The 54,288-nt window shown below is 36.0% G+C and overlaps 1 protein-coding gene across 1 annotated transcript; it reads right to left on the bottom strand.

Annotated features, from left to right (window-relative positions):
- Positions 1 to 7,448: 7,448 nt before the first annotated feature.
- Positions 7,449 to 37,455, bottom strand: LOC128552038 (palmitoyltransferase ZDHHC12-B-like). The gene is made up of 5 exons (XM_053533036.1): positions 37,286 to 37,455; positions 34,049 to 34,188; positions 19,626 to 19,790; positions 18,381 to 18,547; positions 7,449 to 11,619 (listed from the first exon to the last, which is right to left on the bottom strand). The coding sequence occupies exons 1-5, from the start codon at positions 37,392 to 37,394 to the stop codon at positions 11,295 to 11,297; spliced, it is 906 nt and encodes a 301-aa protein (XP_053389011.1). The 5' UTR covers positions 37,395 to 37,455; the 3' UTR covers positions 7,449 to 11,294.
- Positions 37,456 to 54,288: the final 16,833 nt, after the last annotated feature.

A 54,288-nucleotide genomic window follows, 5' to 3' on the forward strand; every position in this document is an offset into this window, starting at 1 on the left:
AAATATATAGTCTTGAGACATGCCTTCCAGAAGAAACAAGATCTGCATTGCTTTACCTATGACACAAAGCTGGTCTTTTGTTTATCAAAATTGATGTGCCTATGTATATTGCTACATACACTTTTATTTCAAAAATGTCTGCCTAAATATATAAAGTTTGATCACAAGTTTCAATCAAGTAGTGATGGTCATAAAAGGACATAATTAACAATATTCCATGTAGAGACACAAAAACATGTTGAAATTTCTAATTTAAAAAGGGGGAAAATTTTGTTATAATTCATGTCAGAGTTATGACACTTGGCTTGGTACAGTGCCTAATGACCATAAAGACATGTGTGAAGTTTCAATCCAATAAACCTAGTAGTTTCTGAGAAAAAGACTTCATACAAAGACTTAATGTTGAAATTTCTAAGTTAGAAAGGGGGGTAATTCTGTTAAAATGTATGTCAGAGTTAGTTATGGAGTTTGGCCTGGTACAGCGCCTAATGACTATAAAGGCATGTGTGAAGTTTCAACCCAATAAACATAATAGTTTCTGAGAAAAAGACTTCACATATAAACTTAACGTTGATGCCACCACTGCCGTCGCCTTCGGAAAGCTACGCCTTAGTCCGTTACTATAAGTCAGTTCCTAAAGTTGCAGGCGAGACAAAAACTGTCCTTCAACACTCTAAATATGTTATTTGACTATAACTTAATAAATAATTTAACTAGGAACGTCAGTTTTAAGGTAGTTCTGCACGTTTGGATCGAATTTTTTTCTACAATGTAGAATTTGATTAAACTCTGATTTTTCAAAACTTCAGAATATACCTAGAAAATTCAGCAAATAAAAAGGATAGGGTCGTGAGCTTGATTTTTTGCTAGAGTGATTTGAACAATTTGGACCTCACGCATTTTTTTTATACTGGAAGTCTATGGGAAAATAGCAACATTCATAACATTTTCACGAATAGAAAATTTTCCACAATGTAGATTTTAATGATACTTCTCACAATCGTAAATAAACATATGGCCTATAATATAGTGAAATAAAATGTATAGGTCCGCATGCTTATTTCTGAGATATTTGGCCATGATTAAAGTGAACCGCCTATTTGAAGCTAATTTTAAGACATTATTTTGAATTATTTTACGTGTCAGATGTTTTAATATCATATTTTTACTTTAGAAAGATAGTAACTGTTACAATTTAATAAATTTATTCAAAGGTTGCTATTAATTCATAAACTGATTTTCATTTCCGTACGCCGAATCCAGGCTTTATTCTACGTTTTCCGGATAAATGACGTTACGCTATCACTTCCGGTTTATCAAATGTGCAGAACTACCTTAATGGCAAATTTGTACTTTTTACATGAAACAGCGGCCATCTTGAAAAAAAGACGCCACATTGGATTTTGAAACCAGGCTTTTGTGCATAAATAGGTTTGGCACATTCAAAACATCTTAAAAGATATCTTTTCCTCAAAATTGACAAAAAACAAAAACTCTGTATAGGTCTGTTGAAGCCAAAAATCAACTTCCTGTGGGGGCCATCTTGAAAAATGGCCACCATTTTGAATTTTGGTGGCAAGGGAGCGGTTTCGTAGTTTGGCCCCTGTCGATTTTCTGTATAAACAGGACAGGGTAGATATAAAGGCATATCTATCTTATTGCTTATTTATCATTATTAATTCTTTAATATATCTGGGGAATGAGGAACGGTTAATGATTCTACATGGCGGGTGTTTTAAAATTCCTAACTCCGTACTTCCGGTTGAGGCTAAAACATAAATATCAGAACAAAAAGTTGGCCAGACGCGCGGCTGTCATCCATTCACTTTTTTTCAAGAGAAAATTAGAGAAATAAAGTGGTGGTTGGTAGACACATTCCACACCACCTGGGTATGCAGCTATGTTCGCACTATACATATATGCTACGAAATTGGATTTAAAAATATGAAATGGGTGTATTGCAGATTTCAAAGTGAGGCCCGGTTAGGCTATTTTTGGTCTATAAAATTTGGGTGATTTGGCCGATTTTCATTGTATCTGGTGTGGAAAGCGACAGGTGTATAGGACCGGAGAATCGTCTTTATGTAGTCAGTAGTATCTGCAATGATTCGTAGTAGTTTCAAAGAAAAATAAGCAACAAGAGGGCCATGATGGCCCTATATCGCTCACCTGTTATCATTGCACTTGAGGACAAGAAGGTCCTCAGAAAAATATCAAAATCCAAAGGACAGGAACAACAAAGGGAAGAAATTTAACCAAAAAGAAAAAAAATTCTTACAAGGTATAGATATGTCAAAATACACCTAAAAATTGGAGGTACCATCCATGTTGTACCACAGGAAAGTGGTCTCGGTTTTTTCCTATGGCCAATAATAAAAAAGTTACTAAAAATAAGCTATTTATAGTAACGTAAAAGTGAAGTAATTAAAAAAAAAAATATTGTAAGTGAACAAAAGAAGGATCTGCCAAATAAATCTGTTGACATAAATGAAATTTCAGATCAGTCTCTTCATTAGTTACAGAGATATACCCATTTTAATTTGAAATAAAGGGAGGTAATTTGACATAAAATCAGTCCATAATTATCTACCCTGATTGTCTCACTCCAACTAATAACAATAATGAAATTTAAAATAAGTCCTATGGACTTACTGATATAAATCCATTTTGATTACAATCAGGGGATGTATAATCTGATATAAAATAACTGGAACTTATGATTGGATCTGATTTGTCACAGAATCCAAGATTTATTGTTGTTGAAGATATTTTGGAAGTTTGTATCAAACAAAACCATAAATGAAGTCTCTATATGGCTGCAAAAGCCAAAATAGCCAATTTTGGACCTTTAAGGGGCCATAACTCTGGAACCCATGATGGAATCTGGCCAGTTCAAAAAAGGAAGCAAGATCTTGTGGTGATACAAGTTGTATGCAAGTTTGGTTAAAATCAAATCATAAATGAAGCTGCTATTGTGCAGACAAGGTCAAAATAGCTAATTCTGGCCCTTTCAGGGGCCATAACTCTGGAACCCATAATGGAATCTCGCCAGTTTTAGAAAGGAACCAAGATCTTATGGTGATACAAGTTGTGTGCCAGTTTGGTAACTAGATATCATCAAGGTGAACATTCTCACCAATTTTCATGAAGATCCATTGTAAAATATGGCCTCTAGAGAGGTCAAAAGGTTTTTCTATGTTTAGACCTAGTGACCTAGTTTTTGACTGCAGTTGACCCGGTTTCAAGCTTGACCTAGATATCATCAAGATGAACATTCAGACCAACTTTCATACAGATCCCATGAAAAATATGGCCTCTAGAGTGGTCACAAGGTTTTTCTATTATTTGACCTACTGACCTAGTTTTTGACCGCATGTGACCCAGTTTCGAACTCGGCCTAGATATCATCAAGATAAACATTCTGACCAATTTTCATGAAGATCCATTGAAAAATATGGCCTCTACAGAGGTCACAAGGTTTTTCTATTATTTGACCTACTGACCTAGTTTTTGACCGCACATGACCTAGTTTCGAAACTGACCTAGATATCATCAAAATGAACATTCTGACCAATTTCCATTCAGATCCCATGAAAAATATGACCTCTAGAGAGGTGACAAGGTTTTTGTATTATTTGACCTAATGACCTACTTTTCGACCGCACGTGAACCAGTTTCAAACTTGACTTAGATATCATCAAGGTGAACATTCTGACCAATTTTCATGAAGATACATTGAAAATACGGCCTCTAGGGATGTCACAAGGATTTTCTATTTCTAGACCTACTGATCTAGTTTTGGACCGCAGTTGACCCAGTTTCGAACTTGACCTATATATCATCAAGATGAACATTCTGACCAATTTTCATGCAGATCCCATGAAAAATACGGCCTCTACAGAGGTCACAAGGTTTTTTCTATTATTTGACCCACTGACCTAGTTTAGGACTGGAAGTGACCCAGTTTCGAACTTGACCTAGATATCAATGAACATTCTGATCAATTTTCATGAAGATTTTGTGAAAAATATGGCCTCTAGAGAGGTCACAAGGTTTTTCTATTATTTGACAAACTGACCTAGTTTTTGACCGCAGTTGACCCAGTTTCGAACTTAACCTAGATATCATCAAGATGAACATTCTGACCAATTTTCATGAAGATCCCATGAAAAATACGGCCTCTAGAGAGGTCACAAGGTTTTTCTATTATTTGACCTACTGATCTAGTTCTGGACCGGATGTGACCCAGTTTCGAACTTGACCTAGATATCATCAAGATGAACATTCTGACCAATTTTCATGAAGATCTTATGAAAAATATGGCCTCTAGAGAGGTCACAAGGTTTTTCTATTTTTAGACCTACTGACCTAGTTTTTGACCGCACGTGACCCAGTTTCGAACTTGACCTAGATATCATCAAGGTGAACATTCTAATTTTCATAAAGATCCAATGAAAACTGTGTCCTCTAGAGTGGTCACAAGCAAAAGTTTACGCACGGACGCACGCACACACGGACGGACGACGGACGCTGCGTGATCACAAAAGCTCACCTTGTCACTTTGTGACAGGTGAGCTAAAAACGAGATTTCTATGGATATTTAAACACTGGTACCCACACGTCAATGTGGAATTCGCAAATCTGTACTTCCCTGCCACATTAATTTAAGTGGCTAACAGGCTTAATTTTTGACAAAAGTAGGCTCAGACGAGTACTCGTGCCAAATTTCATGCTTGAATCACCAAATGCAGTATTGTTTCAGTAATCTGCCCTGCTAGTGGTGTTTTTGTCAAAGATTATTTCAAAGGAATGTTTCGCTATATGTTCCTGTATTTGTTTGGTCCTTGTTTACATGTTCATTACGGACATATATATACACAACTGAAAGGTTTCTTCTGTGCTATTATAATAGTAATCCAGCTTTGTCTGTGAATGCTGGAATCCATTCTGCCAAATAAAATAATAATGTATAAAATATTTTGTGGGAGCATTTCAAACAACAGATAACTGTTTTGGGTCAGTATATGATCTTTTAATCTGGAAAACTCATGCGTATGTCCTGAGCATAAAGTTCTTAATATGTGATAGCCTGTGTGTAGACTGACTATGGGGCAAACTACTGTACACATTACATATGCAGCCATTCAGACTAAAACAAACATGGTACAGCTTTAATATAACGTAAAATGAATGTTATTATGTCAATAATGGCCTTCAGTAATGGTTTTAACATGCTGGTAAGCCCGACAACAGAAGAACAGCAAAGTCACATTTTATGATGTTTTCTGCAGTCGATACTTAAAAGGAATCCTAGTCAAAAAGTACAACTATTGCCAACAGTTTTGACTATTGACTGGCAAGACATTAGAAGTTTCTTATTACATGACATAAGTAATTAGTTCCATCTTTTCTGGGAGTTGTTACTGCACAACCTTTGCACCATTACCTTTGAGGTTAGGTTGGAAGTTGGATCATTTAAGACTCTAGTATACATTTTTAGTTAATCCTGACTAGTCACAAAACAAGAGCTGTCGGAGGACAGCAACGCTCGACTATTCAACAGCCTTGTCAATTGAATGAATACAAAAGTTGAAAAAGGGGCATAATTTTGTAAAATGCAAAGTAGAGGTATTGAACCTCTGTACTGCATGTCATATCATGACGGTGAACAAGTGTGTGAAGTTTCAATCCTTTCCAATTTGTGGATACTAAGATACCAGCTTACATACAAAAACTTAACAAAAAACTGCTAAGTCAAAGGGGCATAATTTTGTAAAAATGCCAAGTAGAGTTATGGGACCTTCACAGTGCATGTTAGATCATGACAGTGAACAAGTGTGTGAAGTTTCAATCCATTCCAATTAGTGGATACTGAGATATCAGATTACATACAAAAATTTAACCAAAAACTGCTAAGTCGAAAAAGGGGCATAATTTTGAAAAAAAAGAGAGTAGAGTTATGGGACTTGCTTAGTGCATGTCAGATCATGATAGTGAACAAGTATGTGAAGTTTCAATCCATTCCCATTAGTAAGTACTGAGATACCAGCTTACATACAAAACCTTAACCAAAAATTTCTAAGTCGAAAAAGGGGCATAATTTTGTAAAAAAGCAAAATAGAGTTATGGAACCTGTGCAATGTAGATCAGTTCATCACAGTGAATAAGTGTGTGAAGTTTCAATCCATTCCCACAAGTGGTTACTGAGTTACCAGCTTACATACAAAACCTTAACCAAAAATTTCTAAGTCGAAAAAGGGGCATAATTTTGTAAAAAAGCAAAATAGAGTTATGGAACCTGTGCAATGTAAGTCAGTTTGTCACAGTGAATAAGTGTGTGAAGTTTCAATCCATTCCCACAAGTGGTTACTGAGATACCAGCTTACATACAAAACCTTAACCAAAATCGGTTAATCTATGAATAGTCGAGCTAAAAAGAAATGATAATAATGACTTTGTTGCAAAATTCCAGATTTTTGTGATTTTTCTTTCATTTTATGTAAGAGTGACAAATGCCAGTCTATTTTACAGATTTTATCAGAGAACAGATTGTAATATTATATGAATATAGTGAATGAAGTTTGACTGTATATCACACTATCTACTACATATATATATATATTTTTAATGTCACACCGACACATGATAGATCATATGGCGACTTTCCAGCTTTAATGGTGGAGGAAGACCCCAGGTGCCCCACCGTGCATTATTTCATCACGAGAGGGCTAATGGGTAGAACCACCGACCTTCCGTAAGCCAGCTGGATGGCTTGCTCACATGAAGAATTCAACGCCCCGAGTGAGGCTCGAACCCACATCGATGAGGGCAAGTGATTTGAAGTCAGCGACCTTAACCACTCGGCCACGGAGGCCCCTAGATATAATCTAAACATCCTTGTAACTAGTTTATGAGGGGTGATCTAGAATTAAATGGATTATGCCCATATCTTTCTTAATATTAAATATGTTTTCAATTGAAACCTCACAATGAAGAGAAGGCCCAGACTTTGAAGATGTTCTTCTCCATCTGATCAGGACAACGTGCCTGCACACACCACTTTGCTAGAGATAGGACTTACCGGATTCCAGCTCATTTAGCACCCAGCATATTCACTGGACCTTGCCCGTCCCACGCTGTGCACGGGGTACTCTATAGAGCAGTGGATTGCTAGACATAAGAAGTGCATTTCGTGTAAGGGCAATTACTTCGAAAAGTGACATCTCAAGCACTTGTTGAACCGCCGTTACATAATGTTGCGGACGTCATTTACTATTAATCAATGTGCCCAGACAACCTGATATCAATTTTTTGTTTAAATAATTGACATCAATGTTTGATGTACTATTGTCATATAATTTTCAGGAACTTTGCAATATAGACTGAACAACTATATATATAAATTCTACAAATAAATGTTGTATTTCCTATAAGAAAGTTGCATATCCAGTCCAGTTAATTATGGATTAAAAATAAAAACAAAGATTTTTATTTGATGTCTTTTACCAAATTATAATCCATTTTACCAGCTCATAATGATGCCACAATGTTTATGCTGGAATATATTATTTATAGACCTTTATCACATCTTATTGCAAGGTAAAGTATATGGTAAGATTAGTGTAACAAGAGGTTCATGATGACCCTGGATCGCTCACCTGAGTAATATGAGCCACATGTTTCAAATGGCAAACTGATGCTAAAATATTAAGAAGGTAGGTCAGTAAGTCACATTTAACTTAACTGAAAGTCAGTTTTAAGATCGGTGTGCAAAGCTGTACATTGTCATCCAAATTTCAAGGCTGTATCTTAAAAAACACGAAAGTAGGTCTGTAGGTCAAGGTCACAGTCAAGTGATCCCTAATCGCTTGGGGTCATCAGGTAATTATAATTAAACAGTCTAGGAAATATGATCTGATAATTTTTGAACTTTTTTTTCCTACATAACTTGTATTTTTATTACAAGTCACCCCTGGGGCAGGGCCTCTTTTCACCCAAGGGGCATAATTTGAACAAACTTGTTAGAGATCCACCAGGCAATGTTACATACCAAATATCAAAGGCCTAGGCCTTGAACTTTCAGACAAGGAGATCTTTAATTTTTTTTCCTGTATAAGTCTATGTTAAAATCGGTACCCCAAGGACAGGGCCTCTTTTCACCCTAGGGACATAATTTGAACAATTTTGGTAGAGAAACACTAGGAAAGGCAACTTACTTAATATCAAAAGCCTAGGCCTTGCAGTTTTAGGCAAGAAGATTTTTAAAGTTTTTTTCCTATATAAATCTATGTAAAACTTGAGACCCCCCTCGGCAGGGCCTCTTTTCACCCCACGGGCATAATTTGAACAATTTTGGAAGAGGACCACAAGGCAATGCTAAATACAAAATATCAAGGGCCTACGTCTTGTGGTTTTAGACAAGAAGATTTTTAAAGTTTTTTACTATATAATTCTATGTAAAAATAGTGACCCCCCAGGGCAGGACCTCTTTTCACCCCAGGGACACAATTTGAATAATCTTGATAGAGGACCATTAGATGATGTCACATGCCAAATATCAATTAAGGCTCTACGCCTTGCGGTTTTGGACAAGAAGACTTTTTAAGTTTTTCCTTTTGGTTGCCATGGCAACCAGAGTTCTGCATGGAATTAAATTCTTTGAACAATTTTGAAAGGGGACCACCCAAGGATCATTCCTGTGAAGTTTGATATAATTCTGCCCAGTGGTTTTCAAGAAGATTTTTTTAGAAAATGTTGACGGACTGTGTGCAAGTGATATCATATTTGATCTGAAATGATCATAATATATAATCTAGCCTTATACATGTATTTCAATAATCCATTAAAACTGTGAATTTGAAACTCTCACTTGTTTCAGCAGATATTTTAAAAGGTTAATTAAATAACAGGTATGTTGCCTAAAATTAAACAAGAGCTCCACCAAGCGAGACAATGTATGTCTGAAGGGTTTTATCAGAGGACGGATGTAAAATTTAAAGAATAAGCAAAATCTAAAAAACTTATTTTTGGCGGGACAGTTTTTTTTTTTTTTTTTTGGCAGGGTGTGTGTGTGTGTGCAATGGTGGTGGTGACATAATACTGAAGGTTAGGAAACTAAATAATTTTTTTGATGGGGGAGAAGGGGTGGGGGAAGGGGTTTAAAGGTGGTAGGGTGCAGTGGATTGTTGCAGTGACAGGATACAAAAGGGCAAGAAACATGCAAAACAATCATCTCATCACCACCTGCCTATATTTTAAGTTTTCAAGTCAATTTAATAGTTTTTAAGTTATGCTCTGGACACAAAATATGATAGGCAGATTTGACCTTGCTGTGGCCTTGACCTTTAACCTACCACCCTGGTTCATGCACTTTGCACATTGTCTCATCATCACCTATCTATATCCCAAGTTTGAAGTCAATACCTTGCATGGTTATTAAGTTACGCCTCAGACTAAATATAATTGACAGATTTGATCTCAATTTGTGACCTTAACCTGAAATTTACATGCCAGATTCATGTGCTCTGGTTCATGTTGTACTCCGGACAGGAAATGTGATCGCCAATTTAGACCCTATAGCTCAATTTGTTACCTTGATCTACAGAGCTGTGTCAAGCACTCTACACATCGTCTCGTGGCTATCTTCCTATGTCCCAAGTTTAAAGTCAATATCTTTAATGGTTATGAAGTTATGCTCCGGACAAATGATTATAATGGACAGACAGATGGACGCATGCAAAACGGTCCTATAAAAATGTTTCCCCTAATCCTATCAGAACAGTATTACCAGTAATACCATGCATAACAATTCTTCATGTATACCATATTTTGTTAACTGCTGAATCAAAACATACAGTACAAATAATATCAACTTTTAATATTTTATCCTCATTTTAATCTTATACAATATATATACTCTTTTGCATAGATTGACAAACAAGAGGGCCATGATGGCCCTATATCGCTCACCTGTTATCATTGCACTTGAGGACAAGAAGGTCCTCAGAAAAGATATCTCAGTCCAAAGGACAGGAACAACAAAGGGAAGAAATTTAACCAAAAAGAAAAAAAAAAATTCTTACAAGGTATAGATATGTCAAAATACACCTAAAAATTGGAGGTATCATCCATGTTGTACCACAGAAAAGTGGTCTCGGTTTTTCCCTACAGCCAATAATAAAAAAGTTACTAAAAATAAGCTATTTATAGTAACGTAAAAGGGAAGTAATAAAAAAAAAAAGATTGTAAGTGAACAAAAGAAGGATCTGCCAAATAAATCTGCTGACATAAATGAAATTTCAGATCAGTATCTTCGTTAGTTACGGAGATATACCCATTTTAATTTGAAATAAAGGGAGGTAATTTGACATAAAATCAGTCCATAGTTATCTACCCTGATTGTCTCAGTCCAACTCATAACAATAATGAAATTTCAAATAAGTCCTATAAGTACTTACTGATATAAATCCATTTTGATTACAATCAGGGGAGGTAATCAGATATAAAATAACTCTGGAACCTACGATTGGATCTGATTTGTCATGGAATCCAAGATTTATTGTTGTTGAAGATATTTTGGAAGTTTGTATCAGATAAAATCATAAATGAAGTCTCTATATGGCTGCAAAAGCCAAAATAGCCAATTTTGGACCTTTAAGGGGCCATAACTCTGGAACCCATGATGGAATCTGGCCAGTTCAAAAAAGGAAGCAAGATCTTGTGGTGATACAAGTTGTATGCAAGTTTGGTTAAAATCAAATCATAAATGAAGCTGCTATTGTGCAGACAAGGTCAAAATAGCTAATTTTGGCCCTTTCAGGGGCCATAACTCTGGAACCCATAATGGGATCTGGCCGGTTCAAGAAAAGAACCGAGATCTTATGGTGACACAAGTTTTGTGCAAGTTTGATTAAATTCAAATCATAAATGAAGCTGCTATTGTGCAGACAATGTCAAAATAGCTATTTTGGCCCTTTCAGGGGCCATAACTCTAGAACCCATAATGGGATCTGGCCAGTTCAAGAAAGGAACCGTGATCTTATGGTGATACAAGTTGTGTGCAAGTTTGGTTAAAATAAAATCATAAATGAAACCACTATCGTGCAGACAAGAAATTGTTGACACACGGACTGACGACGGACGAAGGGTGATCACAAAAGCTCACCTCGTCACTATGTGACAGGTGAGCTAATAAAAACTCTAACTCAATCATAAATATAAAACCAAAGACCTATGAAAAAATAATTGCACCAATAATACTATTAAACAAGCACATGTAAATTAAAAATCTGCCACTAAACATCACTATCTTTAAACTTTGCACGTTTCGCATACAGAGTTTCCCATTTCTGAACTTTTCGTATACACATAAAGTAGTATATATTCTTACAGCAACCTTGGTCAAACGGATTATACTCATCATCAAGATATTTTAGATATGTGATTCTCTCCCTTGATGCAACCTCCCACGTCGTGAGTCCATAAGCCATGAGATAAGTATGGAATATAAGGAGGCCCACCACAACTGGGCCACTTATTACTAGAACTACTGTGTCTAAAAATAGCACAAGATTTGTATGGAACCAGTCTGCCCATGTGTTCTCTGTTATAAAACTTTCCCTGAAAACAAAAGTATAAATGTAACTGAAGTGTCTTGTACAATATATGCAAATTCTAACAGTCTAGTACAAAGGTATTGATATTAAACATGGAAGATTACCTGCAGACATATACAAACAAAAGGTCTAAGTCACTCAACTGAGGATGACTTTGACCTTCTGTCATTCCTCCTGATCATGTTTGGTGAACATCCATTTAGTAGTCAGGCTATGGAACAAGTCTGATGATGGTCCATTAAGCAGTTAGGCTATAGAACAAGGTTGGTGAAGGTCCATTGAGCAGTTAGGCCATGAAACAAGTTTGGTGAAGGTCCATTAAGCAGTTAGGCTAAGGAACAAATTTGGTGAACATTCACTATGAAGTTAGGCCATGGAACAAGTTTGGTGAAGGTCCATTAAGCAGTTAGGCCATGGAACAAGTTTGGTGAAGGTCCATTCAGCAGTAAGGCTATGGAACAAGTTTGGCGAAGGTCCATTAAGCAGTTAGGCTATGGAACAAGTTTGGTGTGGATCCACTAAGCAGTTAGGCCATGGAACAAGTTTGGTGAAGGTCCATTAAGCAGTTAGGCTATGGAACCAAAGCCAAGTTTGGTGAAGGTCCATTAAGCATTTAGGCTATGGAACAAGTTTGTTGAAGGTCCATTAAGCAGTTAGGCCATGGAACAAATTTGTTGAAGGTCCATTAAGCATTTAGGCTATGGAATAAGTTTGGTGAACATTCATTAACCAGTTAGGCCATGGAACAAACTTGGTGAAAGTTTGGTGATGGTCCTTTAAGCAGTTAGGCCATGGAACAAATTTGGTGTGGATCCACTAAGCAGTTAGGCCATGGAACAAGTTTGGTGAAGTTCCATTAAGCAGTTAGGCAATGGAACCAAAGCCAAGTTTGGTGAAGGTCCATTAAGCATTTAGGCTATGGAACAAGTTTGGTGAACATTCATTAAGCAGTTAGGCCATGGAACAAACTTGGTGAAATAGAGAAAAGTGGAAACTTCACAGGTTGCTCAACATGACAAAAACGAAAATGTTGCAGGCTCGGTTTGACTGAGCCTGTTCATGGACGGTAGTGGAAAGTTTGGTGAAGGTCCATTAAGCAGTTAGGCTAAGGAACAAATCTGGTGAAGGTCCACTAAGCAGTTAGGCCATGGAACAAGTTTGGTGAAAGTCCATCCTGCAGTTCATTAGAAGATGTTTAAATATTTTTTCTATCTTTTAGGTGGCTTTAAAAGAGGTAAAGCAGAACCATTTGTACAGACTTGATAGAGGTTCATGCAAGGATACAATAGGTTGAGTTTGATCACCAAGTAGTTCATGGAAGGTTTTTCTGTTTTGGTTTAGCTCTGGTGGCTTTTAAAAGGGGTCAAGCAGAACCACTTGAAAAAAGTTGAGACAGAGCCTTACAAGGCATCAACAGACCAAATCTAGTCTTCAAGTGGTTCATGACATTGAATTGTTTAAAAAAAATTATGTTTTTATCTCTGATGCAAGGGCCAAGTGAAACCATTCAAATGAGAACCATTAGAGAATGCTACACACCAAGTTTGGCAAAGATCGATCAAGGTTCATGAAAAGAGATCATTTAAATTTTTTTCTGCTTTTTGCTCCGGTGTCCACCAAATTCTGTCAAGTGGCACCATTTGAAAAAAACTGAGAGAGGACCATATACGGGTGTTGCAAATTAAGTTTAGTAAATGTTCATCAGGTTGTTTGTGAGAAGTCATTTCCTTTTTCTATTTTTAGCTCTGGCCAGACAGCAGAAACATTTGGACAAAGCTGAGTGAGAACCATACAAGGATTCTACAAACTAGGTTCATGAAGAACCATCAACTTAACTTATTCATTAGTTGTTTAATGTTTTTTATTTCCATTTTCAGCTCTGATGGCCCATGAAAGGGGCAAAATGGAACCATCTGAACATCCTTGAGACAGGACCACACTAGGATGCTACAGACCATGTTTGGTATCATGACAAAAATTAGTTTATAAGGGTTTTCCCTTTTTAGCTCTGGTGGTCCTTGAAAATAGCCAAGCATAATGGTTGGAACAAAATTGAGACAGGTCTATTCAAGGATGCTTCAGACCAAGTTTTGTTAAAGATCAAGCAAGTGGTTTGCAAGAAGCTGTTTAAAGTATTTGTATTTTTAGCTCTAACAGACCATAAATGGAGCAAAGCTGAACCATATGGATAAACTTGAGAGCAGTCCAACCCAAGATGCTGCATAACAAGTTTATTGTAATTCTGACAATTAGTTTCAGAAGAGAAAATGTTTACGTAAAAATGTTGGTACAGGATGACAGACACAGGCTGATGAATGCCAGATCATCCACATATGCTTCAACAGCTCACCCTGAACAAAGTTCCGCTACTATTGACTGTATTTCTCCCTATGTTGACAATATTTATTGTCCGACTCAAAGCTATGTCCTGTTTATATAATATCACAAGAGACAAACGGAAATTTACAGATTATGAGAATAAAATTAAAATAATTAATACTGTAGCTTGTTAAAGGGGAAAAAACCTTTATTTTGAACAAGGAGTTAAAAAGAAAGTCACATATTCAACACACTTCCACATAATATGTGGTCAAATTTCATCTTTCATAACTACAAATACCAATACAAAAGTTGTTAACTAATGTGAAAACATTTTTCTCTCAACAGCCTTCTTTTTGCAAACTGAAGATTCCAAAAAATGACTTTGTTGTTTCAATGCAAGACTGAAGCCGAATGAATTGATCAAGTCCAATTTGACTGGATATGAAAAGCTTTTAACATTTCAAATTCATATGTCAATAGTTTTAATCTCAAAATGGGCAGATGGTTAATTCTCTACCACAGTTTCATGTGAGGAAATTGTCAATTAATTGCCTTGAACAAACTAGTGTTCTTCTCCTCCTCAGTTTCATGTAAGGATATTTCCAATAACCTGCCTAGAACAAACTAGCAATGTTTAGAGAATATCTTCTCCAATATTAAATAACTTTAATTATATAAACTGATTTAAAACTAGGGGTGTAACGATACATTGGAATATTGATGCACTACAATCCTGGGTGTCCCGATAGTATAGTCACGATCCAATAACAATCGCCGATTGTTCCTTCTACAATTGATAGTTTTGAAATTTTTAGTGAATACATAAATAATCAATTTATAAACCAAGAAACAAAGCCAGCTTTCATTTGCGCCTCGGAAATGTTATGTCTCCATTACAATAATAAACCACACAGAATTAAACTACCATAAAGGACTGGGAAGTCTTGGAGATAATTAGTAAAGTTAGTTTCTTAGAAACTTTGATTAAATATATTTGAATAACCTGTTTATTTTAAATGAGAACAAGAGTGCAAGAATGTCACAATATAAGCCCGTCACAGCAAATTTCTTTAATCAAGCACCTGTATTTGCAAATGGAATTTTAATTTTGTGGTTGTTTAGTAATCACTGTAAGTGTTTTGTTTTTCTAAGTCCACAAAAAAAATTCCTTACCAGGTAGAGATACCTTAAAATACACCTAAAATTGGAAAGTAACATCTATGTTGTACCACAGAAAAGTGGTCTTGGTTTTTCCCTATGGTCAATTATAAAAAAGTTACAATATAAGTTATTCATAGTAACAACTAAGGGAAGTTAATCTTAAAACAAGAGGACCATGATGGTCCTGAATCGCTCACCTCTTCCCACATGACCCAGTTTTGAGTATGACGTCGTTTTTTCTATTATCTGACATAGTGACCTAGTTTTTGAGCTCATGTGACCCAGTTTTGAACTTGACCTAGATATTATCAAGATAAAAATTCTGACCAATTTTCATGAAGATCCATTGAAAAATATGGTCTCTAGAGAGGTCACAAGGTTTTTCTATTATCTGACCTACTGACCTAGTTTTCGAAGGTACGTGACCCTGTTTTGAACTTTACCTAGATATCATCAAGGTGAACATTCTCACTAATTTTCATGAAGATCTCATGAAAAATATGGCCTCTAGAGAGGTCACAAGGGTTTTCTATTTTTATACCTACTGGCCTAGTTTTTGACTGCACGTGACCCAGTTTCGAAACTGACCTAGATATCATCAAGGTGAACATTCAGATCAATTTTCATGAAGATCCATTGAAAAATATGGCCTCTAGAGAAGTCAAATTTTTTAAATAATTTTAGACCTACTGACCTAGTTTTTGACCTCAGTTGACCCAGTTTCAAACTTGACCTAGATGTCATCAAGATGAACATTCGGACCAACTTTCATACAGATCCAATCTAGGTCACACGGTTTTTCTATTTTTAGACCTACTGACCTAGTTTTTGACCACACATGACCCTGTTTCGATCTTGACCTAGATATCATCAAGATGAACATTCAGACCAACTTTCATACAGATCCCATGAAAAATATGGCCTTTAGAGAGGTCACAAGGTTTTTCTATTATTTGACCTACTGACCTACTTTTTGAAGGCACGTGACCCACTTTCGAACTTGACCTAGATATCATCAAGATGAATATCTGACCAATTTTTTATGGAGATCCATTCACAAGTATGGCCTCTAGAGAGGTCACAAGGTTTTTCTATTTTTAGACCTACTGACCTAGTTTTTGACCGCACATGATCCTGTTTCGATCTTGGCCTAGATATCATCAAGATGAACATTCAGACCAACTTTCATACAGATCCCTTGAAAAATATGGCCTTTAGAGAGGTCACAAGGTTTTTCTATTATTTGACCTACTGACCGAGTTTTTGATGGCACGTGACCCACTTTCGAACTTGACCTAGATATCATCAAGATGAACATTCAGACCAACTTTCATACATATCCCATGAAAAATGTGGCCTCTAGAGGTCACAAGGTTTTTCTATTATTTGACCTACTGACCTAGTTTTTGAAGGCACGTGACCCACTTTCGAACTTGACCTAGATATCATCAAGGTGAACGTTCTGACCAATTTTCATGAAGATCTTGTGTAATATATGGCCTCTAGAGAGGTCACAAGGTTTTTCTATTTTTAGACCTACTGACCGAGTTTTTGAAGGCACGTGACCCAGTTTCGAACTTGACCTAGATATCATCAAGGTGAACATTCTGACCAATTTTCATGAAGATCTTGTGAAATATATGGCCTCTAGAGAGGTCACAAGGGTTTTTTATTTTTAGACCTACTGACCTAGTTTTTATCGGCACGTGACCCAGTTTCGAACTTGACCTAGATATCATCAAGGTGAACATTCTAATTAACTTTCATAAAGATCCCATGAAAAATGTGACCTCTAGAGTGGTCACAAGCAAAAGTTTACAAACGCACACACGCACGGACGCACGCACACACGTACAGACGACGGATGCTGCGCGATCGCAAAAGCTCACCTTGTCACTTTGTGACAGGTGAGCTAAAAAAAAAATTAAAAAAAAAAAAAAATTTAAGTCCACACAAAAATCTTTACCAGGTACAGACTGGTCAAAATACACCTCAAAATTGGATGTAGCATATGCATGTTGTACTGCAGAAAAGTGGTCTGGATTTTTCCCTACGACTAGTAATGAAAAAGTTACAATATAAGCTATTTATAGTAACAACAAAGGGAAGTAATTCTAAAGAAGGGAGCTGCGCATGACACTTCATCTCATGATGGTGTAAAATTGTGTCAAGTTACATCAAAATCCCTCCAAGCATAAGAAGAAATGCTTCGGACAAAGTCATTCTTGTATCTGACCTTTGGCCTCTAAGTGTGACCTTGACCTTAGACTTAGGGACCAGGTTCTTGCGCATGACACTACGTCTCGTGTTGGTGAACATTTGTGCCAAGTTATATTAAAATCCCTCTATGCATGAAGAAGAAATGCTCCGGACAAGGTTTTCATCCTTGTATCCTTTGACCTCTAAGTGTGACCTTGACCTTAGACCTAGAGACCTGGTTCTTGCGCATGACACTCCGCCTCGTGGTGGTGAACATTTGTGCCAAGTTATATCAAAATCCCTCTATGCATGAAGAAGAAATGCTCCGGACAAGGTTTTCATTTTCTTGTATCCTTTGACCTCTGTGACCTTGACCTTAGACCTAGCGACCTGGTTCTTGCGCAAGACACTCCGCCTCGTGGTGGTGAACATTTGTGCCAAGTTATATCAAAATCCCTCTATGCATGAAGAAGAAATGCTCCGGACAAAGTTTTCATTCTTGTATCATTTGACCTCTAAGTTTGACCTTGACCTTAGACCTAGGGACCTGGTTCTTGCGCATGACACTCCTTCTCATTATGATGAACAATTGTGCCAACTTTCATCAAAATCCCTCCATGCATGTAGAAGATATGCTCCGGACAAAGTCTGTGGACGCCAGGGGTGTTCCCATAATACGTCCCATTTTTCAAACGGGTGGATAAAAAAATGTTAAAAATATTTAATGTTAGATTTATTTCTGTGCATTTCAGTTATACAAACATCTCAATGTGTATTAACAGCAGTTATAAACAGTGCGGTGTCTTACACTGTGTAATAATGCCAGTTGGTAGTTTTACCGTATAAAACAGGGTGGCCGATAACTATTGCAATAGTATCGCAATAGTAACCTGCAACAGAATAGTATCGCAATAGTTTTCAGCAATATCAATAGTATTGCAACAGTCAAAATTGGCCTCCATAGTCACCCCTATTTAAAACTAATTTGACTAATTCAGGGCATTTCATGTCCTCATCCTGTTGTATTTATCTAACTGCCGCATTTCATTTCATTTTACAACCCATAAGAAAACTGACACCTACCAGATGATAACAAAAGTCCAGAGAATGAGCACTGCTGTGGTAAACAGGAACCACCAGAAATATCTGTGATTTCTCTCGCCGACACAGGTCTCTAACCATGGACAATGATGATCATATTTCCTTATACAATTCTTGCAGTCTTCACAATGCTTGCTTCTTAATGGTGGCTGTCAAAGAAAAGAAACATTAGTACTATCTTTGTGACATTTATTCAGATGACTTTCTGGTACAAATTATGCAGAAATGACACAAGATGATTATTTTACTGATGTCTCATACATCAATAGTGTTAACATATATTTTTGCTGAAAGATGAGTTATTACTTAATCATTTGTAAAACACTACTCATTAAGAAATGATTTGTAGCAGAACATGGTTAAATATTCACAATGGAATCATTATGTTAACACGTGCAAATAAAGAAAAACCTTCTGATTATGTGACAGGATTTTTCTGTCTGCTAGTGGTACTTGCTATAATTTTCATAAAACATTTTATCTCATGTTTTACCTGTATCTTGCAGCAAACACAGAACCTGTATTTATATCTACTATTTTACATGTATCGCACTGTAATCACAGAACCTTTATTTATATCTAATATTTCACATGTATCTAGCAGTAATCACAGAACCTGGATTTGTCTCTAATGTTTTACCTGTACCTCGCAGTAATCACAAAACCTGTATTTGTCTCCAATGTTTTACCTGTATTTCGCAGTAATCACAGAACCTGTATTTGTCTCTAATGTTTTACATGTATCTCGCAGTAATCACAGAACCTGTATTTGTCTCTAAAGTTTTACCTGTATCTAGCAGTAATCACAGAACCTGTAATTCGTCACTAATGTTTTACCTGTATCTCGCAGTAATCACAGAATCTGTATTTGTCACTAATGTTTTACCTGTATCTCGCAGTAATCACAGAACCTGTATTCGTCACTAATGTTTAACCCATATCTCACAGTTATCACAGAACCTGTATTTGTATCTAATGTTTTACCTGTATCTCGCAGTAATCACAGAACCTGTATTTGTATCTAATGTTTTACCTGTATCTCGCAGTAATCACAGAACCTGTATTTGTCACTAGTTTTACATGTATCTCGCAGTAATCACAGAACCTGTTTTTATCTCAAATGTTTTACCTGTATCTAGCAGTAATCACAGAACCTGTATTTGTCATTAATGTTTTACCTGTATCTCGCTGTAATCACAGAACCTGTATTTGTCACTAATGTTTTACCTGTATCTCGCAGTAATCACAGAACCTGTATTTGTATCTATTCTTCTTATCTGATGGTTGACTGAGGTCAGTGAGTGGTATGCTACATTCTGTTCCCCCTGATTCTGGTTCCTCCTCGGACAGTTCAGCATCAGCATCAAAATCTAGATTCACTTGTCCAGAGTTCTGAAAATAAAATACAGAATACATATACAATAATACATGATCACTCCCTGAACTTGTTTCTAAATAAAAATCATATATGATCACTTCCTGTCCTTGCTTTCTACTAAACAACATAAATCATCATTTCCTGACTTTGCTTTCTACCTACAGAACACAAATGATCATTTCCTCAGCTAGATGTCTACATATAGAACACACATGATTATTTCTGAAGCTTACTGTCAACCTAAAGAACATACATGATCATTTCCTGAGCTGGCCGTGTACATACAGAACACACATGATTATTTCTGAAGCTTGCTGTTGACTTACAAAACACACATGATCATTTCCTCATATTGCTGTCTACCTACAGAAAAAACATGATTATTTCCTCATATTGCTGTCTACCTACAGAAAATACATGATTATTTCCTCATATTGCTGTCTACCTACAGAAAATACATGATTATTTCCTCATATTGCTGTCTACCTACAGACAAGAGGGTCATGATGACCCTGTATCACTCACCTGAGTAATATGAGCCATAGGTTTAAAATGGCACACTGATGCTAAAATATTAGAAAGTAGGTGAATAGGTAATATTTTTGTTCACTGAAAGTCAGTTTCAGGACTGGAGTGCAAAACTGTACATTTCATCCAAATTTCAAGGCTGTATCTTTATAAAAAAAAGTATGTCAAGGTCACAGTCACTAGTCGCTTGGGGTCATCAGGTAATTATAATTAAAAAGTCTAGGAAATATGATCTGATAATTTTGAAGTATATACATGTATTCCTATATACATTTGTAACTCATATAACAAGTGTCCCTAAAGGCAGGGCCTCTTTTCACCCAATGAGCATAATTTGAACAATGTTGTTAGAGATCCACTAGGCAATGCTACATACCAAATATCAAAGGCATAGGCCTTGAACTTTCAGACAAGAAGATTCTTACTTTCCCCCCTATATAAGTCTATGTTAAATTATGGACCCCCAGGGCAGGGCCTCTTTTCACCCAATGGGCATAATTTGAATAATTTTGGTAGAGGACCATAAGGCAATGCTACAGACTAAATATCAAAAGCCTAGGCCTTGAAGTTTCAGGCAAGAAGATTTTTAAAGTTAGAAGTCTATGTAAAACTTGAGACCCACACCCCTCTGCCTGGGCAGGGCCTCTATGCACCCAAGGGGCATAATTTGAACAATTTCGGTAAAGGACCAAAAGGCAATGCTTCGTACCAAATATCAAAGGCTTAGGTCTTGTGGTTTTAGACAAGATTAAATGTTTTAAAGTTTTTTCAATTATAAGTCTATGTTAAACTTGTGACCCCCAGGGCAGGGCCTCTTTTTACCCCTAGGGCACAATTTGAATAATCTTTATAGAGGACCATTAGATGATGTCACATGCCAAATATCAAGACTCTATGCCCTATGGTTTTGAACAAGAAGATTTTTAAAGTTTTTCCTTTCGGTTGCCATGGCAACCAGAGTCTGCACCGAATTCAACTCTCTGAATAATTTTGAAAGGGGGTCAATAAAGGATTATTCCTGTGAAGCATGAAATTTCGTTGTTTAGGTCAAAATGGCAATTTCATAGGGTTCTAAATTCGTGGCTTTCAACTTTTGAACATAAAATGAATGGGAATTTTACTTGTTCATTAGGATTAAATTTTATGGCTAGACTCTACCATGAAATCCACAAAAAGTAGCCCCCCACGAATATTAATGATTTCACAGTATTTCCTCATCTTGCTGTCTGCCTACAAAAATTACATGATAATTTCCTCATCTTGCTGTTTATGGTGACTTATTACCTACAAAAAATATACGATCATTTCCTTACCTTGCTGTCTACTTACAGAAAATACATAATAATTTCCTGGGTTTGCTGTCTACCTACAAAACATACATAATAATGAACATGTCATTGATCATTTCCTTAGCTTGCTATCTACCTGAATAACATAAATGACCAACAAACATGATCATTATCTGAGCTTGCTGCTCTTTTACAAATCATACATGATCACTTCCTTATATTTCTTACTTCCTACAGAATGTACTGTAAGATCATTTAAATTCTTAATCACGATCATTTGTGGTTTCAACTAAAATCAGCTATTTTGGGACATGAATTTGTTGATTTCAAACTCAATAGATGAATCAAATGGGAATTTTATGTCTTCATTTAGATTTCAGTTGCCTGATGAAACACAAAATTAATAAGCACTTACAAATCAGAAATCGTAAAATGCCACAAAATTAAGGGTATTAACTCCAGAGAAAAATCCTGAGCCTGAACATTCCAATGATATGCACAACTAGGTTTGGCAGTGGTAACTCCTGTAAGGTTTGGTTGAATTCCAACTGGTGGTACAGGGGTAGTAGCGCACAGATATCAAAGAATATGTCAAATCAAGGGCCATAACTGTGCTAAAAATAATTGAACCAGAAGATGTAGATGGTATGTATAACTAGTCTTGGCACTAATGACTCCTGTAAGGTTTGAAGTAAATCTGCCCAATGGTGTAAGAGAAGATGCCAAAATATTAAATTTGACAAATAATGGGTCATAACTCCCCTGGAAATCATTGAACTGGATTAAGCCGGAAATATATATAATAAGACTTGGCACTGACCACTCCTGGAAATCCACCTTGTTATATAATGAAGTGACCAAAGCATCATTAAATTTGAAAAATCAAGGGCCATAACTCTGCTGAAAATCACTAAACTAGAACATGCCGATGCTTTGCACAGCTAGTCTTGGCAATGATCACTCAAGTGAAATTTGTTGTAATTCCTCCTAGTGGTATCAGATGTAAAAGAAAAGACAAATCAAGGGCCATATCTCCACTGTAAATCACTGAACCAAATCATGCCAACAATATGCACAATGAGGTTCAACACTGATTACTCCTGTAAGGTCTGGTGGAAATCTGCCCGATACTACAAGAAAAGTTACCAAAACATGATAAAACTTGATAATCAAGGGCCGATAACTCAACTGAAAATCACCAAACTGGAAAATGTCCAAAATATGCACAACAAGGCTTAGCAATGAACACACTTGGGAAGTTTGGAGTAAATCAAGCTAGTGGTGTTGGAAGAGTTGCCAAGACAAACTTTGTGACAGACAGACAGAAGGAAGGATAAACAAAATGGATCTTTATTATTTCTTTTGTTATTAACTGCCCAACAAGCGAAACAAGAGCTGTCTGATGACAGCGCGCTCGACTATTCGAAGAACTGATTGAAGAATGGGGTCAAAATATTTCCATGGATATTCAGACAAAAGAAATAAATAGATTAGACAAACAATGTTCCTGTATTACTTTGATTTCGATAAGTCTTGCACTAAATCGCAATATATGAGCCAATTTCAAAGTCCAAAAAGGGCCATAATTCAGTCAAAATAGTTATGTACTCTTGCCTACAGATGGAAATCATAATGATAAACAAGTGTTCGAAGTTTAAAAGCCATATGTCAAATAGTTTTGACAAAACATGGACTTGTATGAAAACAGAACCAATTTCAAAGTCCAAAAAGGACCATAATTCAGCCAAAATAGATGACAGAGTTATGTTCTCTTTCCTACAGATAGAGACTAATATACTAAACAAGTGATAAAAGTTTCAAAGCCATACGTCAAACACTTTACAAAAAATATGAACTGGTACGAAAAACTTAACCAAGATTTCTAAGTCAAAAGAGGCCATAATTCAGCCAAAATCCTTGATGGAGTTATGTACTCTTGCCTATAACTGGACATGGTGATGGTTAACAGGTGTTGAAAGTTTCAAAGCTTTATCTCAAAAGACTTTGTCAAAATATGAACTGGTACGAAATATTAACCCAGATTTCTAAGTCAAAAAGGGCCATAATTCAGCCAAAATCCTTGATGGAGTTATGTGCTCTTGCCTATAACTGGACATGGTGATGGCAAACAAGTGTTGAAAGTTTCAAAGCTTTATCTTTAAAGACTGTCAAAATATGAACTGGTACGAAATATTAACCCAGATTTCTAAGTCAAAAAGGGCCATAATTCAGCCAAAAGCCTTGATGGAGTTATGTGCTCTTGCCTATAACTGGACATGGTGATGGTAAACACGTGTTGAAAGTTTCAAAGCTTTATCTTTAAAGACTTTGTCAAAATATGAACTGGTATGAAAAACTTAACCATGATTTCTAAGTCAAAAGGGGCCATAATTCAGCCAAAATCCTTGATGGAGTTATGTGCTCTTGCCTATAACTGGCCATGATGACGGTAAACAAGTGTTGAAAGTTTCAAAGCTTTATCTCAAAAGACTTTGTCAAAATGTGGACTGGTACGAAAAACTTAACCAAAGTGTGACGCCGACGCCGACGCCGACACCGACGCCGACACCGTGGTGAGTAGGATAGCTCTACTTATTCTTCGAATAGTCGAGCTAAAAAAGTAACCAATAGGCAGCACTGAGAGAACAGAATTTACCTTTACCTATTGTCCACAGTACCCTACAAATGGTCTCTCATTTGCTCGAACAGACAGACAGCACTTAATCAATATGTCTCCCTACTATGTACAGTCAAACCTGTCTATAAAGACCACCTATGGGAGAGCCGAAATGTGGTCTTTATTGGGAGGTGGTCTTAATTCACAGGTTAAAATACACTGTAAATGTAAACAAGAGCTGTCCGTAAGACAGCGCGCTCCACTATTCGGGGATTGACAGTAAAATGAATATATGTCTGAATAAGAGACCTTTACTATAAAAGGAAGATACACCAAGGGGGATAATTCTATCAAATACACAAATTAGAGTCATTAGTATTGTTACAACAAATACAGATGATGATGGCAAAGATATATTTTGAGTTTCAAGTCATTATCTTATATAGTACCAAAGATATGTCCAGAAAACAAAGTTTATTAAAAGGATTTAAGTATAAAAGGGGCATAATTTGGTCAAAAATACAAATCAGAGTTATGGGGATTGTTATCACACATGCAGATGATGCTGATAAAGATACATTTTAAGTTTCAAGTCTTTATCTTATATTGCATTAAAGTTACATCCAGAAATCAAAGATTGCAAAAAAACTTTAAGTATAAAAGGGGCATAATTCTGTCAAAAATACAATTAGAGTTATGGGGTATGTCACCACACATGCAGATGATAATTATGAACAAATGTTTTTAATTTCAAGTCATTATCTTTTAAAGTACCAAAGATATGTCTATTAATAAAGCTTTTGAAAAAATTTAACATGAAAATAATTCAAAGTATAACTCCTTGGTGACCTTGACCTTGGGTATAATGGGCCAAGCCCCTACACATACCTTGTTTGTATGCTGGAAAATGTTTATGTGAACTTACAGTATGATATAAGCAAAAAGTAACAAAGATATGACAGAAAAACAAAGGTTGTCGAAAAACTTTAACCTAAACAAGAGGACCATGATGGTCCTGATTCGCTCACATATCCCCACATGACCCAGTGTTGAACTGAGTATGACGTCGTTATTTCTATTATTTGACATAGTGACCTAGTTTTTGAGCACATGTGACCTAGATATCATCAAGATAAAAAATTCTGACCAATTTTCATGAAGATCCATTGAAAAATATGGCCTCTAGAGAGGTCACAAGGTTTTTCTATTATTTGACCTAATGACCTAGTTTTTGAAGGCACGTGACCCACTTTTAAACTTGACCTAGATATCATCAAGGTGAACATTCTCACCAATTGTCATGAAGATCTCGTGAAATATATGGCCTCTAGAGAGGTCACAAGGTTTTTCTATTTTTAGACCTACTGACCTAGTTTTTGACTGCACGTGACCCAGTTTCGAACTTGACCTAGATATCATCAAGGTGAACATTCTGACCATATTCATGAAGATCTCATGAAAAAATATGGCCTCTAAAGAGGTCACAAGGTTTTTCTATTTTTAGATCTACTGACCTAGTTTTTAACCCCACGTGACCCAGTTTCGAACTCGACCTAGATATCATCAAGGTAAACATTCTGACCAATTTTCATGAAGATCCATTGAAAAATAGGGCCTCTAGAGAGGTCACAAGGTTTTTCTATTTTTAGACCTACTGACCTAGTTTTTGACCCCACGTGACCCAGTTTTGAACTTGGCCTAGATATCATCAAGGTGAACATTCTGACCAATTTTCATGAAGATCCATTGAGAAATATGGCCTCTAGAGAGGTCACAATGTTTTTCTATTTTTAGACCTACTCACCTAGTTTTTGACCCCACATGACCCAGTTTCGAACTTGACCTAGATATCATCAAGGTGAACATTCTGACCAATATTCATGAAGATCTCTGAAAAATATGGCCTCTAGAGAGGTCACAAGGTTTTTCTATTTTTAGATCTACTGACCTAGTTTTTAATCCCATGTGACCCATTTTCGAATTTGACCTAGATATCATCAAGGTGAACATTCTGACCAATTTTCATGAAGATCCATTGAGAAATATGGCCTCTAGAGAGGTCACAAGGTTTTTCTATTTTTAGACCTAATGACCTAGTTTTTGACCCCAAGTGACCCAGTTTCAATACTGGCCTAGATATCATCAAGGTGAACATTCTGACCAATATTCATGAAGATCTCATGAAAAATATGGCCTCTAGAGAGGTCACAAGGTTTTTCTATTTTTAGACCTACTGACCTAGTTTTTGACCCCACGTGACCCAGTTTCGAACTTTACTTAGATATCATCAAGGTGAACATTCTGACCAATTTTCATGAAGATCTTGTGAAATATATGGCCTCTAGAGAGGTCACAAGGTTTTTCTATTTTTAGACCTACTGACCTAGTTTTTGATGGCACGTGACCCAGTTTCGAACTTGACCTAGATATCATCAAGATGAACATTCTGACCAACTTTCATAAAGATCCAACAAAAACTGTGACCTCTAGAGATGTCACAAGGAAAAGTTTACGCACGGACGGACGACAGACGCTGCGTGATCACAAAAGCTCACCTTGTCACTAGGTGAGCTAAAAATAACCTAAGTACAACACCTTGGTGACCTTAACCTTGGGTATAATGGGCCCAGTCCCTATACATATTTTGTCTGTATGCTGGACAATGTTTATGTAAAGTTAGAGTAAGATATAAGCAATAGTAACAAAGACATGACAGAACAAGAGGACCATGATGGTCCTGAATCGCTCACCTATCCCCAAATGACCCAGTGTTCAACTGAGTATGACGTCGTTATTTCTATTATTTGACATAGTGACCTAGTTTTTGAGCACATGTGACCTAGATATCATCAAGATAAAAAATTCTGACCAATTTTCATGAAGATCCATTGAAAAATATGGCCTCTAGAGAGGTCACAAGGTTTTTCTATTATTTGACCTAATGACCTAGTTTTTGAAGGCACGTGACCCACTTTTAAACTTGAACTAGATATCATCAAGGTGAACATTCTCACCAATTTTCATGAAGATCTCGTGAAAAATATGGCCTCTAGAGAGGTCACAAGGTTTTTCTATTTTTAGACCTACTGACCAAGTTTTTGACCACACATGACCCAGTTACGAACCTGACGTCTAGATATCATCAAGCTGAACATTCTCACCAATTTTCATGAAGATCCATAGAGAAATATGGCCTCTAGAGAGGTCACAAGGTTTTTTCTATTTTTAGACCTACTGACCTAGTTTTTGACCCCACGTGACCCAGTTTCGAATTTCACTTAGATATCATCAAGATGAACATTCTGACCAATATTCATGAAGATCTCATGAAAAATATGGCCTCTAGAGAGGTCACAAGGTTTTTCTATTTTTAGATCTACTGACCTAGTTTTTAAACCCACGTGACCCAGTTTCGAACTTGACCTAGATATCTTCAAGGTAAACATTCTGACCAATTTTCATGAAGATCCATTGAAAAATATCGCCTCTAGAGAGGTCACAAGGTTTTCCTATTTTTAGACCTACTGACCTAGTTTTTGACCGCACGTGACCCAGTTTCGAGTTGACCTAGATATCATCAAGGTGAACATTCTGACCAATTTTCATGAAAATCCATTGAGAAATATGGCCTCTAGAGTGGTCACAAGGTTTTTCTATTTTTAGATCTACTGACCTAGTTTTTGACCCCACATGACCCAGTTTCGAACTTGACCTAGATATCATCAAGGTGAACATTCAGACCAATATTCATGAAGATCTCATGAAAAATATGGCCTCTACAGAGGTCACAAGGTTTTTCTATTTTTAGATCTACTGACCTAGTTTTTAACCCGTCGTGCCCCAGTTTCGAACTTCACCTAGATATCATCAAGATGAACATTCTGACCAATTATCATGAAGATCCATTGAGAAATATGGTCTCTAGAGAGGTCACAAGGTTTTTCTATTTTTAGACCTAATGACCTAGTTTTTGACCCCACGTGACCCAGTTTCGAACTTGACCTAGATATCATCAAGATAAACATTCTGACCAATATTCATGAAGATCTCATGAAAAATATGGCCTCTAGAGAGGTCACAAGGTTTTTCTATTTTTAGACCTACTGACCTAGTTTTTGACCCCACGTGACCCAGTTTCGAACTTGACCTAGATATCATCAAGGTGAACATTCTGACTAATTTTCATGAAGATCTTTTGAAATATATGGCCTCTAGAGAGGTCACAAGGTTTTTCTATTTTTAGACCTACTGACCTAGTTTTTGATGGCATGTGACCCAGTTTCGAACTTAACCTAGATATCATCAAGATGAACATTCTGACCAACTTTCATAAAGATCCCATGAAAAATGTGACCTCTAGAGTGGTCACAAGCAAAAGTTTACGGACGCACGGACGGACGACGGACACCGCGCGATCACAAAAGCTCACCTTGTCACTTTGTGACAGGTGAGCTAAAAAACAAAGCTTGCCAAAAAAAAACTTTAACCTTAAAAATAACCTAAGTATATCACCTTGGTGACCTTGACCTTGGGTATAATGGGCTCAGCCCCTACATATGCTTTGTTTGCATACTGGACAATGTTTAAGTGAAGTTACAGTAAGGTATAAGCAACAGTAACAAAGATATGATAGAAAAACAAAGGTTGCCGAAAAACTTTAACCAAGAAGGGTCAGACGCTGACGCCGGGGTTAGTAGTATAGCCCCCCTATTCTCTGAAAAGTGGAATTAAAAATGGGAAACAAAACATGTGATCCTTAGAGCCAGGTGGTCTCTCTTCAGAGGTGGTCTTTAACACAGGTTTGACTGTATAGGACATAATGAAAATTATCCTTCAATATAGCCTGATGAATGCAGTTCATCTAAAATTCTGATATCAACCTACGAAGTGTTATGATTATAAGAGAAAGCAGTCATCAGTAAAGTGGAAACATGGAGAATGTTTCACAAACATACAAACATATGTCCAGGAATTAACACCACTCTTCACTGAAGATGTATTGAAAACACAGTTGGCTACAATAAAGAATAGCAACCCCGGCTGATTTTTAAACTTACTTAAATTCCAGAAACAACCTGACAGTTATTAAGAGCTCTTTATGAGCTTTACAGAACACTAGTCTTTTTCTTTTTAAAATATCTAAAAAATAACTAGAATGTGTCTGTAGGACACAAGGTGTGCCCCCCACTGGTACATTTGTCATAAATGAGGGCCAATAATTCAAATGTTTGCAGTCTTAATGGGGTATAGCCTCAACAATCATTTTATGAAAAGGATTCATTATTCTAGGCCCTTTACTTTTTGAGCTATGAGCATCACAAACAAAAAATCCACTATTTTGGTTATTTCACGGGCCATAACTCTGTAATAAGAGCTAAGATTCTCAAGAGGAATGCCAAGTGTGCAAGTTCACATCATGATAAAGACTCCAGCAAGGTTTCCTGAATTTACATCTGATACTTTTTGAGCTAGGCACATAATTTAGAGATGGTACCTACCCAAATAAATCAAAGGGGGACAACTCTGAATTGATCAATAAACTGAAGCCAACATTAAACATTGATCAAAAGTGAAAGAAAAATCAGATAGGTCCTTTTTCAAACAACTTATCAGGCAGACAAAATATGACCTACATTTGTTTAAATCCCTTTGTATTCAATATACAATATGCACGCTTTTCTCATGACTTACACTGACAGTAATTTTGTAAGTTGTAGTGAGGCCCTGATAGAAAGTTTAGTAATGCATGAAGATTATATAGAATAATGCATACCTTCCTTTGAAGAAAATTAACGACATTAAGAAACGTTATTAAGTTTTGATCTTTTAGCCAAAGTTGTTTATTTATTGTTCTCAATGGTGATACATTGGTTTACACAACATTTATATATCAAAATGTAAAATGTATATATCCAACAATGAGAAATAACAAAAAAAGTTAAATTGGTAACACAAAAATTCATTGTCGTCAAATATGATTACAATGTTTTAAGGTAGTGGTTGTAATTACTACATGTTAAGGTAGCTGACAGGTAATGACTCTATGTAATGTATTTTAAGCAATTCTCAATTTAAACATTCTCTGGAGGGAACTAGCACGATCATTTGCTTTCCTTGAAAAACGAATAAATGCTGAAAAAGCATATGGAGATTACTCTATTTGATGATTTTCGTTACAGGTCAACTACCCTAAACAAACTAAAAGGTGTTTTATTTATTGTTGAAAACAAAGTAATCGGATAATTTCAGATATCAACATTAAATTAAAACTTATACTGTTTACACAACTTGAAAAAAGGTTTTTGTTGGGGCCTCTCATTTACAAATATATCAACAATTATCACCTGAATTGAGTGCATTCATGAGTGGAAAATATTGATGATAAAATGGTGTAGGGGTTTGTTTACAATATAAAATCTTTAATAACTTCTTTAAGGTACATTTTTGGTATGGTTTTGGTAAGCTTATAATAAAGAGCATGTCATTCTCATTCACTCAGAATTTTTTCAAGCGTTTTAGACTCTTGGCTAGTCTTGGAATTTGACTTTATTAAAAGACAAAAGGAAGTTCAGTATAGGCTCTTTCAAAATGTTGAAAGTAGAGTAAACTTACCTTATACTCTATTGAATTTATTTAGCTGTGGGAGCATTTGATATAGACTATAATTGGAGAAGTCCTAAAATCTTTGGAAAACGGTCAATACAAGAGTTGTCCATTTTGCTTCAGATATTTTGAGAAAGTCATTTTTTAGATATCAAATATTTCTATTTTTGACATGGAAAAAGAGGAAAACCATAAATATATTTAGAAAATTGGTGCACTTAGCTATCATTTCACTCTGAAAAAAACCTATAAAGATGAATTTGAATTTTTTAGGTACCATCTCTACATAATTAGGTAAAAAAGTGCATTTTTTTACTATTTCAGGGGCCATAACTTTAAAAATAGGGGGTGGAGCCAGCCAAAAAATTAGAGGTGTGCAAGTTTATATCATGATTAAGACTTATGCAAGTTTTCAACCATTTATATTAAATACTTTTGAGCTAGGTGCATCACAAGGTGAAAATGTGTATTTTTTACTATTTCAGGGGCTATAACTCTAAAAATAGGGGGCAGACCCAAATTAACAAGAGGACCATGATGGTCCTGAATCGCTCACCTATCTCAACATGACCCAGTGTTCAACTGAGTATGACATCGTTATTTCTATTATTTGACATAGTGACCTAGTTTTTGAGCACATGTGACCTAGATATCATCAAGATAAAAAATTCTGACCAATTTTCATGAAGATCCATTGAAAAATATGGCCTCTAGAGAGGTCACAAGGTTTTTCTATTATTTGACCTAATGACCTAGTTTTTGAAGGCACGTGACCCACTTTTAAACTTGACCTAGATATCATCAAGGTGAACATTCTGACCAATTTTCATGAAGATCTCGTGAAAAATATGGCCTCTAGAGAGGTCACAAGGTTTTTCTATTTTTCGACCTACTGACCTAGTTTTTGACCACACATGACCCAGTTACGAACCTGACCTAGATATCATCAAGCTGAACATTCTCACCAATTTTCATGAAGATCCATTGAGAAATATGGCCTCTAGAGAGGTCACAAGGTTTTTTCTATTTTTAGACCTACTGACCTAGTTTTTGACCCCACGTGACCCAGTTTCGAATCTGACTTAGATATCATCAAGATGAACATTCTGACCAATATTCATGAAGATCTCATGAAAAATATGGCCTCTAGAGAGGTCACAAGGTTTTTCTATTTTTAGATCTACTGACCTAGTTTTTAATCCCACGTGACCCAGTTTCGAATTTGACCTAGATATCTTCAAGGTAAACATTCTGACCAATTTTAATGAAGATCCATTGAAAAATATCGCCTCTAGAGAGGTCACAAGGTTTTCCTATTTTTAGACCTACTGACCTAGTTTTTGACCGCACATGACCCAGTTTCGAACTTGACCTAGATATCATCAAGGTGAACATTCTGACCAATTTTCATGAAGATCCATTGAGAAATATGGCCACTAGAGAGGTCATAAGGTTTTTCTATTTTTAGATCTACTGACCTAGTTTTTGACCCCACATGACCCAGTTTCGAACTTGACCTAGATATCATCAAGGTGAACATTCTGACCAGTATTCATGAAGATCTCATGAAAAATATGGCCTCTAGAGAGGTCACAAGGTTTTTCTATTTTTAGATCTACTGACCTAGTTTTTAACCCCACGTGACCCAGTTTCGAACTTGACCTAGATATCATCAAGATGAACATTCTGACTAATTTTCATGAAGATGCATTGAGAAATATGGCCTCTAGAGAGGTCACAAGGTTTTTCTATTTTTAGACCTAATGACCTAGTTTTTGATCCTATGTGACCCAGTTTCGAACTTGACCTAGATATCATCAAGATAAACATTCTGACCAATATTCATGAAGATCTCGTGAAAAATATGGCCTCTAGAGAGGTCACAAGGTTTTTCTATTTTTAGACCTACTGACCTAGTTTTTGACCCCACGTGACCCAGTTTCGAACTTGACCTAGATATCATCAAGGTGAACATTCTGACCAATTTTCATGAAGATCTTGTGAAATATATGGCCTCTAGAGAGGTCACAAGGTTTTCTATTTTTAGACCTACTGACCTAGTTTTTGATGGCACGTGACCCAGTTTCGAACTTGACCTAGATATCATCAAGATGAACATTCTGACCAACTTTCATAAAGATCCCATGAAAAATGTGACCTCTAGAGTGGTCACAAGCAAAAGTTTACGGACGCACGGACGGACGACGGACACCGCGCGATCACAAAAGCTCACCTTGTCACTTTGTGACAGGTGAGCTAAAAATAGGAGGTGCGCAAGTTCATATCATGATTAAGACTCAAGCAAGTTTTTCATGAATCTATATCAAATACTTTTTGAGCTAGGCACGTCACAAGGTGAAAATGTGCATTTTTGACTATTTCAGGGGCCATTTCTCTGAAAATAGGGGGCCGACCCAAACGAAAACTAGGAGGTGCGCAAGTTCATATCATGATTAAGACTCATGCAAGGTTTCATGAATCTATATCAAACACTTTTTGAGCTAGGCGTGTCACAAGGTGAAAATGCGCATTTTTTACTATTTCAGGGGCCATAACTCTGAAAATAGGGGGCAAAGCCAGATGAAAAATAGGAGGTGCGCAAGTTCATATCATGATTAAGACTCATGCAAGGTTTCATCAATTTATATCGAATACATTTTGAGCTAGGCGTGTCACAAGGTGAAAATGTGCATTTTTGACTATTTCAGGGGCCATAACTCTGAAAATAGGGGCGGAGCCAGACGAAAAATAGGAGATGTGCAAGTTCATATCATGATAAACACTCATGCAAGGTTTCATCAATTTGTATCAAATACTTTTCGAGCTAGGCACGTCACGAACTTCAAACGGACGGACGCCCATACGATTTGGTATTAGTTGGTTTTTCCATTGTTTGAAAACAATAGAATGACCACTTAAGGAACAAAAGAATTCTTTTGGTTACGGAATGAATACAAAGGATTTCTATTGTCTTAGGCCACACCTCCTATAAACCTAAGGTATCAATCGTGCGTCCGTCCGCACGGACAAGACCAAATCTATATGCCTCCACCACTCATGGGGGGGGGGGCACAAAAATGTTGACATGGCTGCAAATCAAAGGTCAAAACGTAATATTAAACTGAATAATTTAACTTGCTGTTTTTTTTTTACATTTCCTAGCAATTCAGAGATGAGTTAAAGTTGTTATGATCTGATTAATTAGAGAAGAAAACATGTATCTGGTAATACATACATGTTTGTACTGTTTGATAGATACATATCCAGGATCTGTGAGACATGCAATATAGTATAGGGTCAGAGATGTCACAAACAAACACAGGAACACAGCTCCATACACAAGGTCATTAATCTCTACCAATGCCCATCTTAGACCTGTAAACAAACAACATTATCTATCATGAATGAATTCAATGACTTTCAAGCACAAGTTTAACAATCTAGACAAGAGGACCATGATGGTCCTGAATCGCTCACCTGTCCCCACATGAACTGAGTATGACGTCGTTTTTTCTATTATTTGACATAGTGACCTAGTTTTAGAGCTCATGTGACCTAGTTCTGAACTTGACCTAGATATCATCAAGATAAAAATTCTGACCAATTTTCATGAAGATCCATTTAAAGATATGGCCTCTAGAGAGGTCGCAAGGTTTTTCTATTATTTGACATAATGAACTAGTTTTTGCAGGCATGTGACCCAGTTTTGTACTTGACCTAGATATCATCAAGGTGAACATTCTCACCAGTTTTCATGAAGATCCATTGAAAAATATGGCCTCTATAGAGGTCACAAGGTTTTTCTATGTTTAGACCTAGTGACCTAGTTTTTGACTGCAGTTGACCTAGTTTCGAACTTGAACTAGATATCATCAAGATGAACATTCAGACCAACTTTCATAAAGATCCCATGAAAAAATGGCCTCTAGAGAGGTCACAAGTTTTTTCTATTATTTGACCTACTGACCTAGTTTTTCACCACATGTGACCCAGTTTCAACCTTGACCTAGATATTATCAAGATGAACATTCTGACCAATTTTCATGCAGATCCCATGAAAAATCTGGCCTCTACAGAGGTCACAAGGTTTTTCTATTATCTGACCTACTGACCTAGTTTTTGATTGCACGTAACCCAGTTTCGAACTTGACTTAGATATCATCAAGATGAACATTCTGACCAATTTTCATGCAGATCCCATGAAAAATATGACCTCTAGAGAGGTCACAAGGTTTTTCTATTATTTGACCTACTGACCTAGTTTTTGACCGCACGTGACCCAGTTTCAAAATAGACCTAAATATCATCAAGGTGAACATTCTCACCAATTTTCATGAAGATCCATTGAAAAATATGGCCTCTAGGGAGGTCAGAAGGATTTTCTATTTTTAGACCTACTGACCTAGTTTTGGAACGCAGTTGACCCAGTTTCGAACTTGACCTATATATGATCAAGATGAACATTCTGACCAATTTTCATGCAGATCCCATGAAATATATGGCCTCTACAGAGGTCACAAGGTTTTTCTATTATTTGACCTAGTGACCTAGTTTTGGACCGGACGTGACCCAGTTTCGAACTTGACCTAGATATCATCAAGATGAATATTCTGACCAATTTTCATGCAGATCCCATGAAAAATATGACCTCTAGAGAGGTAACAAGGATTTTCTATTATTTGACCTACTGACCTAGTTTTTGACCGCAAACTTGACCTAGATATCATAAAGATGAACATTCTGACCAATTTTCATGCAGATCCCATGAAAAATACGGCCTCTACAGAGGTCACAAGGTTTTTCTATTATTTGACCTACTGACCTAGTTTTGGACCGGATGTGACCCAGTTTCGAACTTGACCTAGATATCATCAAGACGAACATTCTGACTAATTTTCATGCAGATCCCATGAAAAATATGACCTCTAGAGAGGTCACAAGGATTTTCTATTATTTGACCTACTGACCTAGTTTTTGACCCAGTTGACCCAGTTTCAAACTTGATCTAGATATCATCAAGATAAACATTCTGACCAATTTTCATGAAGATCCATTGAAAAATATGGCCTCTAGAGAGGTCACAAGGTTTTTCTATTTTTAGACCTACTGACCTAGTTTTTGATCGCACATGACCCAGTTTCGAACTTGACCTAGATATCATCAAGGTGAACATTCTGACCAACTTTCATAAAGATCCCATGAAAAATGTGACCTCTAGAGTGGTCACAAGCAAAAAGTTTACGCACGCACGGACGACGGACGCTGCGCGATCACAAAAGCTCACCTTGTCACTTTGTGACAGGTGAGCTAAAAATGAAAGTTTGATCCCCAGTGAAGGGAATGCTTTCCATGACAAAATTAACAGTTTCTAGAAAATACATGGTCGGCATTAAATCTCCCGCACTGAGTGTAGTCGTAAGCATTGAATGTACACTATCAAGCCTATGTTATACCAGTCATATACTCAGTAAGTGCGTACATCCAATAGTGGCGACAATGTTGGCGGAAAATACATCTGAAATCTAAGCTGACTCATATTCACTATCATTTAGATTAGAAAGTTGTAGAGAATATTGAACATCTGATTAACGGACATGTTAAACAAGAGCTGTCACTAATGGTGACAAATGCCCCCGCAGCGCCTTGACCTTTGACCTGGTGACCTTGACCTTTGACCCAAAGTCAGTAGGGGTCGTGTACTCAATACTTACTATCAGCATGTGAAGTTTGAAGGTCCTGGGTGCAGTGGTTCGTGAGTAAAGTGCCTTCATGCAAAAAGTTAACGTTGTGACGAACGAACAAACGGACGGACGGACAGTTGAAAACTAATATGCCTCCCTTTGGGGGCATAAAAATAAATACTGCTAGCAATAAATATACATAGCACACTCCGTCTTCACTCAAATCAAACCAGATGGATAGCTCAGTGGTTTGCACACTGGCCTTCCAATCCTGAGGTCGGGGTTCGATCCCCGGCAGCTACTCGGGAATTTTCAGAAACGCTTTTCAGTGTTTCCCACCCAACTAGAGGTGTACTGGTCAGGAACCCAGGCAATCCTTGCGTGTATCAGTGCTATACACTGGGCACGTTAAAGAACCAGGCTGTCTATTCGAAACGAGCTAGGCTAAGTTAGCCGGATAAGCCTGTATCTGATTTCTGATCTCTCTGTCGTGGGGGCTTTGTCTCACTCTGTCCCTCTGGTCAGATCGCTCTGTGTCTGTACTAGTAGAGGATGAATTATGCGCCCTGTGTGGCTGCATTCGAACTATGTAAAGCGCCTTTAGCGCTATATAAATCTGGTATAATTTAATGTACAACGCCAGTGAATATACTATGTGTAAAATTAGGCGTTTAATCAAATAAAGCAGTTTCAGTTTTTCTGGTAAAAAGCCTAAATTTCATGTAAAATTGCTTGAACATTTTGTTTTAATGTTCATTATGAAAAAGGGGAAAATAACTTGAGAATTTTACCAGTTTCTTTCCACAGTAGGGTAGAGAGAATTGCTGAACACAGTCCTGTATGGAACAATCGTACCAGAGCATTTAAACCACAATGTCTTCTCATCCCAGACTCTTTCATATTTCACCTAGATTGTTTACCGCCAGACTTCATCTGAAATAAGTGATTGAAATATTCGTAATATCTGTCAATGATGTTTGTAACTTTGTATCATCTTTGGACCTGTTGAAACTGGTGACTGCCCTCACAGTTTCAGCATTTCATTCAACATTGTGTCTGACATGAATTTCACACCATTATTATCCTTGTCCTCAAAAGTAAATAATATACTTAACAAGAGCTTAGTGGACAGCACGCTCGACTATTCTTAGTGCTTGATAGTATAATATGAGCAATGACTCAACATTACAATAAGCATATTTTAAGTCGGAAAGGGGCCATAATTCAGTCAAAATGCTTGATAGAGTTGCCTCCTCCTTTTTACAGACTGGGTTCATGATGATACACAAGTATGCAAAATATGAAAGCAATATCTCAATGGACTTTGAAAAATATTTGGGTTGGTACGCAAACTTTAACATTAATTCTAAGTCGAAAAGGGGCCATAATTCAGTCAAAATGTTTGACAAAGTTGCCTCCTCCTTTTTACAGACTGGGGTCATGATGATAAACAAGTATGCAAAATATGAAAGCAATAGCTCAATGGACTTTGAAAATATTTGGAGTGGTACGCAAACTTTAACATTTATTCTAAGTCAAAAAGGGGCCATAATTCAGTCAAAATGCTTGATAGAGTTGCCTCCTCCTTTTTACAGACTGGGGTCATGATGGTAAACAAGTATGCAAAATATGAAAGCAATATCTCAATGGACTTTGAAAATATTTGGGGTGGTACGCAAACTTTAACATTTATTCTAAGTTGAAAAGGGGCCATAATTCAGTCAAAATGCTTGATAGAGTTGCCTCCTCCTTTTTACAGACTGGGGTCATGATGGTAAACAAGTCTGCAAAATATGAAAGCAATATCTCAATGGAAAATATTTGGGGTGGTACGCAAACTTTAATATTTGTGTGACACTCACGCTCACGCCGAGGCCGGAGTGAGTAGGATAGCTCCCCTATTCTTCGAATAGTCGTGCTAAAAATTGTAAGCATCTTTATTTTTGAAGGCACAGTAGGAGAAAGTAAGACTAAGTTAAGAACAGGAAACCTTTGCAGGTCCATCTCAATTTGTGCATGGTAAAAAAAATGCAGGTAAACAAACAGGCTGTCTGTCTGGATATATGATAGATCAAAGCAAATAAAGCAAGTTAAATGTACAAGGTCAAGTTTTGATTGTGTTGTGTTTTAAATCACTGATACAGCCAACGAAACTGGTCATTCAAAGAGGTAATTCATACAACTCTATGACTCAGTCACTGTACGACTACTATCCCTTGGTGGAAAATAAAGTTTAAATCAGTGTTGAATCAATAAAGTGACAACTCACTGTCTGGAAACATGGTACTGTTAGACCTTAAAACAATGTGACTTGGTGGTCCTTCGTTCCGGCCTTGAAAAAGTACTTGACCTAATTTCAGAAGGTAACAAATTAGCTCTTTAGTTTGGAGGGAACCTAGCTTTGTTTAATATAACACGTTGTATGTAAAACAATGGTATATGGGGTGTTAAGCTTGAACTTTAGTCATGAATTACAGGGCTAGTGCTGGGTTGAAAAAAGTCTGAGCCAAATTTTTACATGGCGTATCAAAGAGGCTCACACGCCCATTCATGCCACAATAGGGCTTTAGTGGGGTTCACAGTGGCTTTGCCCCATGAAGCTTTTGGGCTTTAAGGTATTTCAAATTCTTAGACTGCAGCAGAAAACGCCATTATCCACAAATGTTAAATCATACTGAATGCTTCATAAGTGAATGGTCTGTCCTTGAGTAATAATAATCAAAACAGTGCATCAATTAACCATAATTTATATCATTTTTCATATAAATTAACAATATATTATATACATATAACTGCGAGACAACTCTCAAGCAATGTTTTTATTTATTAGTTTTGAAAGAAATCACACAAACTTACAAGTAGTGGCTTTAATGTGTCACAAAGATAAACAGTCCTGCATTCAAATACAACAAAATGTTTTTTGCAAAATGATACATGTTGACTTGTTCCACGATATAGATCTTTCCAAGCTTAACACACATATTTCACTATTTCATGTACGGTACAATAAAGTTCCTTTACTGTCTCAATGTCTAGTATCACATCATATATAGTATTTATTACTACAGCAGATGCTAGTTAAGCTAATGTTCCCCAACTCAGAGCCAAGAAGAGTTTAGTTGAGGATCCTGCAGGCTTTGGCAGAAGACCAATTTAACATTTCACAGATTTTGCTTTCTTTGCAGGAGGTAATTAACTGTGTACCTGAATCAGACCTATGTTTCTCAGCCATAATGAAAAGCAAGAAATTAATAACTAAAAACATTTTATTATATACTTACTGGCATCAATAATGAATTACTTATTTGAATTAATTTTATTTAATTAAACCTTTTTGAACAATAAAGATCACACAAACTTACAGGCAGCATGAAAAACCTAAATCTACCCAAATCTTGTTTGTTTGTTTTGGGTTTAACGCCGTTTTTCAACAGTATTTCAGTCATGTTAAGTCGGGCAGTTAACCTAACCAGTGTTCCTGGATTCTGTACCAGTACAAACCTGTTCTCTGCAAGTAACTGCCAACTTCCCCACATGAATCAGAAGTTGAGGACTAATGATTTCTGACACAAAGTCATTTATCAAATAGTCACAGAAAACATATGCCCGCCCAAGGATCGAACTCCCTAGAGCAACGATCCGTAGACCAATGCTCTACCTACTGTGCTAAGCGGGTGGGCTTCCCAAATCTTGATAGGAATGATCAAACCTTTGTATAATATATTTCAACATAAATATATCATTTTGATGCATTAAAACGATAATTAACTAGAAAAATCGGCGTTGAATTGAAACCGCTCAATATTTGTAATTATCACCATCAAGTTTTCTGATATGGGTGCTGTACGTAAGAATAATTGACTGTGATATTTACAAAATTCCCCATTTTGGTGAATTTCTTAATTTCATTTACTTCAAAACTATGGAACAAAATGAAACAAGAGGACCATGATGGTCCTGAATCGCTCACCTGTCCCTACATGACCCAGTTTTGAACTGAGTATGACGTCGTTTTTTCTATTATCTGATATAGTGACCTAGTTTTTGAGCTCATGTGACCCAGTTTTAAACTTGACCTAGATATCAAGATAAAAATTCTGACCAATTTTCATGAAGATCCATTGAAAAATATGGCCTCTAGAGAGGTCACAAGGTTTTTCTATTATTTGACCTAATGACCTAGTTTTTGAAGGCACCTGACCCAGTTCTGAACCTGACCTAGATATCATCAAGGTGAACATTCTCACCAATTCTTATGAAGATCTCATGAAACATATGGCCTCTAAAGAGGTCACAAGGTTTTTTCTATTTTTATACCTACTGACCTAGTTTTGATCGCACGTGACCCAGTTTCGAACTTTATCTAGATATCATGAAGGTGAACATTCAGACGAATTATCATGAAGATCCATTGAAAAATATGGCCTCTAAAGAGGTCAAAAAGTTTTTCTATTTTTAGACCTACTGACCTAGTTTTTGACCGCAGTTGACCCAGTTTCAAATCTGAGCTAGATATCATCAAGATGAACATTCAGACCAAATTTCATACAGATCCCATGAAAAATATGGCCTCTAGAGAGGTCACAAGGTTTCTTTAATATTTGACCTACTGACCTAGTTTTTAATCGCACGTAACCCAGTTTCAAACTTGACCTAGATATCATCAAGGCGAACATTCTGACTAACTTTCATGAAGATCCATTGAAAAGTATGGCCTCTAGAGAGGTCACAAGGTTTTTCTCTAGAAAAACCTCTAGAGTGGTCACAAGCAAAAGTTTACGGACGATGGACGTTGCCCGATCACAAAAGCTCACCTTGTCACTTTGTGACATGTGAGCTAAAAAGGTAACTTCCCTTTGGCTCTAAGCCAATCAGAATGATACATGTATATAGTGAAAATGCATCACAATCAGCCTTAAATTCTAAGTAAATAGGGGCATAATTCATGAAAAATTGGTGTGAGTTATGCATCTTGTGTCACATGATGTGGGTGATGAGGTGGAACATCTATTCTGAGTTTGAATCAATTCCATTTAGTAATAACTGAGATATAGTGAAAATACATCAAATTTACCTTAAATTCTCAGTAAAAGGGGGCATAATTCATGAAAAATTGGTGTCAGAGTTATGCACCTTGTGTCACAAGATGGGGGTGATAAGGTGGAACATCTATTTTAAGTCTGAATCATATCCATTTAGTAATAACTGAGATATAGTGAAACTGCATCAAAATTAACCTTAAATTCTAATTAAAAGGGGGCATAATTCATGAAAAATTGGTGTCAGAGTTATGCACCTTGTGTCACATGATGTGGGTGATAAGGTGGAACATCTATTTTAAGTTTGAATCAGAACCATTTAGTAATAACCGAGATAAAGTGAAAATGCATCAAAATTAACCTTAAATTCTAAATAAAAGGGGACATAACTCATGAAAAATTGGTGTCAGAGTTATGCACCTTGTGTCACATGATGTGGGATATAAGGTGATACATCTATTTTAAATTTGAATCAAATCCATTTAGTAGTAACTGAGATAACAGATTTTACGATGCGACAGGACAAAACTGACTCTTATATAGCCCCCCCCCAAACATGTTTGGTGGGGGTATAACAAGCATTAGCTCATGTTCAATGTTTAAACCAATTTAAGGGACACTGCTAATGCACCACTAGCTAATGCTAAATAGAAAATATCCTTAATATTTCTGTTAGCTTATGAATAAAGCAGCACATACATAATTTGAAGTCACAGTATATGCAATGTTTAATAGTCCAATGAGCTGAATAACACGCCTTTGTCAGTTGATGGCAGTTAACTACATGCATTTTAAACAAAAACTAGAGAGGTCACAAGGTTTTTCTATTATTTGACCTACTGACCTAGTTTTAGACCACAGCTGACCCAGTTTCGAACTTGACCTAGATATCATCAAGGTAAACATTCTGACCAACTTTCATAAAGATCCCATGAAAAATGTGACCTCTAGAGTGGACGGACGAACGCATGGACGACGGACGCTGCACGTTCACAAAAGCTCACATTGTCACTTTGTGACATGTGAGCTAAAAATTCTGACCAATTTTCATGAAGATCCATTGAAAAATATGACCTCTAGAGAGGTCACAAGTTTTTTCTATTATTTGACCTAATGACCTAGTTTTTGAAGGCATGTGACCCACTTTTGAACTTGACCTAGATATCATCAAGGTGAACATTCTCACCAATTTTCATGAAGATCTCATGAAAAATATGTCCTCTAGACAGGTCACAAGGTTTTTCTATTTTTAGACCTACTGACCTAGTTTTTGACCGCACATGACCCAGTTTCGAACTTGACCTAGATATCATCAAGGTGAACATTCTCACCAATTTTCATGAAGATCCATTAAAAAATATGGCCTTTAGGGAGGTCACGTTTTTCTATTTTTAGACCCACTGACCTAGTTTTTGACCACATGTGACCCAGTTTCGAACTTGACCTAGATATCATCAAGGTGGACACACTCACCAATTTTCATGAAGATCCATTGAGAAATATGGCCTCTAGAGAGGTCAAAAGGTTTTTCTATTTTTAGACCTACTGACCTAGTTTTTGACTGCACGTGACCCAGTTTCGAACTTGACCTAGATATCATCAAGGTGAACATTCTGACCAATATTCATAAAGATCCAATGAAAAATATGGCCTCTAGAGAGGTCACAAGGTTTTTCTATTTTTAGACCTACTGACCTAGTTTTTGACCGCACGTGACCCAGTTTCGAATCTGATCAAGATATCTTCAAGATGAACATTCTGACCAATTTTCATGAAGATCCATTGAGAAATATGGCATCTAGAGAGGTCACAAGTTTTTTCTATTTTTAGACCTACTGACCTAGTTTTGGACCGCATGTGACCCAGTTTCGAACTTGACCTAGATATCATCAAGGTGAACATTCTCACCAACTTTCATAAAGATCCCACGAAAAATGTGACCTCTAGAGTGGTCACAAGCAAAAGTTTACGCACGCACGGATGCACGGATGGACGACAGACGCTGCGTGATCACAAAAGCTCACCTTGTCACTATGTGACAGGTGAGCTAAAAATCAATGAAAATTTCAATACAGAATACAAAAATATGCAAGCAGTCCAAATTTGAAGCCTGTAGTTTCAGAAATGTGAAAGTAGGTCACTATGTCAATCTGAAGATCAAAGTTCATTTCGGTACATAAAACTATGCATGTGGTTCAAATCTGAAGGCTGTAGCTTGAGAAATGTGAAAGTAGGTCACTAGGTCAAAATTAATGTCAAATTTTATTTCGGAACACAAAACTATGCAAGTGGTCCAAATTTGAAGCCTGTACCTTCAGAAATGTGAAAGTAGGTCACTAGGTCAATCTCAAGATCAAAGTTCATTTCAATACACAAAACTATGCCTGTGATTCAAATTTGAAGGCTGTAGCTTGAGAAATGTGAAAGTAGGTCACTAGGTCAAAATGAATGTCAAATTTTATTTTGGAACAAAAAACTATGCATGTGGTCCAAATTTGAAGACTGTACTTTCAAAAATGTGAAAGTAGGTCAATAACAAGGTCAAAGTTTTTTTCGGTACACAAACCTATGCATGTGGTCCAAATTTGAAGGCTGTAGCTACAGAAATGTGATAGTAGGTCAACAGGTCAAGATCAATGACAACTCATGTCAAGATTCATCTTGCCACTCAAAACTATACATGTGGTCCAAATTTGAATGATGTAAGTTATGGACATGAAGGTCCTAAGTTTTTCCCTATATAATTCTATATGAACCATATGACCCTAGAGGGATAATTTGAACAAACTTGGTAAAGAACCACTAAATGATGCTACATTACAAAATATCAAAGCCATAGTCTTTGTGGTTTGGGAAAGGAGATTTTCAAAGTTTTTCCCTATATAAGTCTATGTAAACCAGTGACTTCCAGGGCGGAGCCATATTTGACCCTAGGGGAATAATTTGAACAATCTTAGTTGAGGACCACTAGATGATGTCTTATACAAAAAATTAAAGCCCTAGGCCTTGTGGTTTTGGACAAGAGGTTTTTCAAAGTTTTTCCTATATAAGTATATATAAATCATGTGACCCCCGGAGTGGGGCCATATTTGACCCCAGGGAAATAATCTGAACAATCTTGGTAGAGGACCACTAGATTTTGCTACATACCAAATACCAAAGCCCTAGGCTCTATGGTTTTGGACAAGAAGATCAGAAACCGCTTTAACTGTTCCTGGCCAATGTGACCTTGACCTTTGACCTAATGACCTCAAAATCAATAGGGGTCATCTGCTGGTCATGGCCAACCTATCAATTTTCCTGACAATGATCCTAGGCCCAAGTGTTCTTGAGTTATCATCCGGAAACCATTTTACTATACAGGGTCACTGTGACCTTGACCTTTGACATAAAGACCTCAAAATCAATAGGGGTCATCTGCTGGTGATGATCAACCTCCCTATCAACTTTCATGATCCTAGGCCCAAGCTTTCTTGAGTTATCATCCGGAAACGGATTGGTCTACATTCCGACCGACATCTGCAAAACAATATACCCCTCCTTCTTCGACAGGGGGCATAAAAATGCAACGGAGCATGGTCACTCCACTTGTTAAAATCACCAACAGTAAAGTTAGACAACAACTGAAAGTACTGTCGTCGTCGGGACATGATACATGTATGTTTTAAAATAACAAGAGATCACAGAGTGATCTTGGCGCCCACCAATGTGCCATTTTTGAGTGTTCCAAATTTCAAGACTTACCGACTAGCTCAAGGTCAAATTTTCATTTCCATACACAACACTGTGCATGTGGTCCAAATTCGAAAGCTGTAGCTTGAGAAATGTGAAAGTAGGTCACTAGATCAATTTCAAGGACAAAGTTCTTTGTACACAAAACTATGCATGTGCATAAGTTTGAAGGCTGTAGTTTGAGAAATTTGAAAGTAGGTCACTAGGTCAATCTTAATGTCAACTTTTATTTCGGTACCAAAAACTACGCAAATGGTCCAAATTTGAATGCTGTAGCTTGAGAAATGTGAAAGTAGGTCACTAGATCAATTTCAAGGACAAAGTTCTTTGTAGACAAAACTATGCATGTGCATCAAGTTTGAAGGCTGTAGTTTGAGAAATCTGAAAGTAGGTCATTAGGTCAATCTTAAGGTCAACCTTTATTTCGGTACACAAAACTATGCAAGTGGTCCAAATTTGAAGGCTGTAGCTTGAGAAATGTGAGAAAGTAGGTCACTAAGTCAAAATCAAGGTCAAATTTCACTGCATGTCCCTTCAAAAATGTGAAAGTAGGCCCCTAGGTCAATGTCAAGGTCAAAGTTTGTTTCGGTACACAATCCTATGCATGCGGTCTAAATTTGAAGCCTGTAGCTACAGAAATGTGAACGTAGGTCACTAGGTCAATCTTAAGGTCAAGGTTCATTTCGGTACACAAAACTATGCAAGTGGTCCAAATTTGAAGGCTGTAGCTTGAGAAATGTGAAAGTAGGTCACTAGGTCAATCTTAAGGTCAAAGTTGAATTCAGTACATAAATATGCATGTGGTCCAAATTTGAAGCCTGTACCTTCAGAAATGTGAAAGTAGGTCACTAGGTCAATGTCAAGGTAAAGTTTTTTTCGGTGCACAAAACTATGCATGTGGTCCAAATTTGAAGGCTGTAGCTACAGAAATGTGAAAGTAGGTCACTAGGTCAATATCAAGGTCAACTCATGTCAAGCTTCATCTTGCCGCTCAAAACCATACATGTGGTCCATTAATTAGAATGTTGTGGGTTATTGACGAAGATTTAAAAAGCTTTTCCCTATGTAAGTCTATATGAACCATGTGACCCCCAGGGCGGGGCCATATTTGACCCTAGGGGGATAATTTGAACAAACTTGGTAGAGAACCACTAGATGATACTACATTACAAATATCAAAGCCCTAGGCTTTGTGGTTTGGACAAGAAGATTTTCAAAGTTTTTCCCTATATAAGTCTATGTAAACCATGTGACCCCCCGGGGTGGGGCCATACTTGACCCCAGGGAAATAATCTGAACAATCTTGGTAGAGGACTACTAGATGATGCTTCATACCAAATATCAAAGCCCTAGGCCCGTTTGTTTTGAACAAGAGGATTTTTAAAGTTTTTTCCTATATCATGAAATCTATGTAAATTATAAAAATAAACAAAGGGCTATAACTCACTCAAAAATTGTCAAAAAAGTTTGGTCAAAATCCCCCTGGTAGTTTCTGAGGAGAAATTGTTAACGGACGGAAGGATGAAGGACCACGGACGCAGAGTGATTTCAATAGCCCACCATCTGACGATGGTGGGCTAATAAAATCGGACATTAGGTAATGAAAACATAGACCACCCCTCATTGACATATTTTCACGAAAAACAGTACATTTTGAGGGGTTCCTTTACAGAAGAGGATAAGTGCCTGGTGCGTTTTTTTATTAACTCGAAATTTCGAGTTAGCAACTCAAAATAAGTCAAAATTTCAAGTTGATAAGTCGAAATTTCGAGTTACTAACACGAAATTTCGACTTATTAGTTCAAAATTTCGAGTTACTAACTTGAATTTTCAACGTACATAACTCGAAATTTCGAGTTAGTAACTAGAAATTTCGAGTTACTATCTTGCCCTTTTATCTGCAAAATGTGAACGTTTGTCCATCTGTCAAAGGCCAAAAATGTAATGGACAACTTTTGACTCTTCGAAGTGGAATCGTCTATCTACACATTCATATATTGTACGAACATGTAGGGACTTGGACATATACTACCATACATCAATCATGTATGACCTACCATAGCCTCTAGAGGCTGAGCTACTCTAGATTTCAAACTGTATCCAGGATATTTACCCCCATTTACATGCATAGTATGTTCATGTGGTAGGGGCTCGATCTAGGTCGAAAACCTTCCAGATATGGTCAAAATAGTGAAATATTCTGAGTCTGAATTTTTTAATACTTCCTGGTCAACTTCTATGACCTCTCCTCAGAATCTAGATCTGTCCAATCTTGGTCAGAGTCATAACTACACGTTCATTTAGGGTATGTCTATATTTAATTGAAATATATGGGCTCAAACTAGGTCGAAAACCTTCCAGACTTAACATGGTTTAGGCATCTGAGGTAGTCCTCTACCATAAAGGCTTGGAAGTCGCCATACCTATTATTGTGTCAGTGCGATGTTAAACCCAACAAAATCAATCAATAAATAAATATGGTTTAAATAGTGATATTGTCTATGCGCAAACCCTGTAGGGCTACCCAATGGATACACCAGGTACCTATTCTTGGCCAGGACCTAAACATCAACGTAAACTATTGTAAAGAGTAACTCAAAATTTCAACTTAGTAACTCGATTAAGATACGTAATTCGAAATTTTAGAGATAAGTAATTTGAAATTTTGACTTAGTAACTCGATTAAGATATGTAATTCGAAATTTTAGAGATAAGTAATTCAAAATTTTGACTTAGTAACTCGAAATTTCGACTTAGTAACTCAATTAAGATACATACTATGAAATTTTAGAGATAAGTAACTCGAAACTTCGACTTAGTAACTCGAAATTTCGAGTTAATAAATAACATACACATGGCACTAATGCTCTTCCGTATTCCTTCGACGGAATGTTGGCGGTAAAAATATAAGAATTATGTATCTGTTTACACAATGTCTTGATTTAATTTTTAAACTTATTTCACTAAAATATCTTGTGTCTGTGGTATTCTACAATATTCTGAAATCAGTAAAAAAAAACATGGACTTTTTCGGTTTTATTCTTTCTCAAATTTAAAAGATTGGTACCTCCAAGGAGCTACTTTTTTACTCTTACATCTATCTGTTCATAGCCACTAGTCACAGATGTGTTTGTTTATAAAAGTACACATGTACTTTAGTTGTCTCTAAGTATTTTTATGTTCTTTTTTTCCCCAAATGTAGTACATGTTATTACAATTTAATTGCATATTTTTTACTCTTACATCTATCTATACATTGCCACTCAGTCACAAATGTTTTTGTTTATATAAGTACAAAAGTCATGTACTTGTACTTTATACTCTTTTTTTCTTCTTTCTTTCCTTTTTTGTAGCTGTAATATTGTAAACTTATTAATTACCACTCATGTACTAATTAGATGTCATTGTTGTAACTTAAATATATGTAAATATTTGCATTAGGGAAGACCCGTTACTAATGTTGCGAGACCCTTTTGCCTGTTATATGTACAAATGATGAAGTTTTCTGTTTATATATGCATATATCGGCAATAAAATATGTCTAAACTAATCCAATGACAAAGTTGTTATGGGGAAAATGCACCACACAGGGAAACGCCTCCAGAATGTATTTTTTTGTTGGTGATAGCTAATTGGTCAGTAATGATGTCAGTTAAATAGCCGATGGTTCTGCCTATCTTTATGACCACCTGCCAGGCGCAATACACAGCCACAGTGCAATATGACCAGCATTCAATAAACAGGTCCAAGCTACAGGAATACATGACCTGTATATTTTTGTTACGTAAAATTAATTAAATTTACAACTTTTCAAATACAAAGTAATTCATATTGATTAAGGACACTGTCGATTTTATATGAATCGGCACACCTTTTGAATGAAAAGGACAGACAAAAAAGCTATACACTGGGATACACTTTCAATAACCTGAATGTTTTCAAATATTCTTACATGGATGCTGTAAGTGAAAATAATTGACTGTGATGTTTACAAATTTCACAGTTTGGAGATCTATGAATTTCTTAATTTCATTTACTTTAAAATTATGGAAATGAAATGAAAAAATAATAGATTATTAATAAATTATATTAACATTTTACAATCGCTGTTTTGGATGATAAGCCCGACGAGAGGTAACATTCATTTTCAGCAGTTCAGGATTTTGAATAACCGTCTGTAATTCAAGTTGTGAAACGTGAGATTCTGAGCTATTTTCATATTAACATAGTTACAATATATTGATGAACTTTGTGCGGCAACATCTAACAAAAATGGCGGCATCCATAATGTTTTCGGTGGCAGCGCCTACGAGTTTAATTGGGAGAGATGTTTTTGAATGAATAACAGTAATAACAGTATTATTCTCTGGACTAGAAATTGACAGGAAATGTTAGTTCCCACTTTTGTCTATACTGACCCGAAAAGAGGCTGGAGTAGCCCTTCCGCAGACACAATATCCGTCATGAAATGCACGTGATTCTTTATCGCCAAAATTATGACAACGTGTCCACAACGTAATTGTTTTCACAAATGTGCACAATCAAGATTCTCATTCTAAATTTATCAAAAGTATCCTCAGATGTTTAACAAGAGGTTCCTCCAGTTTTGAATATATTTATTGTTCTTCAATAGTTTTTTGTCTTTCGAACGGACAGCAATATGCAGCAGACGACTTTGTGCATGTGAATAGTTGCTTGTTGTTTAGGACGCTTTCTGGAAGATGTGAGAACCAATTTAGGTGGGATTAACTAGGGAGTCTGGAGGCATGTCCCCCAAGAAAAATAATGAAAATGCATGTATAATTGTGCAATCTTATGCATTGCGGATGTATTAGCGTATTTTTTCTTCTTCTTTATTTTTTCGGGGAAAGTGTAGGCACGGGCCAGCAATGCCAACAAGGTACTACGCCAATGTAATATATATCAAATATGAATGGTTATGTTCGTGGTATCTAAAATATGGTCGGAAAAAACACCAGCGACAAAGGATTTCTCAAAAAGTATTGTTTTACAACGTTTTTTTAGCATTTCACAAATTTAGTTAGATCTAGCACTTCTTTCATGAAATTCAATCGTATGTGTTTCAGTCAAAACAAACAATCTGAGAAAATGTTTATTTCTGTTACTTGGTAACATTATCTTGCATTATGAATAATTGTCTTGTACTCCTTTTGCTGTGCGTTTTAGTATCTAGAGTATGGAACTACACTCTAGCCCGACAGACACATAAAAGGTAAATTTCCACAAAAGAAGTATTAAATTGATAGCAAAATGCCGAAATCTTGCTCCAGTAGAACATCTTTAATAGTGGTGTGTTGACTGAGACAAAGAATGGAAAAATAAGACTTACATAATTATATTGAATACTTAGTCGATATATAACTTGGTGGAAAACCAAATCAAAGTTCCCATGCTCAAAAATATACTGACTTACAAATCTATAATGTTAATGTATTTAAAAAAAAACTCACGGCTAACTGCACAGTTACATTTCAGTAAGAAACAATGTTGCGCATATTACACAAATACAGCTAAATCATTTTCTCGTGCATAGTCACATATATCATTATTAAAATTGTATGTCAGACATCCAATGAAATAAGCCTATCTTTTGTAAGTTGGTAAAGTGTTAATATCTTTTGAGAAAAAAAGTATCAACTGGTATCAATTTAGTGACAAATATGTCACCACGTTTAGTCTTTCGAGTAATATACGTATCATTTGCAGGACGGTATAATCTTATTAAATGTTTTTTTTGTTTGTTCTTTCTTGTTTGTTTTGTTTTGTTTTGTTTTCTGTAGATGTTAATAATCAATTTGAAAACAAGTGACGTGCAATTTCAATTCCCTAATTTTTAAACATGTCAGTATCATATATATTAATCCTTACTTCAAGTTTTAACTCATGAAGAATCTTCAGTTGCAAGAAATATATCTTTAATTGTAATGAAAATGAATTCTCCCAGGTAACACACTAAATATTTCAATATTTCATAATTTTAACATTTAATTAATTTTGAGGGTTTACACAGACTGGTATAATAGAGTCAATGAAATTAAAAATGTGCCAACTTTAACCAATTTATACTACAATTATATAATATTTAAAATGCAATAAGAATGAATTTAGAATAAAAACATCAAAGCTTCGAACGTTTCAAAGAATATGCCTTGAATTGGTTTTTGTTTTTTGTTGTTTTTTTTTTTCAAAAAAATAAACCGGAATGGACAAGATGATGATCATAAATAAATAAACATTATTTTTATTTCTTGGAGATGTCCACTCTTATTTTGGTCATTCACGTAAACGAAGAATATTTCAATAAGAACTCGTATACAGAAATAACTTTAAATAAACTTCTCTCAGTTTTATTCATTTATGTTAAATCTGATTGAATAGGGTTGTACATCTTACAGAAATGATAAACAAGTATTTCATAAAAGAGAGCAAACGTATATTATTTTCCTATTGTAAATTAATTATTTATGTTATGTATATGAATTAATGCTGCCCAAAAAAATCACCATTTATTCAAAGAAAAAGTATGGCTGCATTATTTCCCATGGATTTGCCAAATTTCAATTTCGTATAAAACAGTTTTGCGCAAATGTATTTTATTTTCCTTTCGTATGTTAAGTATCTATGTTACATATGATTGAATTCCTTCAAAACATTCAGGTTATTGAAAGTGTATGCCAGTGTACAGCTTTTTTGTCTGTCCTTTTCATTAAAAAGGTGTGCCGGTTCATATAAAATCGGCAGTGTCCTTAATCAACCTTTACTCCATATACATTTAGCCTAATTAGGCTTATCATATCCATACAGCTTTACTGATAATAAGTACACTATCTCCATACAGGATATTGGCGGAAAATGCAGAATTTATACCTGTGTTATTCAGTTCAATATTACTATATTAAATATTGTTTTAAACACTTAATTAGTAACCAACATAAAGTTTTTTCACAATTAAATTTTCTTTCTAATGGTACAGTTTAACATAAAAGTGTGATAAATATTTCTTGACATACAAAGCTTTAAACCCATTAGTTTACTTTTCTATAATAATTTTAGCTACTTTTCTATTGATGGTACTTATTTATTTCTGCATTTTTACATATTAAATATTATTTTGAAAATATTTCTGGTGTGAATAAAATTATTTTATTAGATAATAAAACAAAGGCTGGCTAAAAAGGGATTTTTTCAAGGATTTATCAAGTCGAGGGCTTTTAAAAAGTAATAAAAAAAAAAGAAAAACACATTTGTTACTGCCAACTTATTTTTGTTTTCCTTTTTATTATCATTTATGACAGTATTGTTATTTTTTTATCCGATTCTTTTTTTTAAAAATAGATTTTTAAGAAAATCTGCAGTTTTATTTTCCCATGCAAATTATAATCAGCTTTTTAATTTTTTTTTAACTAAGTCTTGTAATTTGTATGATTAATTTGCATATTTGACAATCTCAGGTTTGTTAAGTTTTCCCCAGGTATAATTAGTTACATAATGTTTTTATAAGAATAATTGATCAAAAGCAATTTTATCAGCTTATAAAAACAATTATCAGTAAAATTCCTTAATTGGATTAACTTCAAAGTTGCCTACAATAATCCATAGCACACGCCAATTATCCAAAGATCACCCCAATCAACCATACCCCACACTGATAGGTAATATACAGACATATGTCATAAAATTCCTTAGTGCAGCAGATAATTAGCTGTTAATTTGTCTTCAGGGTAAATCAGACCAATATGTATTTGCAACAGTTACTTTTTTAATCTATCATAAAGTGTATATTTTTTATATAAATCCATTGAAAAAAAAAAGTTCCGCTTTCTAAATCACCTGGGAAATGCGGAAACCTAAAAAAATTTACAGTACTATTTTTAGCTTGCACAAATTCACAATTTGTACAAATAAGTACTACACAAATTCATAATTTGTAAAGATAAACTTGGGGGTATAATTAGCCTTGATCAGGCTAATTTTAGCTCAAGATGAAACTTTCCTCACAGTAATTTTCCATAAATACACTACCTCATTTCAAGATTACATTACCATTAAAAATCAAATATAAACCATATATTTTTTTGACAGATACCATTTGTACATGGTTTAAACTTTACAAAAATGCTTTTGTGGGATTCCTTGATGTTGTACTTTATTCATAATTTGCTTTTAAACTTGAAGGCGTCAAAAAGAGTATCTATCGGGGAATGGATAGAGGTGGTAAAAAGGGTATCTATCAGGGAATGGATAGAGGTGGTAAAAAGCATATCTATGGAGTAAAGGGTTACCAATTAATCAATATGAATCACTTTGTATTTGAAAAGTTGTAAATTTAATTAATTTTACGTAACAAAAATATGCAGGTCATGTATTCCTGTAGCTCGGACCTGTTTATTGAATGCTGGTCATATTGCACTGTGGCTGTGTATTGTGTGTGTATTTGCTTTTATTTATCCTCGCCACCGGGTATTCCCATATGGGCGAGCATTCGTCTAACATCATTATGATCTGCAATTATGTTCTTCTAAAGTTACGTCTAACGTTGTTATCATCTTCTAAGGTTGAAACCTCTAAGGTTATGGTCATCTAATGTTGTTATATTCTCATGTCATCTCACGGCAACCTTGACCACTAAGTGGACAGGGTTAGACACTAACTTATTTGAATAAGGTTCCCAAAGGAATCTCTACTTTTTAAATCTGGGGGTCCTCCTCAGGCTTTGGGATCCCTCATAATATGATATACAAGAGGACCATGATGGTCCTGAATCGCTCACCTCTTCCCACATGACCCAGTTTTGAGTATAACGTCATTTTTTCTATTATTTGACATATGGACCTAGTTTTTGAGCTCATGTGTCCCAGTTCCATTGAAAAATATGGTCTCTAGAGAGGTCACAAGGTTTTTCTATTATTTGACCTATTGACCTAGTTTTCAAAGGTATGTGACCCTGTTTTGAACTTTACCTAAATATCATCAAGGTGAACATTCTCACTAATTTTCATGAA

Source organism: Mercenaria mercenaria, unplaced genomic scaffold (genome assembly GCF_021730395.1).
Source record: "Mercenaria mercenaria strain notata unplaced genomic scaffold, MADL_Memer_1 contig_1969, whole genome shotgun sequence".
Classification (NCBI taxonomy): domain Eukaryota; kingdom Metazoa; phylum Mollusca; class Bivalvia; order Venerida; family Veneridae; genus Mercenaria; species Mercenaria mercenaria.

What these genes read in the sequence shown, in the direction of transcription:
- LOC128552038 (XM_053533036.1), bottom strand. Translation starts at nt 37,394, where the DNA reads ATGAAAGAGTCTGGGATGAGAAGACATTGTGGTTTAAATGCTCTGGTA. An exon ending in CCTACTGTGGAAAGAAACTG is followed by an intron (nt 34,189 to 37,285) that starts GTAAAATTCTCA and finishes GTTTGTTTACAG; the next exon opens with GTCTAAGATGGGCATTGGTA. An exon ending in TGGACTTTTGTTATCATCTG is followed by an intron (nt 11,620 to 18,380) that starts GTAGGTGTCAGT and finishes TTTTGTTTTCAG; the next exon opens with GGAAAGTTTTATAACAGAGA.